At 43.6% G+C, this 71,765-nt stretch overlaps 1 protein-coding gene across 3 annotated transcripts; it reads left to right on the plus strand.

Moving 5' to 3' along the window:
• The first annotated feature begins 11,458 nt into the window (after nucleotides 1–11,458).
• LOC114002205 (coronin-2A) lies at nucleotides 11,459–34,464 on the plus strand. Of its 3 annotated transcripts, XM_027748073.2 has the most exons (12): nucleotides 11,459–12,020; nucleotides 12,146–12,346; nucleotides 17,146–17,262; nucleotides 21,431–21,580; nucleotides 22,125–22,304; nucleotides 22,984–23,100; nucleotides 25,329–25,433; nucleotides 25,782–25,878; nucleotides 27,810–27,922; nucleotides 28,996–29,086; nucleotides 29,368–29,639; nucleotides 31,414–34,464. In XM_027748073.2, the coding sequence occupies exons 2-12, from the start codon at nucleotides 12,146–12,148 to the stop codon at nucleotides 31,543–31,545; spliced, it is 1,575 nt and encodes a 524-aa protein (XP_027603874.1). In that variant the 5' UTR covers nucleotides 11,459–12,020; the 3' UTR covers nucleotides 31,546–34,464. The 3 variants fall into 3 exon arrangements, with proteins under 3 accessions (XP_027603874.1, XP_039244150.1, XP_027603872.1); XM_027748071.2 differs by lacking the exon at nucleotides 11,459–12,020 and having other exon boundaries at nucleotides 12,101–12,346; XM_039388216.1 differs by lacking the exons at nucleotides 11,459–12,020; nucleotides 31,414–34,464 and having other exon boundaries at nucleotides 12,099–12,346; nucleotides 28,996–29,133; nucleotides 29,368–29,476.
• The last annotated feature ends 37,301 nt before the right edge of the window (nucleotides 34,465–71,765 follow it).

A 71,765-nucleotide genomic window follows, 5' to 3' on the forward strand; every position in this document is an offset into this window, starting at 1 on the left:
GAGTTCATGTAAAGGTTTTATTTCATGGGCTGCTGATAGAGGGCTGAGAAGAGGCTGAGTGTCTTCTGAGGAGCTTTCTAGTTGCACATCCTGTGCCACTTCTCATCTGTTTTTTTACATGGGGTTTAAAGTTTGAATCTCTTGTGGCACTCTCCTTGGATACTTGCAAACAGTGTTCTCAAGAGACTTGCAAGGCTGCTTTATGGCTTTTTTGGCCATAGAAACATCACTTAAAATGATATGGTTGAAAGGGAAAAGGCATTACCTGTGCAATACAAGTTTAGCATTCCAAAAGAGAAAGTAAAAAGGGAAATGGAAAGCTTTAATGGCATTTCAGATTGAAATGTTCATTGTAACGTTCAAAATCCTCCTTATTAGCATTTGCCTTCCTTTCTTTTGTCTTTTTTGACCCTGCATGCAATAGAAGGAATGAGGGGTAAGTGTATTTTTTCTCTGTTGGTCCTTCTGCTTTTCAAATTATCGCTAACTTTCAAGAGATTGAAACCTCAGAGAAGTCCTTCAGAACTGTAAATTCTCTGATTCCCTGGCAGTAAGGACACAGGAGGAAGAGAGTCCCAACTTGTCAGGATCACCTGAACAGCTGAAGTGCTTTTCAGGGTGTCAGGTAAGAGGTAGAGGCAGAGTTTCGAAACCTGCCTATGAACAATAGAAAACAGTACTTAAATGTGTTTTGGCAGACTATCATGTTACGTGCTTTCCCCAGGAGAGCACTGGCACTAGGTCTTCAGGTGTATGGCAAGATTTCAGCCTGTGTCTCCTGATACCAGTACAGCTTTTTTGCAGGAATGTAACACAGGCCTTGTGGAGAACAGGTCTTAAAGAGAAGGGAGGCTTCATGCACAAAACTAGGGGAGCGTGAAGCAAACATAACCATTATTAATTCATTGGCACGTGTTTCTACCCTGCTTGGAGGTATGCAGCAGAAGAAAACAGAGAACAATTGTTTGGCAAGGGACATGTACATCCACTCAATGGATGCACACAATGCACCATTGTGCACTATGAACTGGAAGGCTCTCAGCCCAGGCATGGGGTGTTCTGAGCAGTGTGGGCATCCTGTTGTGTGTTTGGATGAGGAAAGGATGCAGGTTTGTCTCTTCAGGAGATGCTGTGCCAGATCCTGCTCTCCAGAAGAGCTTTGTCTGTCCTTCTATCACTGCAATAGTCCTGATATCAGGACCAGAGACAGTCACCCCCTTGCTTATCTGAAAGCAGACAGAGCTGGAGAGCTTTCTGTTAGAACTTACAAACTTACTTGGCCTTCTGCATTGGCTTAATTGAGTGATACTTCCCAACCTTCATGTGCCTTGCTTCCATGACAAGACTGTAATACGGTCTTATGAGAGACCCTTCATCTAATGTGATGTTTTACAGGCAGTGATCTTGTGCTTGCATGGGATTAATTTGAATGAAGCTTGTCAAAAAGTCTTTGAATAAAGGTGATCTTATAACTGGTGGAGTAGGATGCCTGTTTCTGTCACTAGAGTCAGCTGCAAGCCTCCTCTCTCTACAGCCTTGAATGAGTGAAATGTTGTTAAATGTTGCCATGGGGGACAGAAAGGGTCAAGGACTTGTGCCTCAATAGATGCATGTTGGGTGGGTGCATGCTGGGTGCTGCCAGGCCCCTGGATGCACTGTGCAAGAGGTGGAGCTGGAGAGAGAGGTGTAATTCGTCTCTGGAGCCTGGTCCCACAGGAGATGGTTGTTGGGATGGGGCAGGGGCAGCCTGGGCACAGGGAACCAAACAGCTGTCTCTGCAAACACGGAGGTGATTTCAAACCTTGTTAGCTTGAAAGACTTTCTGGTGCCAGAGACCTCAGACACCTTCCTGAGGGAGCTCCAGGTGGCCTAGCCAAGAGGAGAAATTTCTTGTGCCCACTGAGCTTGTTCAGCTCCTATGAGTTCTCCAGATGGTGTTTTGTGTTACTGTGAATGCTTTTGTGCACCCATTTCCTTCCTTTACCATTATGTCATGTGATTTCTGCTTTTGAAGGTGCCACCCCTTTTGCTCACCATCACTTTCAGGCCTGCATCTGGATGGGGTGGTCTTCTCCCTCTACACATGCTGTTTGTGGTCCCATAGAGATGCTGAGTGTAACTTCAGGAAAATAGGGCCTACTTGTTTTACCAATGCAGTCAAGAAGGTTTAAGCTGAAATTCTGCATTAAACAAATGAACTGAAATTAAACTTTTGGCTTTCATCTCCCATTATACCACTCCTAATAGTAACCCTGAACAGTGACACCTTTGAAAGGATCTATTCTGGCCAGTTAATGGTGGGAATGATGGCCATTGCTTAAACAGCTTGACTTGCAGCGCAGCTCTTGGTACCTCCTGCAAGGAGGACCCAGGGAACTACAGGCCTGTCAGCCTGACCTCAGTGCCTGGCAAGGTTATGGAGCAGAACAGCCTCAGTGCAATCACGCAGCACCTACAGGATGGACAAGGGATCAGACCCAGCCAGCACGGGTTTAGGAAGGACAGGTCCTGTCTGACCAACTCAGTCTCCTTTTATGATCAGGTGACCCACCTGGTGGATGAGGGGAAGGCTGTGGATGTGTCTATCTGGACTTCAGCAAAGCCTTTGACACCGTCTCCCACAGCACGCTCCTGGAAAAGCTGCAGCCACGGCTTGGACAGGGGCACTCTGTGCTGGGTTAGGAACTGGCTGGAGGGCCGGGCCCAGAGAGTGGTGGGGAACGGGGCTGCATCCAGTTGGGATCCGGTCACTAGTGGTGTCCCCCAGGGATCAGTGTTGGGCCCAGTTCTGTTTAATGTATTTACTGATGGTCTGGATGAGAGGACTGAGTCCACCATCAGCAAATTTGCAGGTTACACCACGTTGGGGGAGCGTGTTGATCAGCTGGAAGGCAGGAGGGCTCTGCAGAGGGACCTGGATAGGCTGGAGAGTTGGGCTGATTCCAACGGGATGAGGTTCAACAAAGCCAAGTGCCAGGTCCTGCACTTTGGCCACAACAACCCCCTGCAGTGCTACAGGCTGGGACAGAGTGGCTGGAGAGCAGCCAGGCAGAAAGGGACCTGGGAGTTTGGATTGACAGGAAGCTGAACATGAGCCAGAGTGTGCCCAGGTGGCCAAGAAGGCCAATGGATCCTGGCCTGGATCAGGAACAGTGTGGCCAACAGGTCCAGGGAAGCGATTCTTGCCCTGTACTCAGCGCTGGTGAGGCCACACCTGGAGTGCTGTGTCCAGTTCTGGGCCCCTCAGTTCAGGAAGGACATTGAGGGGCTGGAGCAGGTCCAGAGAAGAGCAACGAGGCTGGTGAAGGGACTGGAGCACAAGTCCTATGAGGAGAGGCTGAGGGAGCTGGGGCTGTTTAGCCTGGAGAAGAGGAGACTCAGGGGAGACCTCATCACTCTCTATAACTCCCTGACAGGAGGTTGTAGCCAGGTGGGGGTTGGACTCTTCTCCCCAGCAACTGTCAGTAAGACGAGAGGGCACGGCCTTAAGTTGTGCCTGGGGAGGTTTAGGTTAGATATTAGGAAAAAATTTTTTACAGAAGGAGTAATCAGACATGGGGGGCTGGCCAGGAAGGTGGTGGTCCCTGAAGGTTTTTAAGATGAGACTGGATGTGGCACTTAGTGCCATGATCTGATAACCACGGTGGGGTTGGATCAAGGGTTGGACTTGATGATCTTGGAGGTCTTTTCCAATCCGTTGATTCTATGGTTCTCTGATTCTGTATGAAACAGATTGTTCTGAAGTAGCTATACATGATCCAGCTTGGGATGTTAAGAATTGACATTCTGACAGTAAGTACTACAACTGAAAATTGATTAAAATGGAGATACTGGGTGCCTTTCTAAATGGGCTAGTAGAGCCAGGATGAGTGGGTGAATAGCCCTGCCACACTCCGGACATAGCAGACTTACTGCACATGAAATTACAATTATTATGTGATTACTCTTTGAGCTCTCTGAGTCTGTCTTCTATCCAAATCAGAGCCAGCTGTAGCTCTGTTGTCATTGCTAGGCTTATATCAAATCTGTCTGGGAAATGCCACTGATAGAGATTCATGCCATTCTCTCTTCCACTCCTGTGGCTGATAGAAAGTTTTACTGCTGCCTAATTGAGAACTTCTTCGATGGAGTTAAAACACATGTCATTTGACTCTTTTGTCTCCACTAGACTTTGAAAGCAGATGATTTATATCCTCCTTGTAGCAACTTTTTCTTTGTTTGAAGCCTACTGTCATGGCTTCCCTCCTTCATCTCCACACCAAAGTTTTTGGTATTTCTTAGCAGGTCACACACCTTTGATCACTGGTCCGTACAACTCTACACTGAATTCTCCTCTAACTGTCTGGCACCTTCCTCTAGAGCAGTCCCCAGACTTGACGTTTTTTGTCTGGTATTCATGTTGCTACTGATGGGAAAGTACAGCATCATCCTCTCTGCACACTTGTTCTGTATCATTTCAGTCCTGGAAATACAGACAACTCACACCACAATTTACTATTTCAGCATGAAGGCAGTTTGCCTCACTCCTTGCCTGTATTTTCAGAACAGAGAATATGCCTAGAAGGGAAGAAAATACACACAGAACATCCAGGTTGGAAAGTTATGAGATTGTTCAGCCTTTCCCCTTGCATAAAGTCACTGGAAAATTGTCTCCAACACTGAGCCCATTGTTGAATCAGGTGGATGGATCTTGTCTCCAAAAGAGTCAGGCATGCTGAGCCCTTGGTTTCATTTGGCATATGGGAGCCATATGCATATGGTGGCTGATTATCCTGCACTGTGCAGGGAATTAGAAAATGAGTGACCTTCCTGGCAGTCAGCAGCAGAATGCATGAAGGTCCTGGCTCCCAAGTCTTCTGTTGTCATTATAGCTGAAGATGTGCATGTCTGTTCACAGGGGAATGAGGCAAGGTCTGCATCATAGCTACTTCTCCTTTGCTGGAGTGACACCGTCACGCTGCCTGGCTGTGGTTCCCTGATGAGCTGACTGGGGACCTCATTGCTGCCAAACACACTCCAGTTCCCTCTCGTTCCAGATGTGATGTGACCCCCCTACATTTGTGCTCTGTTTAACTCACATCAGATACTTTCTATGATCTGATTCTGCTCAAGTGCCTTACGTTGGTTTTTGGTTGGGTTTTGAGATTGGTTGTTGTTAGGGTTGTTTGTTCGTTTGTTTGTTTGTGTTTTCTTAATTCCCATGCTCCCCCTGAGTTAAATTTTGGCTCTGAGCAAGACAAAGCATGGATGGGACTGAAGGTACCAGACCACAAGTAGTGCAAGAGTGTGTGCTGGAGAGATCAGCTCCTAGCAGTGGTGTAGAGCCGCACCCAAGAAGTAGTATTTGTAGGAAATAAGGTTCCATCAATCTTCTGTCAGGCCTTCCCCAGGATATAAGGAAAATAACTTCCTGGTCTGTTCCTGGCACTACCAGGGATATAAAAAATACTAAGGATTTCAAAGATGGTAGAAGGCAGAATAAAGTACTGCCAAAGTTTTGAGTTTTTGGACTATTAGGTCTGACCTTGCTGCTGTGACTCTTTTACAGAGTACTGTGCACCAGTGTAGAAGGTGCTCTCAGTTCAGTCTAGATTAGGCTACCATATGTCTGGGTTTCCTCAAATATATTTCATTTTTTCATTTCAAGATAAGTTAATCCAGAATTCACAAATGTCATGCATGGTGCAGGCAAATCCATAATCCTAGGGTAAGTGGGATGCGATAGGACAAACGGGAACATGCTGGCCTGCGGTGAAGCACATGTTCAGTCAGTTGGACTTGCATATGCCTGTTTGTTTCTGTCTGACATTTCCTAGAGAGTAGTAAATATGCCGCAGCATGGCTCTCCCAATACTGCTCCTGAGTGCTGCAGACTTCCCTAGACTTCACAACCCTTATAGGAGCTCACTCCTTTGGCAAGAGCTGAGACCTTTGCACTCATGTTTCGCAGATGAGTCACGAAAAGCTAACTCTTCATAAACGGCCTCGTAAAAGAGTGAGAGGTAAAGCAGAGCAAAGTCCCTTCAGTGCTACTGCATCATATTTCCGAAGGCAAGTGGTGGAACTGGCTTCTCCATCTTTAACTGCCTGCTCTTTAAAGGTCATACAAGCGTTTCAACATTCATGTCTGGTAAGCATGAAAGAGCTGAGTAGGCTGTGCTTGAGTATATCTAAGTACCCCACTGGTTTTCCAGGCACCTTTTCAGATGCCAGAAAGATTTCCACCTTTTTTGAGCAGTGGCCTGAGAACTGCTACAGCTTTGCTTTTTTGTCTTAAAATTTCAGATCCAACTGCTGAGCCAAGGACAATATGTTTGTCTTAAAAAAAAAAAAAAAAAAAAAAAGAAAAAAGAGAAATGAAGTGTGGCAAATGAATACAAGTGGAGACAAGACTTTGTCCAGGCAGAACTAACTTGTGATTTTATTACCTCATATATGTACAGATTCTGAGTCCGAGCTATCAAGCCAGGCCAGATGTTTCTTATCCTTCTGCCTCCAGCTCTAGGGAGGATTTTGCAGCTAGCAAAATGTGGCCCATGGAGTCAGCTCTGATGATGCTGTGGCCCCTCACTGCCCCCTTCCCCCAGCAGTGAGAGACCCTGTTTCTGAACATTGGGCTGATAGGCAAGGACAGGGCATGGAAAGGGTAAGATGAACATGGAAATGTGTCAGTGTGGCATGGCTTTGATGAGCTAATTTGATGTGAAATTAGCTGAAGTGGAGTGTGGGGGTGATCTGGGAGCCTGAAGGCCCTTGTGGAGGAGGCAGTCTGCTGCAGGACTCACTCAGGATGGGAGACGCTTCAAGGTGGCCTTAGCTCCAAGAGTGAACGGTGGGAAATGCTGCAGGTGGCCTGCTCACTGCCAGGAAACTGGTTTGTATCTGTTAGGAAGCTCATTGAGTCACTGACGATTTCAGAGTGGAGAATAAAAGAACTGTGACCAGTTATCGCCGCCTGGTACAGAAATGCAGCAGATAACATTATGTTGTTCTTCCGAAACAGGCACTCAGACCTACTCAGGCACAGCCCTGTAGAGAAGCTCAGTCCAGCTTTTCCCACCTTCTCTGTCTGGGCTGCTGCTTGGCTCTTCCTGTGTCTCACTGCAGCTGTGTTTGGAAATGGCATCCTTCACTTTTGCATTGTAGACCTGCCATGGCACTTCAGGCCACACTGGAGCTTCTTCTGGGAGCAGGAGATATATCAGAAACCGGTATCTCCTTGCTCTCATAACTTGAGGAGACCACAGAGCATTCAGAGCTGCCTTCTCTGACACCTGTGTAAGGAGACAAGCTGCTTTTTTTCCAGCTGCACCAGCACAGGTTCTCTGAGCACTGAATGGGAGATGCTGTCAAAACCATTCTTCCCCCTCTTGCCTGGCCATAAGCATTTCTTGCCCAGCTCTGCAAAAAGCTGTTTGTGGTGCTCTCTGCTCTCCTTGTTGAGAGGAAGGAGCAGAGATGCTTCTCTTCTGTCTGGTCAGTTCTCCTCCTCCATCTTCATCCCTGGAGTGTGGACAATGGCACTCAGTCAGATTGTTTCTCCCAGGTACACATATGGCATCTCATCTACCACCATGAAGAGCAGAGGATAGTCGAGATTGCTGCAGTACCAGATAAGGAATGAATAAACCAACCTCTTCCTTAGAGGAAGGTAGAGGGCAGAGGAGGAAAAGAAGCGAGTGGAAAACCTACTTTAACAAAAAACGAGGAAGAGACTTGTAGCTGTAGACTTGAGGCCCCCTCTGTCCTACTCTGCAAGCACAGGAGCTGAGCAAAGAGGCTGGGCCAGGACTGCTGATGGAAGAGGGCTGCCAGTGGCCTGTGACTGGTTACTACCTGTCCTGACAGCAGTAGAAGAGGAGATTTGGGCAAGCTAAATGAAGGCAGACTGCATTGGGGCCCTGCTTGGGGGATAGATGTTTCTGTAGTCCTTTTAGTACCTATACATTCGCCCATGCATTTTGTACAGGACCTGTATTTATACATTTGATGTGTTGAAGCTCTGATGGAGAACTTCTAGGTATGGTGACCTCTTTCCTTTGCAAGGATATTCTTGTAGACACCACAGCTTGCCCTGTCTAATAGTTGAGATCTGTGAGAGCCCTGGCCACACTGGTTTTGTTAAGAGCTGGCTGGAAATTTGTCTCTTGCTAAGGAACCACATCTTGTCTGCTGCGTGGTGGGCAGTGCACACAGGGGCTTATTTTACCCAGTGAAGATGTGAGGTTTTTCAGTGGTAAATGGTAAGGTTTCAGTATGGTTTGGTGGCACAGTGCCCTTGATTTTCTCCAGTTCAGCTTCTTGTTCAGAGCAGGACTATTATGAGTAGTCATAATAGTCTGATCAAGGAGGATGTGGCTTTGTCTAACCAAGTCATGAAAGGAATTTCAGGGAGGGAGACTTATGACCATTTTAACAACCTCTAAGGTAGGACACTCCTCCACACTCCTTCCAAACAAGATTTTCCTATGTCTGTATGCCTACTTTATTTGGGATCAGCATCTCCCACTGTACCAGAAGCTGATGCTGCACCTGCTCAGGCTCTTTTTCACCATATTTTTTGCAAGACCATATTATTTTCACCATATTTATCCTCTTTTATTAAGGAGCTCTTTGTTGTGTCTGCAATAGCATCAAGGGGATGAAGTTCAATAAAGCCAAGTGCCGGGTCCTGCACTTTGGCCACAACAACCCCCTGCAGCGCTACAGGCTGGGCACGGAGTGGCTGGAAAGCAGCCAGGCAGAAAGGGACCTGGGGGTACTAATTGACAGGAAGCTCAACATGAGCCAACAGTGTGCCCAGGTGGCCAAGAAGGCCAATGGGATCTTGTCCTGTAGCAAAAATAGCGTGGCCAGCAGGAGCAGGGAAGTGATCCTTCCCCTGTACTCTGCGTTGGTGAGGCCACACCTTGAGTATTGTGTTCAGTTCTGGGCCCCTCGGTTCAGAAAGGATATTGAGGTGCTGGAGCGGGTCCAGAGAAGAGCAACAAGGCTGGTGAAGGGACTGGAGCATAAGTCCTATGGGGAGAGGCTGAGGGAGCTGGGGTTGTTTAGCCTGGAGAAGAGGAGGCTCAGAGGTGACCTCATCACCGTCTATAACTACTTGAAGGGAAGTTCTAGCCAGGTGGGGTTGGTCTCTTCTCTCAGGCACTCAGCAATAGGACAAGGGGGCACGGGCTTAAGCTCCGCCAGGGGAAATTTAAGTTGGATATCAGGAGAAAATTCTTTACAGAGAGAGTAATCAGGCATTGGAATGGGCTGCCCAGAGAGGTGGTGGATTCACTATCCCTGGAGATTTTTAAACGCAGGTTGGACGTGGCACTGAGTGCCATGATCTAGTAAATGGACTGGATTTGGACCAAGGGTTGGACTCGATGATCTCGGAGGTCTTTTCCAACCCAATCGATTCTATGATTCTATGATTCTAAGAGGGACATTGTTCTACTCTGATTGTTTTTTCCAGTTTTATAATATTCCCACTCATATCTTGCCCTCCTGTCCAAATTGTATTGTAGGTGCTTGAAGTTCTTTCCTGTGGTAGCTGAACTTGAATTCTACAGGCTGAGACAGGAGAGAGCTGTCTTTCCTAAGCACTGTCCAAACTTGGCCATTTAACTCCTTTTATTTCCTTTATTCCTTATTCACCATTAACCTTTTACTGGTAGTCTGCACGGGATGTCAGTATCTTGCTGTGTGTTCCTGCTCTCAGTAGGAATGGTATTGCAGTAATTGCTCCTGTGTGCTTGGTTACTTCTTTCTGCAGAAGAGCCTTGAACCTTCAGACCACACACTCACTCCCAACTCAAGAGCAGTTTAGCTAGAAGTTCCTTACAGCCAGGCGATTAATTTCCTTTAATAAATGTAATGTTCTTGCTGTAAGAACTTACTGCTGCATCCAGGGGATGTTTGGGGAGCTAGCTAGTTGCATATAATCTCAGCTTGCTTTCTAGCTGTGAACATCCCTTCTTCCAAGATTAGCTTTCAGGATTGCTGCTTTCTTTTTCGAATAACTTCCATTTCTGTGTTTTGGTTTGGGATAGGTACCTCTCACTGTATCAAAGATCCTTTGCACCTAATGTTTTCTGCAGAAGAAATTTAATCAGCTAAGAATATGGACAAATGCAGACTTAACATAGGTAAAACATGCCAAGGCGAAAGAGAGCAATAAATATGACTGTGAAAGCGACTGGTGATCTGCCAGGACTGATTTTTTTACAGGCATTTGTTTTGTCCAAGGTGGGGTTGGTTCTGAGCTGTGTCAGTGGCTTGGGAGGAGGCAGGAAATAGGAAAGAACTTGTGTCCTAACACTATTCACAACCCAAATCTTCCAGTGTGACACACTGTGTATGCTTCGTGTATCTTTGTATTGAGAGGTGCTTGTAGAGCTCAAGAAATACATTTTTTTAGCCTTTATTAGTCATCCCAGGAGGATGCAATACCATGCCAGCAACAAAGACATTTTAGTTTAGAATTGCTTGTTAGGTGATGATGCACTTGACTCCCTGCCCTTGAGCGCATTTGTGCTTCCCTTCAACCACTTGCCCATATGAGCGAGTGGCCTAAGCCTTGCTGTAACTCAAAAGCTGCTTGGTTGTGTTCTCTTGTCAAACTGGAGTATCACTGATCCAGCATCACTGACAATACCATTCAGCAAATGTACATTAAAGAGATGTACATAGGGCAAAACTATGCCCTCTCCCAGTCTTTGCCCATACTCCCAGCTGATTTTGTGGGGCACTCTTTCACCCATAACTTTCTTGCCTGATCTGCACTTCTTTTTCTTTGAGCAATAGAATCTTACTCACCTTCGCCATGTGCCTTTTACTGGGTTAATCTTGTGGAAAGAGTAGGATTTAATAGTCTTAACTGCCTTTTCTGACCAACAATGGTAATTTTCTATTTGAAAATAGCAGGTTGAGGGACATGATTCTCCCCATATGCTCTACTCTCATGAGACCCCACCTGGAATACTCTGTACAGTTCTGGTGTCCCCAACATAAGAAGGACATGAAACTGTTGGAGCAAGTCCAGAGGAGGGCCACAAAGTTCATAAGGGGACTAGAGCACCTCCCCTATGAAGACAGGTTGAGAAAGCTGGGGCTGTTCAGGTTGGAGAAGATGTTGCATGGAGCTCTCATAGCAGCCTTCCAATAAATGAAGGAGGCCTACAAGAAAGCTGCTGGAGAGGGACTCTTTGTCGGGAACTGTAATGATAGGACAAGGAGTAATGGGTTCAAACTGAAAGAGGGGGAACTTAGTTTAGATTTTAGGAAGAAATTCTTTACTAAGAGAGACACTGGAACAGGCTATCCAGGGAAGTTGTGGATGCCCCAACCCTGGCAGTGTTCAAATCCAGGTTGGATAAGTTCTTGAGCAACCTGGTCTAGTGGGAGGTGTCCCTGCACATGGCAGGGGGGATGGAACTAGGTGATAATTAAGGTCCCTTCCAACCCATGATTCTGTGATTGGATGAAATCAGTTGGTTCTGTGGTAAGGGCTTCTTGTGTTTAGCATACTTCATGTGTCTCATCTAAACACCGTTTAAAATGCTGTTTGTCAGAGGGCTGTAGCACAGTTATAAACCAGACATACAGAACATAATTGTCAGTAGGGAAAACATCAACAGATGACTATTTCTATGATCTGTCAAACTTATTTTTTCTGATTGTGTGAGCAAAATTTAGGCTACTTTTGGTTCTAAAGCACCTGAGGGCCAAACAAAGACTTGTTCGCTCACCATCTTTCAGGCTTTTCTCATGCAAGATTTTGTATCTTTCATGCTTTCTGAGCTCCGTGCTGCCAGGATTCATCTCCTCTTAAACTTGCTGTCATCTGGACCTGCCCAGTGATAGGACAGCTGGGCATGCACAGCCCAGCTGGCTGGTGATGGTGAGAGCTGTCATTTCTTCCCTGTGCCCTCCTCTCTCCATCAGAGATGTGCAACAGTGTGCAGAGACAGGGTATGTCAAAGGGATGAAGACCAGAAGAGAAAGCTCTGTCTGCCACTTGCTGGCTGAAGGTTGGTGTGAGCAGCCCAAAAGGTGGAGAGTGAGTCTGTGGTGGGGAGAGGGGAGTAGGGGTCTGTGAGCCTTGCCAGGCTGGCCAGTCCTCATGTCACAGGGCATTGTGTTTCTCCCCTTGCAGATGTCGTGGCATCCAAGGTACCGCAGCTCTAAGTTCCGCAACGTGTATGGCAAAGCTGCCAGCAAGGAGAAGTGCTACGACTGCGTGCCCATCACCCACAGCGTCCACGACAACCACTTCTGCGCCGTGAACCCCAACTTCATTGCCGTGGTCACTGAGTGCGTGGGCGGTGGTGCCTTCCTTGTCATTCCCATCAAGCAGGTGAGCTCTGCCAGGCCGAGCTGGCTTTCAAGAGCACATCAAGGGGCTGGAGGAGAAACAGGCTTTCTAGGGATCTAGATCACAGAGGATATTCAGTTAATGCTGCTGCCAGAATTGCAAAGTGACGGAAGAGGCACCAGTTGCCCTGGCAGGTGATTCCTGGGATGTGTGTACTTACATGTCTTTCATTGCTGCTTGCAGATTTTTGACACCTTGCTGCATTTCGTAACTTATTTGCCTTTCTTGTATAATCAGCAGGAACTATGCTGTTTAGATGTTTGTGTCCTGGGAGAAACAGTTCATTAAAAAGTTTTTAGTGGATGCAGAGAGCAAAACCAGAAAGGTGCTTTACTGGCATGGCTTCAGCTGTGACCAAAGGAGAATATGCTATGTTTTGTTTTACCTTCTTTGTAAAAGAATGGAGACACAGTTATCAGGTAATGAAGCTCTTAAGCTTCAAGCATTGATGCTGTAAAAAACTTCCCTTTCAGAAACAAATCCCAGCTTTGTGAGTTATGACTTAGGATCTGCTGAGAGTGAGAAGTTGGCCATCTGATGTTTATTGCTTCAGAATAATTAAGCATGCACTAATGTGGATTAGTTTCAATATGAGATTATGATCTCTCTGGAATCAGGACAGAACAGATGAAAGGCAAAAGTTCAGCCTTTAATTAAAAGTTAATTGATGGTGTTATTGCAGTGCCACTTTTTCAATATATATTTGCTAAGGATGAAAGTGAACTGGCTATGCTTGAAGAACCTAGCACAGTTCCTGGCCCTTCTAGACTTTGTTTATTCATTCCTTCAATGTTGGTGCTGTTCAGAGATGTCCTAGAATTAACCACTACCCTGTTTTTCTTGACTGAGTCACTTCTGCCCCCTTGACCATGGTCTATTGAGGCTGAGGAACTTGTCTTTATCACAGAAATGCATCTATAAGCAGACAGCTGTTGACTGTGGGATGTGGGGTGGGACCAAGCCCTCAAAGTTTTGGCAAAGGTGCTTGCACTGCTTACTATTAATTCTTCTGTCTTCTTACCTCTTCTCAGCTTGGCTAGTCTTTAGTAGTAATCCTTCCTTTCTTGCACCTGCTCAAATACTACACCCAGATCTGAAATACTGCATGCAGGAATCAAAGGCGTGGTAGAACTAAAAGATACAGAAAAGGATAATTAAAGTATGTCAGTGAAAATGTGAAGGTGCTTTCATGTGAGGAAAGACTTTGTAGGTTAGGCCTCAATTAATCCGGGAAGAAAGGCAAATGAGGGAGGTGTATAAAACTGTGAAGAGGCTGGGGAAGTTTAAGGAGTGATTCTTCTTGATTTGTTTGGTGAAGGGGATTCTGGAGACCAGGGAACAAACCGTTAGCAGCAAACATAAATGCTGCTGCAGTTCAGATGTGGAGCTCAGTGTTGTGGATGCTGATGTGCCTGGAAGAATTAAGGGGTTCAAAACAGAGTAATGGAAACGAGTCAGTCCCTTGAGGGCTGACCTTTGGTGATGACTCAGGGAAATGATGTGCTTCACGCAGTCATATTCCAAAACCTGTTCCTGACCCATGTTGGGGAGGAAAGCATCCTCAGCCACTCACAGAAAGGGGCTCTCTGAGTTAGGACTTGTGATACCAGTTACTTTTTTTGTATGATACCCTTCCAAACTGGTGCCATTTGGTGCAAAGCAGCAGCTTTTAACTTGTGCTCCTCATGGGGTTCTTTTTGTGAGTGCCACTTTCTGTGACGTGACCCATGCAGACAGCACCCTGGCCATTTGGCTTGGGCCTTTGGCTGCCAGGACACCAAAGCCAGCCTGTTCTGGAGACACATGTCTGGGACAGTATTGACTGTGACTGCAGTTACTTTTGACTGGATTCACAGGAAGCAGGCACATCCCAAGCATGCCATAGTGTGGAGGAAAATCCCAAGAGCCAGGACATCACACATTTAGTCAAAGCAGGAAATGGTAGCCAGGACAAGGAAGGCTGCACTTTCTGGGGAGGTTGAACAACCTGTTTAGGGAGCTGCTCTTATCCCTGCAAGGTTTTTTTTATTTCATTTTGCATGTGCTGCTTCTGGAGGGGCTCCCTGCCTAAGGATGTGCTTGAATGAAGGCTCGGCTTTGCTCTGTTTAACTGTGCCTTCTTGCTTGTTTGTTGTGCTGCTCTCCTGCTGAGTCACGGACTCCAAGCTCTCTCATCTCTTCTTGAATAAATACCACTTCTTGCCTTCTGCACCGTTCTTCCTTTCTGAGAGCTTGGAGGTGAGGTAGGGTTGGGAACAGCGGAGGTTACGTTGAGAATGAGTTCTTTGCTGGAGATACCCTCCTTTCAGGAGGCCTTTGCATTCCACGGGAAGAGAAATTAACTGCATATTTGCCACCACTTTGAAAATGGCCTGTTGCAGGATGTGTCAGGTATGTCCTGGTGAATATGTTCCATTGAAGCCAGTGGGGTGGAATGGCAACACATCTCCCCAGGGGGGGAAGTGGCTGTGGCCACAGGTGCCCAGAACAAACCGAATGACTGTAAATCTTGTAAGTCCGAGGAGGCACAAACTCAGTGACTGTAACTGGGATGTGAGATGCTTTCCCACAGTGTGGCCTGGGTGTAGATTGGTGTCTGACACAGATGAGCTGGGGAGATGCATGCAGAATATGCCGAAGCAGGATCTTGACTCAGAGGGGAATTTTGTGGCCTTTCTCTGAAAGATGAAGGTCTGCTTTTTTACTTCTCAGTAGCTTAATGGTTGCACATTTTCCCAACACTGTCACCCCACTCCATATCACTCCCTCAAAATTCTGTTAGGTTTTTTAGACTTCCCTCAGGGTAGGCCTTCATTCTGTTTAAGAACATCTGCACCCTGGCCTGGACAAGAAGATACCATGCAGGCACAGTGACCTTCAAACCCAGGACTGGATGTGCTGTGATGAAGAGGAGGATGAGGAAGAGGGGGTCCCAGAGCCCCCTGCCTCGATTTCCAGAGGGGCTTGCCGGGGGGAGGTGCTAGGAGGTAGATAAATCTGGGATTGGATGGGTTAACATCTTAAATTGTAGAACCCCGTGGACACGGGAGACGTGTCAATATGTATTCCTGTGGGCCTCAGGCCTGAAATTAAAGGACCTACCCTCTTTATCTTATTTTATACACTAAGCTGGCTCGGAGTCCCATTTTTCTGTGGTCTCTTAAGGCAACCAAACTTGGTTGAGGCTGCATCTGTGTCTTCCTTTGCAGCATAAAGAAGTAAGAAAGCCTTGCAGGATGTCAGGCAGAATGGGCTTAGGGCAGCCTGGGAGTCTCCCGAACGGAGTGGGGAGCAGACAGGGAGCCAGCTTTGGGAGGGGTCAGAGTTCTCTTAAAGATCAAGGGATCCCTGTGGATCTGGCTGTCCAGCCCTATTAGTTGTCAGCTTGAAACCAAGCTCTGAAGCCTACAAAAGGGCACTGTGGGTGGGGGAACACTGCTTATTAAAGGCCTTTTATCTCTCTTCTGCCTTCCCAAATCTTCCTGCACTGTTGCTTTTCTAAAAGAGAATTGTTTTAGACTGTAATCTAAAAAAGCAGTCTTTTACATTTCAAAGACCTCTGGATGTTCGGTTTAAAGCAGGTTAGTCCCAGTTTATGCAACAAACTTTCCAGTGAAGCCAGAATAGTTACACATCATGTCCTGTTCTGCATTCAAAATTGCAAACCCCCCAAATTTTCAAAAGCTGGGAAAATTACATCTTATCCACAGCCTGGTTAGGGCCAGCAGTGATTCCCCTCTGCTGTGCACTCCTAAGGCCCACTTCTGGAGACATGTAGAGAATATATCAACAGAAGTGTCTGCCTTCTAGGAGACCACACATTTGCAATCATTTTGGTTTATGATTCTTCCAGGTGGGAAGCAGTAAGCAGGTGAGCATCACCAGCTTGCCATCATGTCTCTCTGCTTAGATGACTGACTTTTGCTTGTGAACAGATGCCTGAGATGCAAGGTGGGTCATGGAGCTCCCCACACTTCTTGTGCTCCTGACAGGGAGAAACAAGCGGTGCTTGAATGTTAATAAAATCCCTGCACCCCTCCTAACATATAAGTATTCAGACTTGACTTTCTAGCAGAGACCGTTCCTGCAGTGTGGGTTTATCCAGCACAACACAGCCCCCATGTGGCACAAGGCCCTCAATACTCCTTAGGGCACTTTGCAGGATTTTTACCAGCGCAGATCCACCTGAACATGGTTTTTTTTTTTTTTTTTTTTTTGAGAGTCCAAAATTCTGATTTGTTCTGGCGAATGACTGGATTTGAACACCAGCAGAGAGAAATAGATAGCTTGTTGAAAGAAAAAGCTCCATTTGAAATTTCTGTCACAAATATGAGGCTAAAAATAAAACCTAAAAAATTTTTTCCTGCTCATAAGAAATGTCTTCTGAAGGAGATTCTGATGTTGTTTGTCTCCCCCTCACAAGATCTTTAGAAAAATGTCAAAGGTTCAACTCATTCATAGATGTTTCTCCTCCAAGGTTTTATTTTGGTGTCTGAACCTAATAGTGTTTTCTGATGTGCGTGTATGCATGCATAGAGATTTCTTGACAGCAGCATGTACTTAGGAAGGCCTGAGCACTCTTTCCTTTCTTTGTTGTGGTATCATCAAGACTTGACTAGCAGGGACAGAAAGAACCATTCTCAACAGACAGAGAGCACCCAGGGTATTTGAAGCATAACAAGCAGAAACAAGTTTCTTGCTGGAGCTGCCTTGGATCTTCCTTGAAAATGTCTGGTAATTCCATGGCTCACCTTAGGTTTGATTATATTTTTTTCTTCCAGACAGGCAAGCTTGACCCACATTATCCAAAAGTATGTGGGCACAAAGGAAATGTTCTGGACATCAAGTGGAACCCATTCAATGACTTTGTAATAGCTTCATGTTCAGAAGATAGCACAGTAAGTTTACCACCTTCTGCTCTGCATTACTACCTGGCTAATGTGCTTCTTGGGGGAAGAAGTTAAAAACAAACCAAAAGGTCCATGGATGAGATGTGAAAGCATATATATAGTTATTTAAGAAATCAGGTAAGAGTAAAATTCCTTTTTTCTCTTGAGTTCAGAGCTGTGTGATCCCTTCCAGATGATACACCAAATCAATGTAATAAGGAAGATCTTTTGTGGGGGCTTGTTTTTATGTGTTTGCATAAGAAAAACAGAATATGAATTTAAAATGGAATGACTATTCAAGTTTCATTGCAATGAAACTCTGTCTTTACTTTGGAATAAAAGCTGTTCCGTAATCTGGAACACCTATTTCAGATCAATGCCCTGCAGAACAAATTTGAGTTTATTCCTGCATTCAGTTATTCTGTAAAATCATGCTTTTGCTGAAGTTAGTATGATTAAGATGCAGTCATACACAGGAATAGAAATATTCAATTTGTGTTTGTAAGGGGCAGTTTAGCACATATCTACCCACTGAAAGGTTGCTTTCAAGAGGTCTTATCAGAAGTGTGATGTTGACTTCTGTGATAGTAAGGACATCTGCCTAACTACTGTGTGTTTTCCCAGAGATCCCATATGTGTTTTCTCCCACTGGGTATGTTCACACTTTGTCACACAGCATCAGGGAGATTTCTCCTGCCATTTCCTCAAGCCCTGGCTTGGTTCACATCCTCTGCCATCTTAGTTCTGACAAAAAGTCACTCTTGAATCTAGGCTTTTTGTATTGTCTTTTCTGTTTTGTGACTTGCCTTTGCTTGTTTGGATACTTTGGTGTTTTTTAAAGGCTTCTTTCAGTTTCTGGACTAATAGCAAAGATTTTATTTTGTCTTACAGCCTGTATGACAGCTTTTCCTGCTGTCTCAGGCAGCGTGGCACATCATGGCTTACTTCTGGAAGCAAAGCACCACCTTGGCCTCTCTTTTGAGCCTCATATGAGGAATGAACACAAGCTTCAAAACATCCTGCTGCAGTTACAGAATCACAGAATCACAGAACCATTTGTGTTGAAAGGGAGGTTGGGTGGTCTCTACCCCCACCTCCTGCACAGGTCTGTGAAGCTGAGTCTTGAAAATCTCCACAGATGGAGATTTCACCACCTCTCTGGGCAACTGCTCCCATGGGGAATCTTTTTCCTTATATGCAGTATAGTTAATGACTGTTGTATCCTGTCCTCCTACCCTGCACTTCAGGACAGGACCAGGCTCTATTTTCTCAGTAGTCTTGTTGAGTATTGAAGGCTTGTATTAGTTTGCCCTGAAGCTGCCTCTTCTCTGGGCTGAATAAGCCCATCTCCCTCAGCTTCTCCTCACAGAGCAAGTACTGCAGACTCCTGAGCATTCTGGTGGCCTCCACTGGACTCACAACTTTATCAGCATCCTTCTTGCACTGGGAGGTGCAAAACTGGATGCAATATCCCAACCATTCTTTAATAATTGCTGAGTAAAGGGGAAAATCACTTCCCTTGATCATGTGGCTATATTTCTGCTGTTCCAGACCAGGATGTTGCCAGCTTTCATCCCTGATGTGGCATACTGCTGAGTCATACTTATTCTATCCCCCACTGGGACCCAGGGTCTGTGCAGAAGACTGCTCTGTGACAGCTTTCCTTTCCAGTTTCCTACTGAAACTTAACACTGGATCATTCTTCAGACTAAAGAATGAAAACACTGAGCTTGTCACTGGTCTCAGCACCAAAAGTTTTTCTAAGAAGTCTGTTTGTGACTGTACTCTGCTTTTTGTTATTACTCTCCCATCATCAGGAACCAGGAAGTGGTATCTTAGGAGTCCCCTGCACAGTGACACAGTGTAGAGATACCTCCTCCCTCCCTGCTAAGTAGCGAGGACGTCAGGCTGTGTTTCTTAGTGTGACTGTCTTTCCTGTTACCTGATAACTTGACCTGTGGAAGTCACTTAGTCCAGGCCCGGCTCAAAGAAGGCCAGTTAAATTGGGATGCTCCAAGCCTTGTTCAGATGAGTTGAGAAGATTTCTAAAGCTACAGATCCCATATCTTCACTAGGCCCTTCTTCCAGCTGTTGAGTACCCTTCGGGGAAAAATAGGATGCATCTGATCTCCAGTGATTGCCATATGGACATTAGAGCCAAAGCCTTCCTTGCAATCTGTTGTTAAAGGCCTGGTGCTCTCTTCCATCTCTGAACATTAGCATAACCCACTCTTCTGGCTTATGTGCAAGGATGCATCTAATTGCTTACTGGGCTGGGTCTGCCTCAAATGTCTGAGGAAGGCCACAAGCTTCTGCAAAGATGATGGAAATTTCCCTACACCCACATTCCTCAGAGGTTTCTTGACCGTTAACCAGCCTTTCTGGAGCTTGCCTTGGTGGTATTACAGCTGTCTTTTGTGGTGCATAGCTGGAGCACGTAGAGTGGAACTTTTGGGCATGGGAGGGAATGGATAGTCTCCATGAACACCGAGTGCCCTTTTCAGTCTGCACTGCTGCAGGCTTAGGGCTGAGGCCAATGCAAATGGCCAGGGGCTGAGAGTTTGAGCTCATCCTCTTACCCCTTCTGTTCTTTTTGGCAAATCATCAGGCATGTATGAATTCAGCTTGCTGAAGATCTTCTGCCCTCTGTTTAGAGGGGCAACTCTGTGCCTTTTACTTTACTTCATCAGGTTTTCTTCAAGATGTAGAAGGGCAGACAGCTTGTGGATTGTTCACGCTTAGTCTGCAGGCTTGGATCCAAGACCTGCTTCTTCTGCATGCTAAAGAACTGGCAATTTCTGCCACTTGATGCATCCTGAGATTCCAGCCAGAGGCTTTTCTCTGCTTTTATCACTTGCCATTTCATTGCATGAGGAGTGAATGGTTCATTCCAGGCAGTTCTTCTCAGCATTAACACAACCTATTTTTCTCTTTCCTACTTTCTCAGCCCCATTCCTTTAAGTGATAACTGTTGAAGCTGTAAAGCGTGATGTTTTCTCTAGCTGCTGTGGAAGTTCATGTGGAGACTACTGGACCCTACAGTCCTGAAGTTTCTGATGGGCCTGATTCTTCAGTGGAATAAACACTGTTGAGAAGAGTGCTTATGATGTTTCCCAGCAGGTCCCAGAATTTGTGCCTCTCCTTATTTGAGAGGAGTAATCCTTATCAGCTGAACAGTGGGAGACTTGGCAGGTGTGGCTAATTTCCATGAACTATGCTTTAAAGAGTATTTCCCTTTTGTTTCAGGCTAAGAGCCAGAAAAATTATGACAAGCATAGACATTTTCATTGAGCCAAAGGCTCTACTAACATACTAAATAATGGTATTTCTAGAGTTCGTGTGAGACTCATTTTACCTGCATAGGTTCAGCTGCTGTTGCAGGTTTCCTCTATTGTCTTCCTCCACCGCAGGAGAACATATCATTTTTGTCTTTTTGTAGGATCTTTCTAGAAGATCACAGAGCTGTAGGTAGACCTGTTATGAGACAGCACACTCCCAGTGTTGAGTGACTACAGTGTGGTGTTGCCCAGCCTCTCTGCTCAGGGCACCTGTCTTGTGGCCACCTGGTGGTGTTGTTTTCTGTGTACTTTGATAAATGTCTGTGTCATTTGCAAAGCATTCAGCAGTAGGACATTTTTCTGTGGGACAAACATGACTATAGCTGTCATCTGACCAGAGGAGTTCTCAGTTCTTTTACCATGTTGCGCTGAATGGATCCTCAGGACCAGGATGAAGAGGAACCAGAGAGCAAGAGGAGATTGAGCTTGAAACAATCACTGCTATAATATCATAGAATCATAGAATTATAATATCTTTTGGGACTCAGATTTGCTTGCTCCTACTCAAAGTTAGGAGGCAAGGTCTGCAACACCTGCAGTTTACTTCTTCCCCTTAGGAATAGCTTTTTCATAATTGTACTGACAACTTGGCCAGGTCTAAGGGTTGGATTGCTAAGTTTAAAAAAAAACTGGTAGGACTGCTGGCTAAAGATAGAAGGTAAAGAGGAGTCTTCGGGTCCACAGAAAAGTAAAGATACAAATTTAAAGGACTAGTGTTCAGTAAAGCCAGGACCATTCCTATTCAGTACAATGGTAACAGTAATACCAAGGCAGTTATTGGTAAGTTCCAACAGCTCTTTACTCAGGAATCTCACAAACACCCATCCTGTGCCATTCAGGTTAAAATATGGGACATCCCCAACCAGTTGTTAAAAAGAAACATTACCAGTCCGAAGAAAGAACTTCTTGGGCATGCTGGAAGAGTGATCCTCATTGAATGGCACCCCACGGCTGATAACATCCTCTTCAGCTCTGGCTATGACTACAAGGTGGGTCTGTGCTTTGTGGAGCTCTCCTCCTGAGACACCCTGTTTGGCAGAGTGTTTTGAACTTTGTTTTAATTTCAAGCTGTAAGATGATACTAAAGAGTTCAGAAGCTTTCTTTATGGGGAAATTCCATGGCGACCCCAAAGGCAAAACGGCATTGCTACAAGTTCAAAAGGACTTGCTAACTTTCTTCTGATGAATTTCAGTCTACTCTGCCTTTCTTATTTACTGAATTGAATACAGTATGCAATGTCATGACTTTTGTTTGGATTTATTGTTGTGCTAGTGCAAATATCTGCACTGATGTTGGCTATTTTTGTGTAAAAAATGTGGTTGCAAAGGAAATTAAAATCTTGGGCATTCGGAGCCAACACTGATATATTGCTGTAAGTATCAGGAATTATTTTAAGTGATGGAGAACAATCACTTATGATGGTAAGACCTATACATGTGGACAAAAAAAGAGGAAGAAGTGAATAGAGTGCAAAAAATTATAGTGGGTCAGGCAGCAAAAGGCTGATATTTTTTTTGTTCCTTTGCCTCCAGATAATGATCTGGAACCTGGATGTCAAGGAGGCTGTCATCTCAAAGCCAGTGAAGATTCTTGACGCTCATGCGGATGTGGTCCTCTCCATGTCATTCAACACAGACGGCAGTCTCCTTGCCACAGCCTGCAGGGACAGAAAGATACGTGTGATAGACCCTCGTGCAGGAGCAGTCCTACAAGTAAGTTGGATTCAGAGGTTTGTGGTCCAGCTGATCTCATCTCTTGGAGCGTTTCCTCTCCTGGGTAGATTCATTGCCATAAAAGATCTGTGCCCTGCATTGCCCAAGGCAATGGTACTATTGCCTTCTACTTTCCATGGAACACTCAACCGCCATTGTTGAAAACAAGGCTTTTGCATCTTGCTACCATGTTCCTTGCTCCCTAAAACCCTTCTTGAAGTGCAGTGTTTTCTTAGCTACTTCGTGCAGCCCTATGTGGGATGCCTTGGGAGGGCTTGCAGAGATCAGGTGGACAAATGTACACAAGTGTACATTTATCCCAATGCCAGCCTTGTTCTTGTTGCCTGGGCTTTGTATCTGTTGGTGAGGGGAAGCTGACTGTATCTTGTAGCTATTTGCACAGATTTGTGTACACAGGAAGTTCTATCTACAACTAATAGGGTCTGCCCTCTTGCAAATATGTCAATCATTAGTTAGGGGAGGTTGATTGGGCTTTTGGGAATGGTCCTGAAGAGTTTAGGCCAGCTTTCTCAGATCCTCATGAAGTTCTGCTCACCATACTTCAGCCAGGCTGAGCAGATCTTTCAGATGTGAATGAATGAGTGTTGTCATGTAACATGAAATGTAGCTATGCAACAGGTGCTGTTTTACTCATGTAGTGTCCTTTCTCTTCCTATAGGAAGCCAGCTACAAGTCTCACAGAGTCAATAAAGTGTTGTTTCTTGGCAACATGAAAAAGCTGTTCTCTACTGGAACATCTCGGTGGAATAATAGGCAAATTGCTTTATGGGATCAAGTGAGTATGGGACCAACAATCTTAACCACATCAGCTTTGGTTTTCTCTCTTTTGCTGTCACTTTAACTTTTCCACCTGCCAAATACACAAAATTGAGCCATAACAGGAATTCAGAAGTGATCTGTCAAATTCCTAATGGGAGATAGGTCTTACTGCTGTGAGAGTTAACTGAGTTTCTAAAGAAACTTTAAGCATAGAAATCCTCCAGAATAGAGAGTATGCTATGCCCATGTCCTGGTTTTGGCTGGGATAGAGTTAATTTTCTTCTTAGTTGTTGGTACAATGTTGTGTTTGGATTTAGTGCTGATAGCACACTTGCATTTTGGGTGTTGCTAAGTAGTGCTTACCCTAAGACAAAGACTTTTCAGTGTTTGATGCTCTGCCAGTGTGCAGGTGCACGAGAAGCCAGAAGGAAGGATAGCCAGGACAGCTGATCTGAACTGGCCATAGGAATATTCTATACCATAGAATGTCGTGTTCAAGGGGGGCAGTTGGCCAGGAGCCATGGATTGCTACTCAGGGACTGGTTGGGCATTGGTCAGCGAGTCCTGAGTGGTTGTGTTGTGCATCACTTATTTTTTTTGGGTTTAATTCCTCTCTCTCCCCTTTCTTTTCATTACAATTATTGTCATTGTTTTATATGTTGCTTTTTTTCAGTTATTGAACTGTTCTTATCTCAACTTGGGTTTACCCTTTTCTGATTCTCTTCCTCATCCCACCAAGGGGAAGTGAGCAAGCAGCTATGTGGTACTTGTAATTTGATTGGGGTTAAACCACAACAGCCCACTAAAGGAAGAAATCATTCAAAAGACCTCTGGGTGATTCCTGTAGCTCTGATTTTAAGTGGCTCTTAGTGGTCTTACTGGCAAACTGGTCCTCTGATATTGGAAATAGAAATGAGCTCTAGACACGGCCTACTCAGATGAAGCCCTCAGTGGAGAAAAATATGTGGGGTGGTTTTGATTTCTGATGGTTCCTGATGGTAGAGTATTGAGGTAGCACTTAAATGGTCACTTCCAAGACATGATCTCCTATGACAGTGGCTGCTAGGCTAATTAAACCCTTCTCTCCTATACCCCCTCATATTCAGTGAGAGGTTTTTACTTTGTCAGCTTCTCACATTTGTCTCTCTGCATCAACCACCATGCAGCACAATCATGTAGTGCTGTCACTCTTTGTACCAGAAAAAGCTGGAGGACCAAGCCTATGGTTTGCTGTTTGGCTATGTTTGGACATAGCTTCTTTGCCATATGTGAGAGGTAAAGCACCGTACTGCTGTCTGAAGGCTTTCCACAATACTGAGCAGTGCTTTGACTCATCATGGGTTTCAGAGCCTTCTGCTGGAGGAGCTGGCCACACTTAGTTTAAGAACATAGTGGGAGTCTAGGTATGTGCAGCCTCCTTAGGAACAGGCATTGGCACAGGATCTGCCCAGCAGGCATCTGTCTGAGGTCCACATCCGCCCATGTCATCATTACATCTAAACAGAAGCTCTGGATTTCTGGAGCCTGCAGCTTGGCAATTCTGCAGCACATAATATGTTTAACCCTATGCTAAATACATATTTATGTGAGAATTGGCACACAGTAGCCATGGGACATCATAGTCTTCCCCATTGGTCCTCTCAAAATTGCTCCCTTCAGCAGTAGAGGGATGGCTTTGTACAAGACATGCCAGCCTTGTGTAGGCAGTGGTGTGCTATGTCCTACAGGCTATTACCTGCCAAAGGGCAGCAGGAGCTTTTGACCTTGCAAATGGCACCTTCCCACTGTGCAGTGTGGAGACTGCTTGCTGATGTAGACTGCTCTTGTGGTGGGTGGTGCACAACTGTGGAGGTATTGCCTTGACTAGTGGCTTTGGAAGAATATAAGTAAAATACAGTGTGCCATGCAGATGTTCCCTAAAGGCCTCTTTATCTCCCTGGGTCTGGTGGCCCACATGGAGGCAGACAATGTTTCTTATTGTACATACCCTGAAATGTCATCAGGTGCCTGAGATGTTCTAGTGGTAGGAACTGATGTCCTGCACTCAGTCAAGGCCTGGGACAGAGCACCCATTTCCTACCCACAGAGCTTTGAAGAAGTCTATGCATGGCCCTCTGCTCAGAGCCGTGGCCAGGGATCATTACAGAGCTGGCTCATGTGCTGCTGGGGCTCAAGTGAGGTGTCCCTGACTTGAAGTGACTGACAGGTAATTGCAGCTGACCCTTTTTCCTGTGTCCTACCCAGAATGACCTTTCTGTGCCTTTACTGGAAGAGGATCTGGATGGCTCCTCGGGACTCCTGTTTCCCGTCTATGACTCTGACACACACATGCTTTATGTGGTGGGAAAGGTAAGTGCTTTCCTTGTCAGCAAATGCTGGCCTGTTTGATTCTGCTCTCAGCCTGCGTTGCACCAGGCTGGAGTCAAAGATGCTCCTGAAGCATCTTAGCCTAAGGACATGGGCAGATGGAAAGGGGCCACAGGGTGCTGCACATCAGGCTATGTATACCACATTTACTGGTGTACCATGCTTATTGTAGTTAAGCACACTGCAGAGTCCTAATCTTCCCATGTAGGAAATTGAGGGTAAACATTTGGTTCAGTGTTGATCCTGCATGGCTTCTCTGGCCAGGCATACTTGTTAGACCCTCATGCTGAACAGCACAGTCTGGCTGATGTTGATTTTCTTTGCCTTTAGGGTGATGGAAATATACGGTACTATGAGATAAGCCCTGAGAAACCATACCTGAACTACTTGATGGAATATCGTTCTCACTTACCACAGAAGGGAATTGGTGAGTGGCAGCATGCCTAATGTTAGAAGACTGTGACTTTTTTGTTTTAGAGGCTCTCAGAGTCTAGGATTATCCAAAATATCATTTAGAAAGAAAATGGGCCAGATTCCTCCACCCAGGTTTACAGGTGCACAACAGTCAGCTTGGCCCAGCTCACGTATATATGGCAGGTGGTGTTACAGAGTCAGAGCTCGGAGGAGTCCCTTCTGACCAGCAGAGCATGGGCTGGGCAGCGTTACCAGATACTGTTGCAGCCCCTCTCACATACCTGGTCAAGGTGGAAGGGAGGATAGTGTGGATTTAAAGCTGGAGAATGCTCCTTGCCATTTGTGAATCTGCTCCAGATTTTTGGCACTGAACTGTACTTACATTGTTCCCACCCTGTGATTTCTCTGGTAACAGGTGTTTCACATCTTAAGGCCGTCACTCTTTATTGTTTTCCTACCTTCTTCTTTACTGACATTTCCTGTTTAGAAATAGACCTGCTGTGATTAGGTCACCTGTCTTCCATTGCAGACCCTTGCATACTACCCGCTGTTTAATTCCTAGTCTGCTTTCAGTCCTCAGCCCTTTCTGGAACCTTCTTGGGTCTGCCCTTTAAGTCATATTCTTCTGTAGACTGACATGTTTCTAGGATCATTTACCACCCCTCCACACCACCTTGACGCTCCTGGTCTTACAGAACATTGGTACAGATATTTGGCAGCACTGGGTTTTGTGCCTGCAGGTCTCCTTCAAAAAAAAAATCAAAAGGAATAAATTAAAATTAAATAATTTAAAACTTAAATTATTATTATTCAATTTTTATAATCCTTCCAGTGTACAACATTCTGATTTTTTGTTGTCATAGTCTCTTTAAAAATTATTCCATGAAAAGGAAGTGTACAAGTGTTTTTAAAAGGCCTGAATGAATCAGATCTACTGCCCTAACCTGCTTTGTCCTGCTGATCAAATATACTGCTAAGGCTATTGCACAAAATTTCTTTCTCAATATTAGCAAAACAAAATACTGTGTAGAGAAGTGGAGTTTAGATTTGCATTTAGGTGAATGCATAATGTAAAGAGCAACATTCCTTCACATAGAATCTACTGTTTAATGAAGCCACAGAATATTGTGAGTTGGAAGGGACCCACAAGGATCACTGAGTTCAACTCATAAGTGAATGGCCTCTATGGGGATCAGACCCTCAACCCTGGCATTATTAGCACTGTGTTCTAACCAACTAAGCTAATCTCAAGCCATTGGGTAGTAGTAGAAAATTAAGCTTATGTAGAACACCATGAAGCAAGGTCTACAAGTACAGGGAATCACTTTTGTTAAGGGAATTGACATGTTAATGGAATTGACAGTATAGGCTGGACTGTGCAAGCTTGTGAGAGAGAAATCTGCTGAGGTTATCAGGTACTTAGAGACCCTGTGTGCCTTACCCAGTCCCTAAAACACAAACAGTGCTGTCTGACAGCATAGATGTTCACGCCCTTCCCATACTCCATTCTGTTTTGGGACAGTTTTGGGGGAGGATACTGGGCTGGAAGGGATTTCAGCCTGATACATATAGCTAATCTTGTGGTGTTTAGGTGTCCTGAAATCCCTTCTTCGTCATCCTAATACTCAAATCCTGTGTCATCACCTACCAGTTCTACTCAGTTATGTTCAATTTGGAGCTCATTAGAATGAATAAGGAACAGGAGCCTTAGCATGAAAACCACACACCCTGTATGTAACTCCATGCTCTGACCAAAAAAAAAAAAATAATTTTAGTCTTGTAATTTATACCACTGAGCCAGTTTTGGATGCAGATTTCAGACCATGCTGATGTGGAACTGATGCTATGACTCCTTTAGTTATTTGGTGACCCTTTTCCCATGGCAGATGACATTAACTTTCCTAGGGAGATTTATATCCCATTTATTTCATGCTCTTCCACCAGGAATGATGCCAAAGAGAGGCCTTGATGTGTCATCTTGTGAGATTTTCCGTTTCTACAAACTGATTCCAACTAAAGGCCTGATTGAGCCCATCTCCATGATTGTGCCTCGACGGGTAAGTCAACCTCAGGTCATGTTCATATCTGGGGCAAATGTCAGTGGAAAAATGAGGGCAGTGCCTCCTCTTTGTGACTCTTTTGGGGGCATGAGAGTAGGTAGAACAAGGGGTTTTCTCTCTCCTAGCATGAGGGACATAGCTGGCCAGTTTCTGGAGTAGCCCTGCCAACAAACCCTGTCTGGGTAACTCAAGAGTTAGGTCTCTGTTTAACGTCTGACTTTCTAAGATGTGCTGCCAGGTCTACTAGCTGGCTGTAAACTTCCTCAGTGTCATCTGTTTGACAGAATGACAAAAGAGAGAGAGGGGCTGGAGTTTATGCTGAGTGACATAAAAATCTCCTTGTGGAAGGAAGAAGAATTACCCCAGGAAAATGGGAATGATGGATTCCCAGATCTCTACCCAGAGGGTAAAATTGTGTTACAGACAATTGTTCTGCAGCATGTAGGGCATGACCCATTGCACTGAGAGTGATGTAGAAGTAAGTCGCAGAGCTGCTGTCATTAAGAAAACAGACCATGAATCAGTAGCTAACCAAGGCAGCTTCCATGTGACTGCGTGAGTAGTCAAGTACATGGGAAATGTCAGCACTGTGCCTTCTACTTTCAGAAAGTAGAATATGAGAAGAAGGTTCCTTGAATTCAGAGGCAGCAGAGCTAATGCTCACTGCAACTACCAATCAGGCATGTTCCTCCAACGTTATCTCCTTGGCCAGTTTTTGTCAGCTGATGATCAGCTAATGATTTATGACTTGTGTCCATCTTTTGTACTCACTGATTCATGTTTGGGAACACTGATTTTATGGGAGTTGAGTTAGCATTTGTCAACCTCCCCCAGTCTGTTGTATGGACATGCAAAGACCTTACCATCAGGAATTAAATTAGGCCTTCAGATGCAATTCTTCTGAGAGAGGCTCAGGGCAGGTGAGAAGATTTTATATCCATGCCGGTGAGTACTCACGACACTCCCTGTGCTGAGGTGGAATAAACTTATTTCTTCAGCACAATCCAGTATGGCCCCTCTAAACTAAAACCCCACTGACGTAGTTACTCTGGACTTTTGTTTGTTTGCAGTCGGAATCATACCAGGAAGATATCTACCCCTTGACTGCAGCAGCCCAGCCAGCACTGACAGCACAACAGTGGCTGAATGGAGTTAACAAAGGTCAGCACATGGAGAGCTCCCCAGCCCTTCAGCTCCCCAGGGCTTGGGTAAGCTGCTGCCAGCTCTCTGGCCTGTTAACTGCCAGAGAAAGGAAAGGAGGAAAAGGAGAAACATAACAAATATGACTGTAAGCTAAAATAACTTGGTGGCCATGAACTCTGGAAGCCATTCCAGTCAAGTGCCTTCATGTTTATCCTTACAAGTTGTTTGAATGAATTGCTTAGAGCTGATTTCTGAGTGTGGTTTGTGAGTGCTAACTTGTCACCTGCCTCCCTCCTTAGGGCCTCTCTTGGTATCCTTGAGACCAGGCTCTGGAGCTGTGAATTCCGTACCACAGTGTCTTGAGCCAGAGCCACTCATGAAAACTACTGATCTGAGCCAGCAGCAGGGTTGGGGAGAAAGAATGCCACTGGAGGACAAGCAGAAGCCAAGAGAGATCGAAGATGGCAGGAAACAGCTGAAAGTGGAGGAGAAATCGCCAAAAAATGAGCAAATGTGCCTCTCCAATTCCTTTGACATATTTGAGTGTCCACCACCAAAAACTGAAAATGAGGTGTGAATGTGTGAGGTGAAGGACTGGGGCTGTGGGGGAAGCTCAAAGCCAGCTGCCAAAAGGATACTATTCACAAGGTGGCAATTTGGGGAGGGTTTATTTTGCAGACCTGGATCTGTGTAAGCTCTTTCTTCTTTGTGGGGGCAGAAGCTCCTCATGCCCTGGCTGCCACACAGGAAGCAGAAATACAGCCCAGCAGCACCCCAGCTGAGGGAATCTGGAAAGGAGGGAGCAGTCAGTATTCCTGCTTTTTCACAGAATCACAGAATATGAAGAGTTGGAAGGGAGCTACAAGGATCATTGAGTTCAACTTCTGGCCCCACGCAGGACCATCCCCAAGAGTCACACCATGTGCCTGAGAGCACTGACCAAACGCTTCTTGAACTCTGTCAGCCTTGGTGCTGTGACCACTTCCCAGGGAGCCTGTTCCAGCACCCAACCACCCTCTGGGTGAAGGACCTTTTGCTAATATCCAATCTAAACCTCCCCTGACACAGCTTCAGGCCATTCCCCTCGGGTGCTGTCACTGGTCACCACAGATAACAGAGCAGTGTTTGCCCCTCCTCTTCCTCTCAGGAGGAAGTTTGTAACTGCAATGAAGTCTCCCCTCAGTCTTCTCTTCTCCAGGCTGAACAGACCAAGTGACCTCAGCCATTCTTGGGCATTCTTGTGGCACAGACCTGCCTGGTGGCTGTCTGAGGACAAGAAGGTGTTTGTGATGTTTGGTGCCTGGAGAAGAGAAGGGACTTCATGCAGTATAACCCTCCTATGAGAGTTGCACTCAGTGAGCCTGGTGAGACAGCAGGGATCACTGTGGAAGGACTGTCTGTACCCCTGGAGCATCCATATGGTCTTAACTGCCTAACTGTTGTGGACCCTGACATGGCTAAGATTCTACTCCTGCCTCAGCAGCTCACTGCTGGGGGACAACTTGACAGTGCAATGCTACTGAGGCTGGCTGCTCATTGCAGCCTGTGCCTGGGAAAGACTCCAGAAAATGTCCTGGCAGCTCCATGATCTATCTTCAGCCATGGCCAACCACCTCCCTGTATAGTAACCACAGCTGGCACATGGTAGATCTCTGTGGTGATTTTCCAGCCTCTCATCATTGGCAGTTCAGGGACATTTTCAAGTACATGCAGTGTGTTTACTTTCAGCAACCCTGGAAGGATTTTCATCCCCTAGCTGTGCTCAGGTCCCCTTTTCATCTCTTCAAGATTTTAGCTTCTGCAGCTTGATAGGGCAGGAATTTCCACATCTGAATTTCCCTGTGGTGTGAAAAAGGATATTTTTCTACATATTTCTGAGCTGGTACCCTGAGGTTACAGAAGCCCTTGCAGATCTGGGTGCTCTGCTGCATGCACAGTGAAAGGCTATGCTAGTCCCAACTGGAGAGGACAGAGCATGGTCAGAAAAAAAAGAAGAAAAGTAGAAGAACTTGCCCAAGGTCAGAGAAGGAGATATAGCGGACTCAGGAATTTAGACTCCAGATGCTTTCTGTAGGCTCTCTTTGAGTGATCAGCAGTATGAAGCTGTTTTTTCCTGATTTTTTCCATTAAATTAAGGAGATGTAGCATTACTAAATGGTGCTGAGAAACACCTACAGTTTTAACTCAACCTAGTGGACAACAGGAGCATTGCTGATGTTCAACCTGTTGGTTGAAGGCCTCCTGTTTAGATGCTGTTTCTCTTAGATGTCATGTGACAGGATTGGTGGCATTGTCAGGCTGTGTTTTCTTAGTGTAAAGGAAGTAAAATGTGTCTTTTCTTACAGCTTTTACAGATGTTTTACCGACAACAGGAAGAAATACGTAGACTACGTGAGCTGATAATCCAGAGAGATGTCCAAATTAAACAGCTGGAGCTGGAGATCAGAAACGTCTGCACAGATACAGGCAGTAACTGAAAGTGCTGGCCTGCAGCCTTTTGCACCCCTGGCAACTAGAGGAGATTCCAGTTGCTGCCAATAACTCCTCCTAGGTTTTTTACTGGGAGAAAAATTGATGCTTCAGGCAGCATGGACTTCCCTGGCTTGTGGTGGTCACATTTCCCTAATCATCACCAGACAGTTATTGATGGATTTACTGCACTTCTTCAGGCTCCCCTTGCTTGCCCGCTCACTGATGTCAGAAGCTCATGTGTTAATGCTAATGAGAGACTTTGGAAAATCTTGCTCTTCCGGTCGTGGAGAAGCTACATGTTAAACTCTAGGAGCAACCTGTTTTGCTGCCATTCCACAGGAGTACGGGAGACTGAAGGCAGCTGCCAGTTCTCCCATGATGGGACGCAGCAGTGTGGCTCCTGTGGCTGCTGTCCTCTTGCCCTGGGAGGCCACTCTCCAGCCGAACTTCACGGCAGGTCTAGCTCCAAAGTGATCCTCAGGCACCCCTCTCACCTCATGGCTTGGCCCTGCACCCTGATCTTGTGCTAGGGATAGTCCTGCTCAGAGTGGGAGCCTGCGCTGGGGGTGCCAAGGGCCAGCACTTTTTGTGATAGGTAAAGGAGAGTTGGTGTTGGAGGTCCCACTTTAAAGGGTGGTGTTGTGGGCTAGTTCTTTCCATAGAAAGAACTCTGTGTCCTGTGGGTCAGTGGCCTTCTTTTCCTCCTTCTGCCAAAGACTAGCTGCAGTCAATTGGGGGTCATCATATAAATGAGGACAACATTTAAAGCTGCACGGTGTTGACAGCGGGGGAATTTGCCAAGAGGGTTTAAAAGGATGAGGGGGGAGTTGGACCCCCAACCCACTGCCGACCTTTCAGCAATGGTGCTAGACGTGTTGTGTCAACCACAGGAAGATCACGGGGCCGTGGCTAGTCATGAAAAGCCCTCTGTGGTTGCTGGAGTATCGCTTGTCCATGTGACTGCAGCTGCTGCCTCCTCAGCTCACAGGTGCCAGCACCTTGTCCCATCCTTGCAGCCATCTACAGCAGCAGGGTCCCTCTTCCCAGCTGTGTTGTGCAGCCCCCTGCATCCTCCCAGGCTGCTCTGGCTCCCCAAGGCCTGCAGCCACACTGACCTGTGCCCTTCAGCACCAGCTCTCTAGCTCTCTGCTAGACCTTATGGAGATGTCTTAAACCCAAGCAGAGCAAGCAACCGCTGTTTAACCTGTTAACTGTGCACCTCTGTTGTGGCACATAGAAATGAATACTATGCCTTGCTAGTTCCCTGAGGCCTACTGATTACCCAAAATCTAAAAAAATAATAATAAAAAAAAAAAAATTTAAACCCCCTCCATTTTCAGAAATACCCACAAACAGGGCTCCTTATCAAGGGGACTAAAGGCTGTGCACTGCCTGTGCTCATGTGAGATGCCCCCCTGGTTATCCCTGAAAGACATAGCCAGCAAGGTCTCATGGCACTAATTGCCCTTATATAGAAATCACATGAAGACTTTTCCCTTTTGCTCTGCTGCAAACTCTTCACCCAGTTTTCAAAAATATTTTACTCATTTCTAAATAGCAACAATAGATGTGGGTGCTAAAAAATTACAAATATTGTTGTTTCTGCAGCATTAAGAAGAGGAGGTTGTTGTTCATATTCTTCAGGAAGAGTCCTTTAGCATCAGTCACTTATTTAACTTTACTCTTTTTATAAAAATAATATATTGATAACAAAGTTGCTGAAACAAACTTCAGCTCATTTCAGATCATCTAGAATGGACTTCCCTGTGTCCTGGGAACACTCTGCGATATACAGTTACATGCAAAAGCAGCTTAACCCAGATACAGAGCTTTAATCTAAACATAGGAATCTTACACCAAAAGTGATCAGGCTCTGTTACCAAAGAGAAGAATTATGTTAAGAAATCAAAAAGCTCACAGTTTTTCAGCTATGTAGAACAGTCCTAACAGCTTCAAACTTCAAAGCCATTTTCACAGAAGGTAGCACAAGAGATATGACACTGCTTTTCAAGAAATCATTATCAGAAAGGAGAGCACTCAACACAGCCTCAATAGTCCAGGGGATATGACACATCCTTTCACCATGTGTGTTTTATTTGCTGCATTTTTTTGCTTGTTTTTTTTTCATACAGAATAAATTATTTAAATTATTTCTATGTTAAAGTAAATTTTACAGGGGATTTTTACATCCTCTTGAGAACTGTTTCTTTGTTATTCCATGACTGACTAGCATAGGGAATAGTGGGCCACTATGGTTCTTATCTTAGGGTTGTGTTGATTTCAGCATTTCTGGAAAAGAAGTTGCTTTCTTTAGGCTTTGCTGGAAACATTTGATAAGGTGAGACTATTTAATCAAAACTTCTTTTTCAGACAGTATGCCTGTAAAAGCATGGACTGTCAAATGTATTTCAATTTGGAGCTTAAATGCAACCGTAAATCTTTCACATGGAAAAACAAATGGAGGAAATGGAGTTATGGGTTAATGATCTGTGCCTAAATAGTCTTAAGTGATCATTTTAACAGTTTCTAAAACTCGTGACAGCTTTGTAAAAAACTGTAAAACATGGGGATAAAAACCAAATTTGTGCAATGAAAAACAAATATAACTGAATAATAAATATATTTAGAGCTTTACTTTTTGATACATGCAAGTTTGTCGTTTTATTATTGTATTGTTGAAGTGACTGAAACTTAGGCTGAATCAAGGTCAGAAGGGAGTATCACCTGCTGCCTCTTTTGCTTGAAAAAGCAATAATGTAAGTGGCCTTACATTAGTAGGCAGGTTGTACACAGCGTTATGCACATGGGCCTGTATTTTTATATCTTTCCTGTCTGCCCTTGATGGTACAAATGGGTGGCCATTTCGAACTGTTCTGTGCTAAACTGCTTTGTATGTTGTTTTGAGTAAACTCAGCCCTCCTGGAGATGCATTCTGTGTGGTGAGGTTTTTCCTGCTGTCCTGCAGTACAGGTGCTTCTCTTGTGCAATACAATCTGACCAGGCTCTTTTAGATTTTCCACATGAGGAGGGTATACTGTGTTAATACCAAATTTACTTATTTGAAGATATGTGGTGTTAGACAGAATTTTAATTCAGCAGAGTAAAGCAGCATTGACAATACAAGTGCAATATAGCAGCTACAACCTCCAGTTGGATCACAATACAAATGGAATTCCCATTACTGGTCTCTCTCACTGTCGTGATGCTGAGTATCTCCAATCACCAGGAAGAAATACATGGGCAGAAGCCAGCTCAAGCCTATAGCTCTCTCTTCAAAGTCCATTTTCTTGTTTTTGTTTTGTTATGATTCCCATGAGCATGGTAGCCATGGTGAGAATCTGAAGAACCGTTGCCTGTGTTGTGGGTGGGAGTGGAAGGTTTAGACAAAATCTATTAGAAATCCCTGCTGTTGAGTCACGAGGTGCAGAAAGGACTCCCTTGCTTTCTAAGACCCTTCTCAGAGAGGAGCCTAGGTGCAGCTAAATCTGATTCCAGCCTCGGATTACATCAACGGTTTCAGTTTAAGGAGTTATAGAGGTATGACTGAACAACTCCTGTCCCGCGGGTTTTAATGATTGGCAAAATGAGAATATTTATATAAAATTAATAATCTATTTTATACAAATGATTAGACAAAAGATCTTAATCAGAATTATTTACTACACAATATAAAAGCTGAAACTACTAGTGGTATAGTACAAGATAGGATAGGATAGTGCACTATACAGAATCAATTATTGAAACTTATTGAAGCTAGGAAAAAGGAATAATTATTAGGTAGAGATTTGATGTAACTCATCCATATCAATGCTTATGGGGAGATCTCTTTCTCTCAACCTTGAGGAGTAACCTTGGGGGGTGTCCCCAGCCTGAGGGAGCAATCTCCACACATACACTCCAAGAAGGCTTATGTCAGAAGAATCTAACTGTATGAGATGGGACTGGACTTTTATAGTATAAAGAGATTGACTGCTAGTAATGGATCTATAAGCCAGCAGACTGGCTTACCTGTCACATCCTGTTTCAATAGTAGGGTGTGTATTCGAAGTCTGGTGAACCAAGATGGTCTTAGCATACTTTAACAACAAGACAGCACCCTGGCTCCAGCAGCTGATAGCTTGAATTGTATTGGATTTTAGGTGTTATCAGGGGTAGGCTGTCCTGCCACAGCCTGTGCCCATGTCCTCTGAGCTGTCTTCCTCTGTAGCAGTTTGTTGATCAGTCGCAGCATTGGGCAAGGAAATGTTCACGACTGCATTCAAGATGTAGCTTTTTAATGTTTCTTGTAATGTTAGGCCAGTGTTAGGAACAAAGAAAGGTGGAAATTGTTGGACAAAGACTGTGCTGAGAACTTTGCGCACCGTGTAGTCGGGGTACTGTGACCTCCTGACCTCCCTGACTTGTAAGGGACCTTGTGCTGGGGAGGGTGGCTGGACAGGAACTCTGTCCCTCCTCAGGGGCCAACACAGGCTCACTGCTCTGAGTGAAGCCTAGAAAAAGGCAGCAGTGGGCTGGTCAGTGTGGGAGGCAGAGGAAGAGTCTCAAGCACCTTGCCATCCTGGCCACTAAACCAAACAAGAGAAAGGGAAACACAGCCCTGCGGTGTTAACTTGCCTGCTGCATCTAGAGCTGTAACACATCACATCTTCACCCTCTACTCCAGGCCAGCTACCCACTGCAAAATAAACTCTACTCAAACATAGGTGATAGCTGTCATTCTCAATTTGTTTCTCATCCTAGGAGGCTGTACCCTTGGTGTGCTCAAGAGCTGTAAGCGGAAGAGAACATGGAGATGATGCTTCTTCATTTACCCTGCAGTGAGAAGCAGCGGGTCACCTTTGTTGGCCCTGAGCTGGGCAGCATCCATCCCTGGTACAGGGTGGCTGCAGGGGGGCACTGAAGCAAAGTCTCAGTGTCAGAAATTGCCTCTTGGACATGCTGCACCACCATTTCAGAGCAGGATCTCAGCACTTGTGCTGGGGTCACTGCAGTCTGTTCAAAACTTGCTTGTACTGGGCAGCCCAGAACTGAATCTGGTACTCCTCACATGTGGCCTCATCAGCAGCAAGGGGAGAGGAAGGACTAATTCCCCTGAGCTGCTGGCAACATGCTTTTAAAAACAGCTCAGGGTACTGTTTGTTCCTGCAAGTCAGTGTTTTGGCTCATGCTCAGCTTATTGTCCAGCAGGATCTCTAAGAAATTCTCTGAAAAGCTGCTTGCCAGCTGTGCCAGTCCCCGGCACGTACCAGTGCATGGAGCTACTCCTCCTCAAATGCAGGACTGTGCAGTTGCCCTTGCTGTGCTCCATCACATTCTTCCTTGCCCAGTTCTGCATTTCTCCTGTTGAGAAGTGCAGCACAACTGTCTGCTGCACCTGCCACCTTTCCCACTTCTGTGCACTTTGCAAACTTGCTTGAGTCTGCACTCTGTCCCATCCTGCAGGTCACTGAAGGAGAAGTTCAACAGGTTGTTTATTTTGTAAACAGTTTTCGATTTTCTATTCAGAAATACAGGTTGACAACTCCTGAGCATGATTCTCTGTGCCTTTGGAAATGCTCTCCAGGTGGATTTTCTCCACCATCTTCCAAAGGATTGCATGAGGCTGGCCAGGTTCTTCTGTCTTCCTCTTTGCATAGTTTGAAGGTAAGGCTGAGAGTCAGTCATCTACAAACTTTTCTAGTTGCCTCCACCTTTCAAAGACCATTGAGAGTGGCCTTGCAATGCTGTCAGCCTTCATCTCCCTCAGCACACTTGGGTCTAACCCTTCTGGCTCCACGAACTTGTGTACATCAGTGATGTTGAAGAATTCCTTAACCTATTGTGGTCCTCCCTAATCTGGTATACAGCAGGTATCTACCTCAACAATATCCATTTTTGTCTGCCAGCTTTCACTCTCAGGTTCTTCTCTCAGCACGGCTACTGTGCTCATTGGAATCAGAAGTCTGCTATAAACAATGCCACCAGTGGTTCACCTGCAGTATCTGCTGTGAGTCCTCCTTGGGCACAGTGGAGAAAACCAACACTTGCTTGCCCATGCTCTTAAACAGTGTCCCTGGAGTCTGCTAGTCATACTCGATATTTGTCAGGTCACCCTGGCAGTGTCTTTGGCACATGTATGAAAAAGCAGCACCGTATAGGAGAGAGCCAGATAAGCCTTGGCAGCCTCCTTAACGAAAACCCTAGGCAAGCAGCAAACTTCCAGAAATGATAAATCTGGCCAGCAGATATGGGGCTTCTGACACATAGTGGACAGCAGTCTCCTCTATCACTTGTCACTTCCAGTGGTCTTGAGTGGCTCACATGCACCTGAGAGACCTCTTTCTGCTGGTCCTGAAAAGGCTGAAACTGAGGCTACATGGTTGGAGATACCATGCTTAAAGTTCTGCTCCTATGAGCTACTGCCAGCAAAGAAAGCTCTCCTGAATAAACTTTTTGTGCAGAACTAGAGGAAATTTCTGAGTTTAATTTTTCAGTGTCACAACATGGCAAACACCATGCTCTTTTCTAAATTCTTTTCAAACCTCTATTTGCAAAAAAATGATGCACAGTAATCTGAATTCTTAAAATGAATGTATGCATAAGTGGAGATGTTTCCTCTTCTGATTTTCCTTTCTCTTGTTTATGCATGTTTTTTCTTTAGCAGAAATTTGCGCATCCAGTAACTTCTGATCCAACCATAAAGACCCCTCAGGATTCTCAGAGGAAGGGGCCTAACAGCTCAAGGAGTTATCCATGTGTTTCATCTTTCCCAGTGTTTAACCATCAGATATAGAAGGCATATGTGAGGGGCATTAGAAGAGGATTGAACAAGTACAGTTTTTATTTCCTGTAACAGAAGAGAGCTTGGGCCTTCTTCTGCTTTAAATGTTCCTTCATATTCTTCCCTCTATATTAGAGTGAGTGGCTGGGCTTCTGACTACAAAGCTCTTATGCTTTGTGTTGAATTTAGTGCATTATACTTTCACCATCTTGATTCACATAGATATGTTTGGTCAGATTTTTGCAAGGTCTGTGGGAAAATACCAGCAGTACCTTAGCTCAGCTTCAGGTCTATGTGTTTTACATGCCAAAGTCAAACCTTTTCACTAGTCCCATAGCTCTGCAGGACATGGTACACAGATGAATATGTGACCAAACTTGAGTAAGGAACAAAAAATGCTGGTGTGTAAACCTGTGGGATAGTCTGTAGGTAGAATCACCTACATGTGAAGGTAGAGTGTTTTGAATCAAACCTTACTTCCTTCTGATAGCTTTTACAGAACTCATCATCTTGTTTGACTTAATGCATCCTGGAAAACTGAATTTCTATATCAGTTCCTGTGTATCTCCTTGTGATGCAAAATGTTCAGGTACATTTTAGCAGCAAGTCTAGCATGTGTATATAAGGCTGGAGAGTGCAGCCTGATGATTGTAGGAATCTTTTTTTGCCAGGGCCTGGGATGACAGATTCCTCTCTTCAGTTTTCACAAAGCCGATCCTGTAGAATGTTTAATGTGAATTTACCCTAGCCTTTAACAAAAAGTATGTTTAATAAATTGTGCTGGTTTAGAGTTAACCAGCAGGGGAAATGAACTCAACTCAAAGGAGAGATTATAAATCAGAATAACAATTTACTAAAATAATACAGTAAGTACAATCATACAAACAAACAATTGGTCTTAACCCACAAAACCCAAATGTATAACCCAGTACCCTGGGGCATGAACAAAGTGGTGTTCCTTGGGCCCCGCTTGAGTCCAAAGTAAAGGGAGAGGGAAAAACCTGCTGGTGGGAGAGCTGTTGCAGTCTGGTCAAAAGTGGTGACTGCAGTCCAGTATAGGGTGGTGGTCTAAGTCTGGTTGAGAGCAATGAGCTGCAGTCTTCCTCTGGATCCCACGAGTGGGTAAAAAATGTCCCGAGACTCCAAGATTATATATCCTCCAGTTCAGGCAGGAATGTCAGTATTTCCCTCAGGGCGGGGAGTTCCACAAAGGGTGTGAGGACAAGAGCATCCTCCTATCTCACAGGCCTCTTAACACCTAGTTTATAGCCTGAGGAGTCAGGCTCTATGGGCAGAGGGTGCGAATAGTCTATTCACAACAGTTTCTGGGAAATGGCATGGAAGGCTATAGAATACACAGTTTTGGGTTACACCCATACCATGATGAACTGATCTCAGCTGTCCTAACTAGGACATACATCCATTGTGATTTGTGAGGCAGTGTGGTGGTTTGGCCTAGGCCTTCCTTGGTGACCAGTTTGTAACCAAGGAAGGGTCCAGATTTACCCAGTATTCCCTACGATTTTTACGTAAGCCAGATTATAAGAAGAAAGGAGGAGAGGCCTTCGCTCTCTTTCCTTCCGGCGGCTTGGAGGTGCAGGTTCCCTGCTGTTGAGTCTGCCGTGTTGGGGAGCGAGGCCTGGTCAGGACTTGCCGACCTTGGGAGACGGAGGTTGCCGGCGATCGTTCCAGAGCGACTCTCGGTTGTCCCAAGGAGAGTAGTGAGCTATTTCTTTGCTAACTCTTTTAGTTGTTAGATATTGTGTCACTAATTGGGATACATATATATATATTATTTTAGTTTTGTTCCTTTTTTCCCTTCCCCCTTCCCTTTCCCTTTTGAAATTGTATATTTTATATCAGTGTAAATATATTTATATATATCACTTTGGTTGTCTCTCTCTCTCATTTCGGGTTTTCTTAGTTTTTTCCCCCCTCTTCTCCCTGAGGTTTGGGGGCGGGGGGGGACTTCTGGTGGTAAGGTTTGGAGACTTGGCAGGGAGCCAGCTTCAAACCATATCAGGCAGCTTCCTTGAGAATATTTAAGTGAAATCATGCTCAAGCACTATTTTCATGAACAAGGACACTGAGCAAAGATGCTTTATCTCAGTTGGAAAAGTGATGGAAGTAGCAGCATTTACAGAGACCTGCAAAATAAGGAACTCATTTTACTTTCCATTGCTGCTGAAACTGCTTGAAAATAGATTCAAAGGAGGGACTGTGAATGTACTGGTGTTCTAAAGGCTCGGTCACACTCTTACCTAGGGTGTGTTGCATAGTTTTCTACACCCAGAAATTTTGTCTGCTCACAAACCTGCAATTGCTTTTAGTGCTGGTGAAATTAGTAGTGCAAACCTTCTCAAGCTAAATACACACTGAAGGAAGTGGAAGTGAAGCGCACTGAAAAAGGGGCGGATGAGAATACTTGAAGAAGAGTGCTTTGAGAAGAGTGGTGAACAAGGATATAGCTGCTGTATTCAGAATATTCTGAATTGGAAAGGATCCACAAGGATTATCAAGTCCAGCTCTTCAGTGACTGGCCCATACGGGGATTGAATTTGTGTTTTCAGGGCCACAGAAGTGAATCATAATAGTTCATACCCAGGTACTTACAGCACTTTTGACCCTGACCCTTGTGCCTAGAAGGATGTCATGATTCTTTAGGAAGCTCTGTGAGTCTCTGGAAGTGAGAAAGATTGGGTAAAAAAACATAAAAATTGCAAAGCCGCTGTGAAAATCAGATTCAGTCAGTGGAAGTGACAGTAATAAAGAGTGAAGAAACCTGAATTTCAGTTCTACTCATGACTGGAAAGGAGCAAAATCACTGTGTCATGGTTCATCTTACAATGATGAAACAGGTATCTGAGATCCTTTCATAAAAAGCACATATAAAGAAACACCTGACTCAAAACATGTGCTTCTCTCCCCATTGGAAGGCAAATGTAGTGGACATACTTGGCTATTCATTTTAATTCAAAACCAGAAAGGAGCAGAACCTGACTATTGAGCCATTTAAGCTAACTAAAGGTGACCATGTTGCCATAGAAGTTGTTCCTTTAGACCCAGGCTCCTTTATATGTGTGGAGAGGAGTTTTTGATTACATATCACAACAGCAGGCGTTGGTTTACTGATTTTGGGAGTATGTGTCTCTTGAAACAGTATCTTTTAGATCTCAGGGCAGAAAGGTTGGCCACCACCCAGTTCCCTGGTAAAGTTCACTGTGGTTTTTTGCAGTCATTTATTTAACAAATTGAACACAGAAGAAATGGAAGTCAAGCATATCTGGTTTTGGTGCCGGTCTTACTGGAGTCTGCCCAGGTTCTGGGGAAGTTTTCTAATACATTGGGAACACTCAAAGTTTACAGAATGTTGAATAAAATTTTCTGATATTTAAGAAAGAACTGATTTGCTCTATTACAGCTCTAGAGTTGGACTTGGGAGTTACAGCTTTCACTCTCCCCAGCTCCATGCGAACCTCCACAGAGCCTCGCCCCTTTCAGTGGGGCACTTTTTTTTCAAGGAGTGGGCTGCGCTTTGAGCAACTTCTGTTTGGGGGTATTTTGGTCAACTGTAACAGTTGCTGAGGTCCAAATACAAGCCCTCTCCTGCAGCGAGCTCTGCAGCAGCTGATCCTTACCGTCCAGATGGACATAGGTGGAGGGGGCAAGGATGTGACCATAGCATCACAGTTTGTGTGTCCTATCAGTCCTGGGTGCAGGCCAGCAATGCCTTTCCTGCTGGTGCGAGGTCCTGCTCAGAGCCTGCCTTTAGGCACTGTCTGTATGGCACGGGAAGGGTGACTGCAGTGCCACAGTGAGACCTGAGATGCACAGGTATGTGATGGACTCCACTTCTCCCTTGCAGGCTCGCTGGTGGTGCTGGTCAGGGGCACAGTGTTCCCCAGGGCACCTCAGTAGGCCAGTCTATAAGTCTGTGCACTCTGAACCCACCCCAATGCCCACTGCCTGAGGGAGGAAGAGCTGTTTTGGGAGCAGAGCCCTTTTATCTCCTAGCCCCACTGTAGATCCTGCCCCACTCTGGATGGAAAACTGTCCCCTCCTTGGGGGCCGCCCTGACCTTGAGCTTCATGGACTCCTGGACAGCCTCTCCCCTGGGGTACAAGTGCTTGGTGTCTCCACTGAGGCAGCCCTGCCAGACAGTCTCTCTCTGTGTGGCCCCTCAGAGGAAAGAAGACTGAGGTGAAGCTGCCCTGACAACCATTGTGGCACCTCTCCCACCTTCCCATCTTCACCTTTCCTCAGGGCACAAAGAGACCTCTCTGGAGGCCATTAGGTTTCCCAGACTCTCCTTGCCAGCCAAGGAAGAATCATGGAGGTCTGCGAAGCAAAGCTTGCAGTGTGAATTTCCCTGGATGTGTTGTTCCAGAGGAGAGTTTGGTACCATCTGTTCACAAGATTGCCTCTGTACCTACTATTTGTCTCCAGCTGCAGGTACCCCAAATGTTTTGGCTCTTCCATACTGGTACTTTACTGTTCCAGGCTGCTTTTCACAAACAAAAACCTGAAACTTGGGAGACAACCAGAGTTACTCGTTTCCTATTGCTTTGCTCTTGGTGGGGATGAGGACTGGTGTCTTCGAGGGGACATTTGGTTCTGTGAATTTGGGCCCTTGAGACTTTTCTGCTTTATTTCTCTGTCTAGTGTTTCTTTCAGTGGGTGGTTACTTTTAATTTAGTCTGTAGCTGGTCTTTGGTTCTGTAATCGATGTTCAGGTCCAAAAGCACAAGACCTTGAATTAAACACTTGTTTAAAATAAGCTCCTCCTTCCAGATCAGTGATTTGTAGCACTTTTTAAAAAACCCTGAGTGTCTGGGAATCAATGCGTTCCACAGAATTAATGTTTCACTATGAAAATGGTGGCAGATCCTTACTTATATCTGTTGTAGCTATCACTGCCTTCAGCTGAAATCAAATGTAAAATCGCACAATCCAATACTTCATTGATTTCTTCACCTCTCTTTCTTTACGTGCTTGACTTCTTTGTGTATAGACCCCAAGGCTTTTCGTGTTACTGTAAGGTTGTTCAGTTAGGGAAACCCCTCTAAACATTAATCAGAATAGCATTTTGCTATTCTCTCCTCTAAGTGTAACATTACCTTAGTCCAGAAGAGGGAACTATTGTTTCATGTATGGCAAGTCCAAGCAAATAGTTTAGAACACATTCTAACCTGAAGATGAAAATGGTCTTATCTTATGATAATAAATGATGAGGTGTGAAAATTGAGATATTTACAGATTTTAACAAAACAACAAAAGAGAACATACAAATTCCATCTATCTTTGCTTTTAGACTATTTTTACAATGGTGATTTATGTAAAATAAGTTAAATTGAACTGTTTACCATAGAACAGGAACACCTGAGATCCCACTTATTATCTGGCATGTGAAATAAATTATATTAATTAAGTTACTTTGGTAATGTACCAGGGTTTAATTTGATTTTCTGTTAAGTGCATGAGCCTTTCTGGGGAACAATAAATGCCCCATTAAAAAATTAATCTCTTCATTTGCAGTTTCCTGCTATAAGCCATTGCCAGAAATCAGAAAGGAGGAGTGTTTTCCTTCCCACAAGGATTTACTTAAGTGAACACCCTCGTACTTAGAACTTGGGTGTTGTAAATGCCTCAGTTTTTCTAAGAATCACTTATTGGGAGTAATACGGTTGTTATCATTGTATTACTCAGTTTTTGTAAGTACATGCAGAGATAATTTAACAGCCAGTGCCCTTGTACCACTTGATGCCCTTGACATTTGCCTTTGGAGAAGAGGCTTGTTTCTTGCATCTGCTCAGTGCTGATGGTATGTTTCCATTGTTAGCTGTGTTGTTTATAGTCTATATGCTCAACATTAAAGAAAGTACTTGTATTCTAACATATTGTGAGTGTTCCTGTTATGATGCATAAAATCATGCAAATGAGCGCCAAGTAACAAGGGAAGACACAACACGAAGCCACTGAACTACTACTTGTAGTAGTACTATTCCAACTTGTTTGGAGCCTGCAGCCAGGTATATAATCTACGTTTGAGAATAGGAATGAACGCTATTTTCATTTTTTCTGTTTTCAGGACAATGTGGGGACAATATGTTGTGGATACGGTTTCACTAGTACTAGTGTGTACACAAAAGCAACTCTGCAGAACTGTTAACAACATTGCTTGCTGGCATCTGTGATTAGGTTTGAACAGAAGTTGGAGGGCTACCATAAATTACCAATTAATGGTTTGCCAGCTAAACCACAACAGTATTCTCATTTCTGCTACTCAACAAGAAGATAACATATTCAGACCGATAAAACCAGCCCTGTGGCTTTGTCTTTAGTCCTGTTGATTTCTTGCCTGATGCTGACAGGTATTTGGTATGACTTTCTCTACTTTCTTAAATAGCCATCACTGGTTCATCTTTCTGACAAAGGGCAAAACCAATAAAACATTTTTAGGTATAGCTATCTGGGAGATGACACTATAGAATGACTTCTGCTTACCACCAACAGGTTAAAGACATTTCTTGGGAGAATCCAGATAAAACCAGTGGGACAGAGTTTCATATCTTGTGTGTCAACACTGCACTTTGCAGTAGCACTAAACAAGTTTTTAGTTCGAGTCCAGGACGAAATAAACTTGGCCACTTGTAATGAGTTTTTTCTCAGCCTTTCTATGTTTTCTAACTACTTAAATCTATTTCGAATGGGTTTGTCTCTTGTTCATCCCCTTTTCATCTGTCTTTGTATCTTCCCCCAGTTTTTAAATTTTCCTTAGGAATAGTGACACAGTGGCAAGACAACTATGGTGGTTTGCCCTACGAACCACAAAAAATAATATAAAAATTTCAGCTCTTGAATCTTAATGATTGACAATGATTTTCTAAATTGAAAGAATACATCTTAATTTGCAGTTAAGGTCACAAGGCATTTCAATGACAATTTAGAGAAGCCCAACTTTTGTCAATAAGATAAGCAGATAGGACTCCAGATGATGCCTTGGGGATATATTATAATCCCTTCCCACAAATTACTCGTATTTGCATTTACAGCTGTAATTTGCCGTGATGTGAAATGTTTTAGAAGTTTTCTGGATAAAAGATCTTTGGTATACAAGCAAAAAAAATGTGTTCAGGCAAATGTGATCTGGAACTCACTGGGGAGAGTAAGTGTGGTTGACTGTGGTGTTTCTTCCTTATTAGCTCATTTTTTATTCCAATTATGTATAGAGCAGAGCTGAAAGGACTAAAGGGGTCATCAATCCGTGTGTCTGCCTGAGGCAGGATTAAGTGCACCCATGCCATTTCTGGCAGGTGTTTGTCTGGCCTATTAAAACCTCCAGTGATGGAGATGCGTGTCATCTTCAAGCAATCTGTGCCAATGCTTTTCCATCTTCACTTTCAGCAGGATTTACACTAATGTCTTGTCTGGCTTTTCCTTTCTGTAACTTCAGTTTGTTACTTTTTGTCCTATTTTGTGGAACTGCAGAACAGGCTATTCCTTTTTATTCTGAGATAGCTCTTTGCCTTGCTGGAGACTATGTCCCTCCTCTGTAGGTGAAACTACCCTCAGCTCATTCTTTTCTTCCTCACTGGATTCCTCTCGCTGATCCTCTGGGTTCTTTTAAATTGTTCTATTCAAATCATGTGATGCAACACCGTACACAGACTCCAGAGGACAAGGGTGCAATCAAAGGTTATCTTGGCCATAGCCCTGTTTCTGAATGCCTGTATGATGCTTGTTTTCCTACAGAAATACATGAAATCATCCTCAATATGTTCACAGTAAGCCTGACCTCCCTTCCTGTAGAGCTATTACATGCATTTCTCCTTCTATTTTCTCAGATGATGATTTCTGTCTGTGTGTAGTATTTCATGTGTCTTTGCAAAAGTATTTTATAAACACATTGAAATAAAAAATATGCCTGAGGAGGAATGGGAGGTCAAACTTCATCAGTGTGCCATCAGGAACTAGTGGGTGATTTTTTTTTCTGAGGGTTACAGTGCTATGTTGAATTACAACAGCTGGAAATTCAGCTGTCTTTATTAGTGGAAATCAATGAACAGTTGTCCAGTTATTCTTGCTCAACCATTCATGAAGTTGCATGAGTGTGTACCTGGCTCAAACTGTACTTTAATTGCCTCATCTTATACTTACTTATAAAATGACTGGGTGTCTTGATGTCTTGTTCCCTGGGAGAAGGTATGAGAATGATCTGAGTACAGTGTACCATAGAATGGGTTCTCTTCCTCCTAATGAAACCTCTTTCTTCAATTTTCAGTATAGACAGAAAGTCCTATGTTTTCCTACTACACATATTTTTCCTGAAATACACATAGTTGCATATAAGAAAATGATTAGGTATATGCTACAATTATGAAAAAATGTTGAAGAAAAATCAGAAAGTGCTGGCAGAAAGTGAAGGTAGGAAGGAGCAAAGTGGAAATAAGTCATTCCTTTCAGTTCTACAATACTGACACCCAAAGGACACTATCACAGAAAGGCTGTTGTGAATTCTTTGTCCTATGTTGTCCTTGAATTATTACGGAGTGCTTATTGGATAATATTTTAGCTAAATGTGAGTCACTGTGTCTACTGTGAAAGTACCTGGGTGAGGTTTTTCTGGATTGGGTCATGTAGAAGATCAGAATATACAGATTAACAGTCCCTTCAGCCTTAAAATCAGTAAGCAAAAGATCACTGAGAATACAGGCTGTTAACAATGCCAAGTAACATGGAAGGGAAGCTAAAAATGGACATAGAAGATGGGGGAAATTCAGTACTAATAGGCTTCTAAAAAGAGGAGAATGAATAACAAAGTTGAGGGTCAACTTCATCTGCTGGAGTCAGATAAAAGATTGTTGCAGATTTAAAAACTGAGTGGGCTCGGGTCTTAAACTATCCATATGTTATCAGAAGTATATACACAATATGTATATACACACACACACACACACACATATTTAAGTAATTGGAGTGAGTTTGTTTTGTTTTACGTAATTTTGAAGGGGTATCTGGCAGAACTTGAAAATGGGGTTGTCCTCAGTCATGAAAGACATTAAGATGCATAACACAGTATCAAGTGTCATGATAATGGCTGGCTATTTTCTGTGCAGTTGGGGCTCTCTCTTAAAGATTAAATTTAAAAGCAACTTTAAAAAAATAAACAGTATGCCATCATATTTCAGAGAATAGCTAGATCTTAGGTTTGGGGACAGAGAAATCAGCAGATGTGTACTCAACCACAAAGAGAACATACACACTTTCTGGTAAGGGTGAGAGTCATTTCACTTGTGTGATGCTTGTTAATAGGCAGAACCATCCTTTCTACTGGCATAGGACAGAATATTTCAATTGAGCTGTCAGATGAAAGCACAAATACCTCTTCCAAAAATGAGGAAACCAGACAAGTTTGATAGAACTTGATTTTACTTCTGACCTTTAAATTGGGGATGAGGAAAGGAAGAGAAGGGAATGATTTTGGTGGCAATACTTCTTTATTAAACATGTTCATTGTTCTAGGTCAACAGGAGCATCCATCAATATAGCAAGATTGCTCGGTGGAGCAGCTGTAGTGGTCCAGTATATGCAGGTTACAAACCATTGCCACATATTAGCCACCTGGGAACAATTGGAAATGCTTGCCATTATCTGCCGGGGGCAGCAATTTGTATGAGCTATGGTGCATTATGATGGATTAGCTCTGCAGTTGAAGGTGTCACGACCCATTTCTCTGCGTCTTTGGAATAACATTGTAAAGCAGAGGCTTTTATTGTTGCAGTTTCAGGGGAAGAAATCTAATTTGTAATCATGCTGTAGGGCAAAAGGGAAGAAATGCTTAAATAGCCACCATGCTTGTGAACAAAGCATGCACTTCAGTTCAGCATCTGGCTGATATCATGGTTACCTGCTTCAGAGGATTCCTTATTCAGGAATTGTTTACATGCTTTCAGGGACTTGGGACCCGAGCCATTAACACCACTCCGGGACTTGTTTGCCAGGATGCTTCTTCAAGGATTGGTAACCTGCCCTCTCACTTCCACCTGTCCATCTCCAACTCTCTAAGCTCTGGCTGACCTTCTCAACTGTCATCAGTCCTAAGCTACTCTGATAGTCCCTGGCAGCCCTGCTCCTTGCAGTTCCTGCCTCAGGGAAGGCAGAGGCACTGAGTCTGTGGAACCACTCTGTGACACTGGCTTGGATGCCCTGGTAGGGAGTATGAGGCCTCCATTGTTTTTACTCTACATGAGATCCTTTCTGAGGGATCTCTCTGTCCCTCCTAAGGCTGCAGGACTGTGATATTTTTATATCAGTTTTCATCTCATCTCATCATCTCAGTTTCTCTTACTTTCTTCTCATTCTGCTTCAGTCCACTGGGTTGTAGAATGGGTAGGAACATTCTACTGTGATACAATTCAAAGGTTTGTCACCTTTTTCATAACACCACACAGAGAAATACAGATCCTTTATTGGGTGACTACTCTATAGAAATACGTGCATATGTGTGTTTACTCTCACTCTCATGCACACTCACATGCACCCACACTAGCACATACTATTGCTGATGTGTATGTGTGCACTTTGGTACTAGACTTCTTTCAGTGTGGAGCTGATCATGTTTACATCGTTTCTGAAGCAGGCACCAACAGGAAGTTTTGCACTTTTTTTTTTCTTTCGAAAGAGCCTGGATGGTATGCATTTTAATCTACTTTTTAAAAGCAGATTGGCAGCTGGGGGGGGGGGTGTGAATCCCAAATGCCCTTTGCTTCTCAACACTGCTCTGACCTCTGTCCAGTCCTGTTTCCCCAAAGCATCAAGAGGAAATAAAATAACGTATTTGTTGGGTTTAGTACTCACATTGTTGCTGGCTGGTGGCTGATCTCCCAGCTCAAGAAAATAACTACAGCAGACTCTTTGACTAAAAAATCTTTCAATTTGGCTTAATTGTGTGTAAGGAGGAATAAAACAAGCAAAGGGTTCCTACACTTCTGTCCTTTCTTTCCGTCAGATGAGTAAGTGTGCAGAAATGCAGAACACTGATAAGGGAAAGGTGAATGCTTTCTTGGTGTCAAAAGTCCCTTGAGGACCTGTATCTTTGGGCAGGATTTGTCTTTATTCCAATAAACGGAGAAAATATGATTTCTACTTTCTGGGATCAGATTCTCTTTAACTCCTTTAACTGGAAGTTGAGTCCGAACCTGAGCAGCAGTTACTGTGCACTACCTTTCACTACAGCAAAACAAATTCTTGGCTGAATTATCTCATAGCACCTCTACTCTCTCATGTTGACATTAGAATCAGTGATGGATACCCAGTACTATGCAAAAATGACAGCAGTAGCAATTTTGATCGGGACAGGGCTGACATGAGGACCTTCTGTCCAGGTGGTTCTGCAATAGTCCTATTGCATTCTTTCCCCTGTAAGACCCAGTAAGCACTCTTAAACTGCAGATTCCTCGTGATAAGCAGATAGATTCTATGTGGCCTTATTCTTTGAAATTTGAGGCATAATCTATTCTAGCAGTAATATTTATCCATCCCTATTCACTTATAACCTTACAGTACTCTTTCACAAGCACTTTGGCAGACTGACAGTCAGAAGAAAAATAGAAAGTGCAGTATAGATATCGGCCAAAGACACATTTATTTGTTGCTACTGACTGCTTCACAAGTAGGTGAAGTTGTGATATTGGGATGGGTGGTAAACTGTGATGCATAAGACATACGTAAGTCATATGCACGGGCTGGAAGATGTATGTTGTGCTTGTGACACAATGGGATGAGTTACAGAGCAAGTACAAGCACATAGGATATAGGAGAAGATATGTCATGAAAACAGGTAGATCTAGCTACAACCTGTGTTAGTGCACACTGCCCTGTGGAAAAATGCTATTTCTCTAAACCAGTGGCAAGTAGCCACAGACAGATGGAGTTAGTGCAGTGCTGGGGAAAGGCAACTCTTCTGTGGCTTGCTCTTCATGCTAAAAGAATTTGTGCTTGGAGAAGGACTGTTTTAAAAACTTCTGGTGCTCCCTCTGCCACAGCTTTGTTACATGTAGTGAGTTACATGAGTGTCACATGATGTGACTGAAAGAAGCACATCAACTAGATTCAAATTTCAGTGAAACTGCATGCACTGAAGGGAGCATCAGCTCTCCTTGCTTGAGGCAGTGACCAAGAAACTTATCACTTTTGGTGAGAAACGAGACAAGAAAACACGTCACTGTGTGTTAGACATAGGTCGTAATTACTTTTCTGTCTGATATACATAATAGTTGGCCACTGTGCCAAGGAAGGCTGGAAAGTCTCAGAGAAAATAATTGGACACTTTTACAAGGAGCTCCTAATAGGCCAGCACAGCAATTTTTTTTCTTCAGTTCCATAAAAAAATGCAGAAGAGGTTACCTGTTGGGGCATTTGAAATCTTGCCAGACAAGGTAAGGTGGATTGCACACTAACACTGGAAGATTGCTGTGACACGCATATGTCACAGCAATCAGTGCAAGCTTGTGAAAGGGCAAGTGGAAGGCAAATAAACTCATGAGAGCAAAAGGGAGCAATAATCCTAAGTGTGAAAAGAAAAAAAATATGCTAAAAAATGTTCCTTCTGAAAGCACAGAATTCCTAACAGATCTAGGGGTGAAGTGCCAAGGGATGAGGCAGGACAGAGGACAGTCATCTCCTGTTGCTGCTATGAAGGAGCAATGGGGCAGAAACATGCCAACATTCATGTCACAGCCAGGGCAGAAGCGAGTGGACTCAGAGAGGGGCTGGGAATACTGCTTTATTAGGATCTATAAAAGAGACAGCACCCAAACAAGCTTGGGCTTTTTCAGGAGTGGTAGCAGTATTGCTTTTCAAACTGCATTGAAGTGATGACACCACAGCCTTCAAAAGGAAAATCCAAGCTGTGAGCCAGAGCAGACTATAGTGCTTGTGATTGCAGACAGCTGGATGAGGTATGTATGGTAATTGTCAGGCTCAGAACATTTTTAAGAAAAGGCATGGGGGCATTTAATATATTGGTGCCTGGAAAATTAACTAAACATTTCTTAGAGAAATCTTAATCTTCTACCTGAGGAGAGAGACCTTACATATATCTCCTGTAGATTTTATTATGGAGAATTGGCAGGGTGTTTGCTGAGGAGGAATGACAAAGAATAAGCAGGAAGGATCATGCTGTATCACTGCTCTCTACTCTGTTGTCCCAATAGATGTGTGATTTAGGGCCAGCCACTGGCATGGGGTTTCATCCTGTTTAGCTGTAGGCGTCTAGTGTGCATACATTTAGCTCCAAACTAGACACACTGACTATGGAGTCAGTGGAGAAGCAGCCTGTGGAGAAGCAGCCTGTGTCCAAAGAAGGAGGTTTTTGCCTTGGATAGGAAAAGTCAGTTTCTCAAAATGGTGAAGTCTGTGCATGCTGTGGGGATCCTGAATACAGTGTCACAGTGATCCTAAGGGATTCATCACAGATGTCATTTAGACAGATCATTCTCAGCCTTAATCTGTCTGAGTCTTACAACTAGAGAAGTTTTCTTTCCCTACCTCAAAGGAAGTTATTGAGAACAGACCCTGTTGATGCTTAGCTATCACAGTAAAGCACTGTAAGTACTCAACTTTGCAAAAACCCATGAAAAGACATATGCAGCACTAATTGGCTTTTGTTATTTCCTTAGAGCACCTTCTGGGGCATTCATTCCTGTGGCCTCATTTCATCTGCATGGCAGGTATTCGTCATTAGTGCTTCTTTGTCTGCTATATAAGGTTTTTTTCTTAGCATTTTGAAAAGACCTAATTCACTGTCCTAGAGATGCCTTTGGAGAAGTTCTGACAGTTCTTGCTAGAGCTCTGTAAGATGTAGTGACTCTCAGCTGTCAGCAGCAATTGCAGAGGTAGGAGAATAGGCAATGTGTCTTCCACCTGCTTGCCCAGGGTCAGGGACAGGTAGATTACAGTAAATTGAAACAAAATGGCAATGATCTCATCCTGAACATAGCAGATCTCATATACAGGCAGACCAGGATTTTGGGTTTTTGAGTTTTTCGTATCCTTCTGGAGACCAAAAAGGGTGGCTACCTTTTTCTTTTCCTTTCTCCACGAAAGATAGCCCCATATATTTTCCTTCTGCCTTCTACAAGGTTTGATTCTCCTTGGAACAAGACCTGGGTGCAGTTTGAAGTATCACAGGAAGAAGTGAATTAAAGATGTGCCTGAGAAGGGGTAACAGTCACCCTCATGTCTCTCACCCAGACCTGGAGAAGTTTTCCGACAAGGTACTCAGTGCTGTGATTCAGGGGAGCAGGAATTTAATGTGTCTCTCTCGAAAAAACAAACGCAAGCAGGGCTGGCTACACTATTGTTATAATTTTATTATCTGCAGAACTGGAAAATCAGGCCTTCTGTTGATCAGTTTCCTCTTTTTCTGTCTCCCATGTAACCACACCGAAGACAAAATACATCACTTAACATTCTGTACTTGCAGATTAATGGCTGCATTTGAAAGCAGCTGTGGGAGATCATTACAGTGGAATCAAGGGACCTTAGAACAGCTATTGAGCTCCTAGGATTATGCAACAAAGTATTATTCTGTAGTTGGAATTATATCACTAAATGATTTTATTTTTTTTCCTGAAACTAGCTATTTATATACAGAAGTAATAAATACATGCTTACTGTGATTACCTGAACAAAATGCCGTAGAATCATAGAATCATAAAATCATTAATGTTGAAAAAGCCTCCAGAATTATTGATTCCAACCTTTCACCAAACACCACTTCGTCAAATAAACCATGGCACTAAGTGCCATGTGCAGTCCTTTCTTGAGCACTTCCAGGGATGGTGACCACACTACCTCCCTGGGCAGTCCATTCCAATGCTTGACAACCCTTTCTGTGAAGAAATTCACGTCTAACCTGAACCTCCTCTAGCCCAGCTTGGGGCCATTTCCTCTCGTCCTGTCACTAGTTGCCTGTGAGAAGAGACTGACGTCTACCTGGCTGCAACCTACTCTCGGGTAGTTGTAGAAAGTGATAAGATTTACCCTGAGCCTCCTTTTCTCCAGGCTAAACAACCTCCACTCCCTCAGCCACCTCTCACAGACCTACTCTCTGGATCCTTCACCACCTTCATTGTCATTCTCTGGACTTGCTCCAGTACCTCAATGTCTTTCCTAAATTGAGGAACCCAGAACTTGACACCAAGCTTGAGGTGAGGCCTCACCAGTGCTGAGTACAGAGGGACAATCACTGCCCTGGTCCTGCTGGCCCCACTATTTTTGATACAGACCAGGATGACATCGGCCTTCTTGGCCACCTGGGCACACTGCTGGCTTGTGTTCGGCCAGCTGTTAGATCAGCACCCCCAGATCCTTTTCTGCTGGGCAGCTTTCCAGCCACTCTCCCCCAGCCTGTAGTGTTGCATGGGCTTTTTTGACCCAAAGGCAAGACCTGGCACTTGGCCTTGTTAAACCTCATACAGCTGGCCTTGGCCCATCGATCCAGCCTGTCCAGGTCCCTTTGCAGAGCCTTCCTACCCTCCAGCAGGCCGACACTCCTGCCCAGCTTAGTGTCATCTGCAAACTTACTAAGGGTGGACTCGATCCCCTTGTTTGGATCATCAACACTGATCCCTGGGGAACCCCAGTAGTGGCTGGCTGCAAGCAGGATGCAGCCCCGTTCCCCACCACTCTCTGGGCCCGGCCCTCCAGCCAGTTCCTAACCGAGCACAGAGTGCCCCTGGCTGTGGGCTGCCAGCTTTTCCAGGACTATGCTATGGGAGACGGTGTCAATGGCTTTGCTGAAGTCCAGGTAAACAACATCCACAGGCTTTCCCTAATCCACTCGGTGGGGCACCTAATCGTAAAAGGGTATCAGGTTGATCAGGCAGGACCTGCCTTTCCTAAACCCATGCTAGCTGGGTCTGATCCCCTGGTTTCCTGGGCGTGTCTTGCAACAGTTTCAAGGAAAAACATATCCAGAAAGTAATTTTATAAGGTTTTTTTTTTTTTCCCCCAAAAAATCTGTTCACATAAACTTGAAACTTTTCAATATTTCAGCCATGCTGATGAGTTTATCAATGCGTCATTGTGTCACTTGATAACACCATAAAACTGTATAAGTACAAACAGCCCACAAGCTAGTATGGAAGTGGCCAGAGGCAGAGATTATTTTCTTCACTGCAAAGGCTGTGAAAATGATTCTGGTGAGCTAGATCAAAGGTCTATCTAAGCCAGTATTCCATTTTCAGTAGTAACCAAACCAGGTGTGTAGAGGAAATTAGGAACAGGGAAAACATCTGTGAAACTTCCCCCAAGGTCCAATTATTTTCAGCTTGGGAACTCCTTTGTTTAGAACTGGAATCACTTTGCTCTTCCAGCTGACTAAATATTCCACAAGCGGACATAAGAGAGCAGTGGATGATAAGCTAGTGGAAAGTCTTTAAGTCTGTCCTACTGTGAAGTCAATACTTTAACAAATCATAGAACCAGATATCACAATGATGAGGGAATTTAGAAAACCCGGCTATGCATGTAAATTCTGTGGTTTGTAATGAAAGGTGTGATTACTGGGTAAAATAGGATATAGTTTACAGTGGCTACGAGGTCTAAGTGATGTCTAGGCATCTCTTTTTGTACCAAGATAACGAACGCTTATGTCTGCTTTCGTGTCTATGAGCCACTCCCTGCACTTCTAATCATAAAATGTTTACTTTAAGAATCCCCCCCCCCCCCCCCGCAAGTTCAAATAAACAAAGCAACTGGTTAAGTAGTAGCTGCCTGGGAGTGCCTGGGGAGAGGGATGTTATAAATGCTGACAATAGATGGGCTCGATATATTGTTTGAGAAAGTTGTAGCTAGTGGACTCATTCATCATAGTGACAGCAAACTGACAGTGCTTCATCTGTGAAATGACGGATCAGCAATGAGGGCTGGCTGGCAGGAGACACTTGAAACATCCAGATCTTTCAAAGACTACCTTCTCTGTCATGCTTTATTCGTGTTGCATAATGGACAAGCACAGGCAGTGTGTTGTCCAGGGATAATTTGCCTAAATCTACACAATTCTTTCATTTTCAGATCCATGCAATAGCAAAGTCTGTGGCAGAAGTGGGAAAGGCGAGACCTCTTAAGGACCTGTCTACTTGGGGCTGTTTGAAGTCAGTACACATATAGAAATGAAGAGGATTTACCCAGGATGGAGGCAAAGGCCACTCTTGTATATGATTTGCATTTGGAATAGAATTGGCCTAGATGCTGATGACCAGTGATTTTTTAAGGCTGTAAATCAGCCTATAAGAAATACACACTGAGGTAAATTAATGATGACATAAATCTAATGGCTGGTGTATCTGAAAAAGCAAGTGAAGTTACAATGCCATGACAACAGCAGATATATTCAGAGAGGATGTGAAATAGGCTTTAAAATTTGGCAAAGATAGGTTGAATAAAAATAATATGTGCAGAACAGGACTGAAATGCTCCCTGACAGCACTGTTATACTAGGCTTTTCCTTCTTTATTTCTGTGAAGCTGATAGGAGACTTGTTAAGGCAGAGCAGTAGCAGCATCTAAAGCTGTGTTTTAGTTAAGGGTCAGTGTCAGCGCTTTCATTATAAAACTTGTTCCTCCAGAGAATATAGTACTGCAATAAAAACATTCACTCTGACCTGAAAGGTGCTGCATGGAAGTTTGATCCAGGAGCACAAACAGAGCAGTGATACAGCTCAACTAAAAGTCTGATGAAATCAGGCAAGGCTTTTGTTTGCTTTCTGTTCAGGCCTTGTGTAAGCTGAGTGGCTGTGAGATGAATTAGCAACGCTGAATATCTAGTGCTAGCAGAGCATGAACAGCGCAAGTGCAAGTTTCCCTGCAGTGACTATTGACTGAGCTCACCAACTTTATAAGATGCACACTAAGCGAGCACATTGCCAAAACATGACACAGATCTTGGTCAGTTAATAATTTCAGCTTCGCTTTCCCCTTCCCCTAAAACACATACCTATGACATGAGCTGAGTCAGCACAACTGCAGTTCTAGGGAACAGATCAGACCATTGCTTTGATCCATCACTCTTAACATTGAGAAAGGGGTCAAAATATCCAAATTAGGACTTATATCCCCATTTACTTACTCTAAGGTCAGTGCATAGAGGGAGAAAATTTCAAAGTTGAGCTATGATATGGAGGTGTATGGCTCCAAATATTTCATCTCAGTCCGGTGGCTGAAGTGAGGAAGGTTCACAGAGGAGTTGATAGTAAGGTTATAAACAAACATTGTCCTACTGAGTTCCTTCGCAGGGCTAGGTTCACCATGGTTTCTTACAAGCTGAGACAGGTCCAAATACTCTTTGGAGGAAGCTTTCTTCAGGTTTTTGAGGCTTAAGTGTTGGGGTTGTTCAGCATATGGTTGGCAAAAGAGATATTCGCTGCACGAGTGTGAAAGGTCTTCCAAGTGAAGTGAATATTCCTATGGTATAAGACATAGAAAAATGGGAATTCTTACAGTCAGTTGAGTCTTCCTCATGAAGTACAGTCGGGGCAACAAAAAAAGGATGGCCAGCAGGTTGAGAGGGGATTCTATTCCTCTACTCTGCCCTTGTGAGACCCTACTTGGAGTACTGTGTCCAGCTCTGGGGTCCTCAGCACAAGAAGTCATGGATCTGTTGGAGTGGGTACTGAGGAGAGACACAAGAATTGTAAGAGGTATGGAACACCTCTGCTATGAGGAGATGCTGAGAGAGTTGGGCTTGTTCAACCTGGAGAAGAGAAGGCTCTGGGGGAATCTTATTGTGGCCTTTCAATAAGCTTAAATGGGGCTTGTAAGAAAGATGAGGGTATTCTTTTTGTCAGGGCCTGTAGTGATAGGAAAAGGGGTAATGATTTTAAACTAAAAGAGGATGAATTCAGACTAGATATAAGGAAGAAATTTTTTATGATGAGGGTGGGAAAACACTGGCACAGATTGCCTAGAGACATGGTTGATGCCCCATCCCTGAAAGTGTTCAAGGCCAGGTTGGACAGGGCTCTGAGCAACCTGATCTAGTTGAAGATGTCCCTGCTCATTGCAGGGATCTTGTATTAGATGGCCTTTAAACGTCTCTTCCAATTCAAACCATTTTATGATTTTATGATTAGGTCTCCCCCAAATAACTGAAGCATGCAGGGTTACCTGGTTGCAAAGATCTGCATCATCTTTGAGTTGGAGCCTAGTTTTGTTATTTTAAGAGCGCAGGAATTTAGACAACACTGGTCCTGGGCAAAGCAGTATGTACCCTGTCCTGGTGCTTGTACAGAAGAGCTGTTCCATGACTTCTTTTGAGATTCGTGCTGCTGAGCTGGTGACCTCAGTTGGAAGTCTGTTACTGGAGAAGGGCTCCTCCCTTCATGGTCTGGCTTTAATTCATTATTTCATCTGAAATAATTCCATCTAATAGGGCTTTGGAAAAAACTACAGCATCCGGCTTTACTCACTGAACCTCCATAAGCTGAACTGACATGGAGTTCAAATTGTGATCTGCCTGTCAGAAGAGGCTAGTTGTGCCCAAGGGTGAGGCATGTTTGTAACGTGCTACCATGTAAAGCTTCTCCATGCTTTGACATGTGTGATCATTAGTTCTGTTGGCTGTTTAAACCTTTTTCTGGATGTAATTATATTTGTTTCTATGACAACCAGTTTGGCAGCAGGGGTATATTTTCATTAATTTGTATTTTTTGGTGTGTTCTTTTTAATCTGACTTCTGGGATATAAAGAGGAAAAAAGTTCAGTGTGAAACATGATAATGTAGGTATTGGATTTGTATATTTCTCCTACATCTTTGTTTTTATAAAAGAAAATTAGTGCTATTTCAGATCTTGCATTTTGATTTCCAGGGGATATACATTCACACAGACCTTATTTGTGTATGGGCTTTGCCTACTGCTTCATCATGCTAAAATGAAGGGGAAAGAACAGTTGCAAAATTACTCTGGTTTATAATTTTTCCAATCTGGTTGCCCCCCCCCCAGCTGATGAAGCCCTATAGCATCTTCTAAAATGTGTTATTTACCTTTTACTATGTTCATGACTGCTCCAATGTACAGAACTGCTGGGAGGTGGACAGGTTGCCCCACTGGGAAATATTAAGACCATGCTTTACATTCTAGATACCACGCTACCATTGTTCTGTGTTTTCACTATGCTTGCTTCAAGATTTACTTGCCAGGATCACAGTCCTGTTGTCAACTCAAAAGAAATATCATAACAAACTACCGGAAGAGAGGGACTGACACAGAGCTGTGGATCTGCACACCCTCCACTGAGCATTCTGGAGCTAAAATTTGTCTTTTTCATCTCCTCATTAATTGTCTGCATTAATGGGAGGCCAAAGCACACTATCTTTAAGAAGTACTGGTCTGATCAGTACCTAAAAATTAGTGTATTTTTACATTTGGTTCCAATCGAATCAAAAGTCTAAACATTATTTAAAAAAAGAACTTTTTGAGTTCTTTTCAATGATGTATGAATGTTTGCAATACGATCAATAGAGATTTGGGCAATATAATTTATTGTTGAGTTACTTGTAACTGTGGCTATAAAGCCATTCAATACTTTTTTCTAGTATGTCCTTGTGACACAAAAAGCAGCACAGCATGCATCAAAAACATGCTTATCTTTGGTATAGCTACTTACATCTTACCTTCTAGTCATCACATATTAAGTCATATAAGCTGTAAATATGACAGCAATGTATAATATATAAGGGCCAAAAACTGTGTCTTGAAAATAGTAGAGTTTCTGGATTGAAGAATTCAGAAAGCTGAAAGAAAACAGAAGCACAGCTGCTTGTGGAACTTAAATCCATTATTTGTAAGTGTACTTTTATCTTTAATAAGAGACCCACTAAACACTCCTAATTTTCTTGAGTCATTGGAGTATGAAAATAATCAACATCTCCGAAAACTCTGTCTATCATAATCCATGAATTCTTCCTCATAACCAAAATTTAAGGTGCTGGTTTATCACTTCAATACACAGATGCAGGCTCTTTGACAGAATCCCTAAAAGCAAATCCCTTGTAGAGACACACTTTGATGTCAGAACCCCCTATGTGGGGCGTGGGTGAGCCCAGCTCTGTTGATGCAGGATGGTGGAGATGTGCCATGGGAGATGCACAACCAGCAGCACAGGACTGTAGATGGGGAAAGCAGATGTGGCCCAGCTCTTCACAGCTTGCAGTCCTCTCCTGTGTTCCATATTAGTACTGTGTAGGGCTGTGGGGTCAGTAGGACTCATGATGCTGTACTGGGTAGGCATAAACTCCCAGTTCCTTGGGAAATAGTGAGCACTCGGGCTTAACGCAGGGGTTGAAGCCCTGAAAGACATTTTGGTGAAACCGTATTGTCTCTAGGGAATACTAATGCCAGGACTCTTCTAAGAAGATTGAGGAATGTTTTAGGTTATATGCCTGTGCATTTGCCGTTGCAGCATTTGCAAAACCCACATACACATAAAGTTACTTTTGTTCCTACACATTTATATTTTACATGCTACAATGCACAGGGAGTAGTAGAATATCAGGTAGTATGTTTATGACCAAATGATATTTCAGTGATGAACACTATTTCATGTTAATGTGAGGAAGAAAGAAAGACCAGGAGATACTTCCTCTCAACAGCATTGCGGTAAGACTGCAAATATGAAATATGGGATATGTATTTATATCCCTCATCTATCTTATTCAGAGCTATCCAACACGAAAAATTCAGGCAGAGTCCTCCATTTGGAACTTTTCCAAGCTTGGCTAATGTCCCAGTCAAAGACATGCATACTTGGATTGGAAAATCTAAAAATCCAATTTAAAAATAGTGCATTTTAGCACATTTCTGTGTTTGTAAGAAGATTCTGTGTGGCTGTTATTCACCAGAGGGCCAAAATCCCCTTTCAAAACTGCTTGTGCCACAGAATAGAATTGTTGTCCAGAGGTCAATTCTCCTCTATGTTTTTATTTACTTTTGTGATGATTTTCTGTTACTGTAGGCTTAAGCCCTCGGGATGTGACAATTGTAATTAAAAGAGTGAATTTTTATGAGGAATGATGGTAACAAACTACCATCAAAAGGTCTGTACAAGGCAACAGCATCCAAGCATGGCTACTCCAAATGTGAATCAAACTTGCTTTCCATGGTCTGGGAGTTTGGTGGACTGGTTTCAAGAGGTTTAGGCTCAGTTTGCCACATGTCTATGTCAGTTCCATCTCCATGAGTCTGAACTACAGATATCATTGGTAGGGTCATATGGCTTCATCCCACTGATGCTTGAAGAGGAGGAAGACTCCTCTGTAATGGCAGAGATAAGGAATGTAGTGCTGCACTGTCCTCTATCAGAGTATGTTTTCTTATGCATTATGGATCTCCATTTCTGTCTTTTAGTGTAGCTCCTCTTGACACAAAGTCTTACCATGTGGACTTACCTTGGCTCACAACTGCAAGGAGCATGGTTTCATTTATAACTTTCCCTAAAACAGCTACTGTACTTTCAACTCCTTTAAAACAGAGGCTTCTGCAGCTGCACATTTCAGGGATGCAGAAGGCTGGTTTTGTTCTCAGTATTTCTTTTGATGTTAGGCAGCTCAGGATAAGATAAAATTGTGAACACTCCTTGGGTTATAACTTGAATTTACAATCTTGACAGCTCTGCTCAGGCACAGCGCCAAAAAGCTCTTGGTACATACAAACAATGATAGGACGAAGTGATATTGTCTCCTAAGGGACAACAGGAAACAACTTGGCCTTTCAGAAATGTTGCATTGATGTGCTTTCCTAGGAACATCAAGTCTAAGTATGGCAATCTCCTGGTAAAGTATCTCCAGGGATCTCAATTGAAAGAAAGGTATGATATGATAAAAGTGCTGAATGGAATGAAAATAAGGAAGAAGGATGAAAATGGGAAAGCTGATTCCTGTTAAATAAACCATAAATCTACAGAAATAATTTCTCTTTAGGAAAAGGGATTCTTTGTTCATTAAACAGCAGTTTGAAGGAACATTTAGATAGTAATTATGTGATGTAAGTACATGATGGACTCTCGGTGTAATCTAAAACTTATTGTCAGAAAATACCAGTGAATTTGTTCTTTATTTTTACAGCAATTATTTCTGTTCCATTCTGGGCAAAATGCATATCAAAATCCAATCTCATAAGTCATACCTCTATATCAACAGTGACAGGCTAAACAAGGAAAATGTGGTCTGAATAAGGCAAATAGTTTACATGAAAAGAAGCACGGAGGAAGACTGAGGTGCTCAATGTTGTCTTTGCCTCACTCTTCACTGATGGACTCCCCAGAGACAGGACTCAAGAAGGCTGAGAACAACTAGAAAGTGAATGAAGGTTGAGTAAGGAATTACTTTCACAATCTCAGCCCATGAAAAGCCGTGGAACTCCACAGGCTGCACCTAAGGTTGCCAAGAAAGCTGGCCAATGCCTATGTAAGGTCACCTTCAGGCATTTTTGAAAGGCTGCGGAGAATGGCAAGATTCCCAACAACTGGAGAAAGGCAAATATCACACCTGTCTTCAAAAAGGAGAGGAAAGATGATGTGGGGAACTTCAGGCCAGTCAGTCTCGCAGAATCACAGAATTACAGAATATGCTGAGTGGAAGGGAGCCATCGAGTCCAACTCCTGGCACTGCACAGGACTACCCCCAAGAGTCACACCATGTGCCTGTGAGTATTGACCAAACGGTTCTTGAACTCTCTCAGGCTTGGTGCTGTGACCACTTCCCTGGGGAGCCTGTTCCAGTGCCCAACCACCCTTCTGAGTGAAGCACCTCTTTCTAATATCCAACCTAAACATCCCTTGACACAACTTCAGACCATTCCCTCACGTCCTGTCACTGGTCACCGTAGAGAAGAGATCAGTGTTTACCCCCTCTTCTTCCCCTCATGGGGAAGTTGTAACTGCAATGAGCTGTCCCCTCAGTCTCCTCTTCTTCAGGCTGAACAGACCCAAGTGCCCTCAGCCGCTTCTCACACAGCTTCCCCTCAAGGACCTTCACCACCTTCATTGACCTCCTTTGGACACTCTCTGACAGCTTTATATCTTTCTTACATTGTGGTGCCCAGACTGCACACAATGTTGCACATGAGGCTGCCCCACTGCAAAGCAGAGCAGGACAATCCCCTCCCTTGACTGGCTGGCGATGCTGTGCCTGATGCCCCCCAGGACAGGGTTTGCCCTCCTGGCTGCCAGGGCACTGCTGACTCACATTCAACTTGCCATCGACCAGGATCCCCAGGTCCCTTTCCTGGCACTGCTTTCCAGCATCTCATTCCCCACTCTGTCCGTACATCCAGGGTTGCCCCATCCCAGGCGCAGAATCCGGCACTTCCCTTTGCTGAACTTCATATCTTTGGTCTCACTTCGCTCCCTAAGTCATACATAGCATATGTTCACTTGGAGCACATCCCTGGCTGCATGGAAGGGAAGGTGACTGGGACAGTGAGCACCACCAACTGTGAGTGAATCATGTCTGATTATGTTGTGTGATAAAGTGTTTGTGGACAAGTGAAGACCATGGGATATAACTCCAGCAAGGCTTCCAAGAGTCTCCCACAATATCCTTGAATTAATTCTAGATGTTAGAGTCTGGGTGGATAAATACTTGGTTAACCAGTCAAGATCAGAGGTGGTGGTTGCTGGGCCATATCTGCCTGGAGCATTATGTCCTGTGGGGTCCTGCAGGATCTGCTGTGGGGCCTTTCCTGGTTACCAGCTCTAGTGGTGAGCTGGGGAAGTCACAAGAGCGCTGTCAGGTTTGTAGGTAACAAGACTGTGGGTCTGGGGTTAATTTAGCTGGGGCAGAGAGAGCTTCAGTGCATCTAGCAGCATTATGAAGAGGGATCAATAGGACATGGACAAGCTCTTCATAGCAGTGCTTGGCTGTATGCAAGAAACTACTTTTTCTTCCCAAGGATAACAGCCAAGCTCTGAAGGAGCTGCCCTGTGTTCCCTGGGGTCTCCACCCTCGAAGACTGCAGACCCAGAGCTGAGATCCTGCTCTGTGCAGGTGATGAATGAGGTGATGAATGAGGGGCCTTCTGGGGCCCCTGTCTCCTGTCAGTGCTCTGGAAAGTGCGCTGTGGTTTTATGAAGGAGAGAACAATAGACCACGTTTTTTAAAGTGTAGTTGAAGGTTTCACATAAGCAGAGCTCTGATTATGCAGTCAATGGAATTTTCACAGTCTTTGCTTTACTAAAACATTTTATCATTTTAGGCAGTAAATGGGATGAATCAAATCCATGATCAAAATGCTGTGACTTTGCAGTAGTGAAGACAAGGACAACCTACTCTCCTAACCTCTCAGCTGTGGTCTGCGTGTCAGATGCCAAGGTCTTTGCTTAAACTCATTTACACCTCTGCAATGCCATTGTAGAAGTGTTACCAAGCTCAGTGCTTTGAATTTACTTTGGGGGAGTGGAAATCACTACATAAAACTGGAGTCCTACTTTTTTCTCTGGCAACTCTGAAGTTTTAGCAATTTCCAGGGAAAATATCATGTTGGCAATTTTTTATTTTGCTTGCCTAAACCTGAAAGAATTATAGGTGAATAAACTTTTAAATGTTTTCCTGAAACTAACCCCTCCACTCCTTTGAGACTTTGACAAAGATGCCAGGACTATTACCCAGATTTCCGAGTAATTTCCATGGTAATATTTTTTCATTCATATTTTAGTTTTGAACTATCAGTCTTGCTACATATCTTATTATTCAGCCATATCTGGACAGGGACTTTTCTACAGTGCAAGGTCTATCAATTTTGGTATACCCAGGAGATTTTACAGTGGTTGCTATCATGCTAGGGAGCAAGCAGAAGCCGGCAGATTGATTTGCTATGGCAATAGAAGGGAGTCTGATATTGATAGGCCTGACTGAAGGCTCATGCTTCACCCAGCAGGCTTCAGAAGACTGCTTGTTATTTCATTTTTTAGCTTAGAATAATGTGATAAATGACCTCTTGTCTTGCTTTGTGACTCTCTTTGCTCCATGTATTTGTTGTCATCATGCTCCTATGAATATTTCATCATTATTTCTACAAAACATCACCCAGCAGGTTACATGAACATTAGAGTTAGAGAAAGCAGAATTTGTCAGTACCAAGCTTTTGAAGAGGTTTACCATTTATTCATGGAAGAGGGGTGGAAAGGGTCAGAAGAAGCTCACTGACTTAATGAAGAGATGAAGGAGGAGGTAGTGAAAGAAAATTGAGAGAATTGATCATTCTGCAAGCTGTTGTAGGCAGTATAATATGTGCATGCACACCATTTTTTTCCCTTGCTCATTGTAATTGTGACACTGTGTTATATCTTTATAAAACACTTAGGAAAGACACTTCAGATTCATTGACTTCATTGCTCATGACCAAAAGGAAAAAGACTGTGGAAAGAAATCAGCAGCAGACTTTGTGCATACGGCTTATTCAAGCCCACTGGAAGAACTGTGCATTGTGTGGCAAAGCAGTTCTGGAGAGAATGAAATACTGCACCAATAAAGACCTTGGCGAGATCTCAGCTGTGTTAGTTTAGGAGAGGTCACCTGCATGTACTTTTTGGATTGTAGTGACTGACTGCAGAGTTTGGCCCTGAACAATTCCCAGATATACCATTTCCCAGCATTCATATACCTGGGATGCTATAGAGACTGAATATTAAAGCACTCAATTAAGAGAAAATGTTTTCTGAGCTCAGTCCTATGCTTTGCAAAATATTGATTTTCTCTGTATGTCATAGAGGCTATGGAAAGTCATATATTCTGTGATTATAAACTGGCTGGCTCATGGAGAAGGAGTTCTGATATAAGGTGGTAAAAAAAAAAAAGATTAGAGATTTTTATAAGAGGTAGGAAAAAGGAAAAATTTGAGCTTTACTTAGAGTTGAGAGGTAGCTACAGAGTGTAGTGCTTTTGAACAGTTACTGGTTTTGAAATGGGTATATTGCTTTTGGTATTGCAAGGGTCAAAGAAATGTTCCTCAACAACAGGAGTTCCAGTTCTGCTTAAGAGCAGGAGTTTTTTATGTGCTTAGTTGGGATGAGCCATAATTCTCCCCAAGCCTGTTGTCAACATCCCATTGCTTATTCCTAACTTGCCAGCTGGATTCGCCACGCAATTCTACTGGATTAGAGCCAACCCTGGTGGCTAGACCTCAGTCTCCTACTGTCTACGTTAAATATATGGAGTATGCATCTACTCATATTGCAGGGTATCTGCAGGAAGACCTCAATATGCATTGATGTACAAAGGTACATCCAGGTTTTCAACCCCCTGTGTATAATAAAAAAGTCAAACCTCGTGTACAGTTTTGACTACAGATCAACCCTCTCCTGCAGCCAAGACAAGAAAGATAAAGACACTACAAAATTTTTAGGCCATCTCAAACAGCAGTTGAGTTCACAGAAGAGCTACTGCCACTTTTAAAAAAGCTTTAGCCTCCTAATGCTGTGCCGGTTCTCTTCCTGCAAATATCAGTCAGAGCCTAATATCTGGCACCTGATGATATTTTAGTTGGGCTTCAGTGGCTTTATAAGGCAAAGCTTCCTAATACAATTTGTGACCCACCTGTGGCTGAAAGACAAAGACTTCCTCTGAGGTTTGCTCTGCATATTGACAGGAAATACTTGTCCCTGCTTCTCTCTGGTGCAGCTGACTCAAAGTCAAGGCAGTCGGCACTGTACCTGTACACAGCTCTTTATTTTCCTGTGGCATTTTGCAAGTCAAGACCGGATGTATAGGGAAGAATAAACCTCAGCAAAGCGCAGTGGAAAGATGGTAATTGACTCTGAAAGAACTATTTTTCTCCTTGTGTTGTCCTGTTTGTGGGGCAATACAGTCCTGGGCCCATCACCATCAGACAGTGCAGGTTCAGCGAAAGAGCTGAGTTCTGGCCTTTCCTCAAGTGACAACTACATATGTGCTAAAATAACTGTAGGCAGGATGTAATTAGTAACAACTGTGCAGATGGAACATACTCAGAAACTTGTTTGAAAAAAAAGAAATATAAAAAGGGTGGGATTATCCTCCACTGATGCAAAATGGTGCAACAGCATTTCAATGCAACAGACTTTTATCAGAAGCCTGCTTTTATGAAACAGATGACTCTGTTTCACAAAATGCTTCTGTTCTGCTGTATCCTTCATGATTAATGAGTAATTCCTCACAATGGGTCCACAATAATGGAAGAAAACCATTTTTGCCCCCCAGTTTTCACAGAGCATTGTCTTCCACCAACGAGACTGTAGCAAAGAACAATCCTGATTGCATTCTCCAATTTTACCCAGTTTAGAGACATTGTCAGTGTTTTTCCCCTTCAGCTTGATGAGCAGAGTGCTTTACTAATGCTATAGAATCTGACTATTTGTATTCCCATTACCTTATTTGTTTTCTCTTGGGAATAAAACCAGAATATTGTTATAATCATTTAGCTAATTGATCTCTTAATTTCTTGTGCTTTCCATATAAGAAGCATATCAGGAGAAAGCATATTCTGAAGCTTATGCTGACATGCAGCAAAGCATACAGGATTTCTGCTGGGGAAAAAGCTGAAATTTGTTGCCATATCCCTAACAGATCCATGTGTGGATTAGAAAAGAGCATATTAATATATCCGTTCTTCAAGATCAAACCTATGACCAGGGAAGTAATTTTGATTTCTTACTGAACAGTGGAAACCACTGTATACAACCAGGAAACCAGACTCTCAGAAGGCTTAAGTCAGTACATCCCACTAAGATGTGTGTTTGTTTTAGATAGTCTTTCACACAGTATTAATAACTGGTGATGTTAAATGGAGCATCACAAGCATCTTGTATCACAGCTTCATCATTTTTTTTAGAACTCACATTGTAAAAACTGAAAAATTGCCAAGTCACATGTTGTCCAATCAGCCTGGTGAATTATTATTATTTTTATAATTCACGTTTCTGGGAACAATGTGATGCTAACCTATCTCTGACCAGTTGCAAATCTAGGCCTGAAATCAGGGTGTTTTTTAATCAACTTATTAAAACATTCAAGCTCAAACAGGTAGATCAGTGTAAATACATTTTTTGATGTAGTTTTATATGAGTTATTCTGAAATTCATTGGGGGGTGAAGCTATGGTACTTTTTTTCTCTAGCAACTTCAGGAGTTTTGAAGAATGCATAAAAGACCACATGAGACTACTCCTTACTTGCACTGCCTTGGTTGTGCAGCATAGTTTAAAATGTTGTGGAAAGCCTCTTTATACCACGTTTTTTTTGAGACCAACTAGTCTAGGGATGCTGCAATCTGTTGAAAAGGGTGGTGTTGGTGGTGCTCTGATTGCTTTCCAATCTTCCATCTGGAGACTGCAGCTATGTAGCTGAAAGAGGAGACAAATAAGACATACTAGAAGTAACACAGGAAATGGTGCAAACATTTTCACTGCTCATGTTTCCCTTTTTTCTCTCAAAGGGAATCTGGACGTATGGGACGTTCCACGGTATTGGACACAATATATTTAAAACTGATTGGAAAGAGAGTTTCTTTTTGAAAGACAACTAATAAGTAGTGAATACATAAATACCTAAATTCTTAGAAAGGTTAGACTTTTTTTGGTTGTTATGTTGACAGATCCTTGGCAGCTGCTCTCTAGAAATTCCTGGAGTGTAGAAAGTGAGTTAAGTTTAACTGGATGGGGTTAAAAAACCTTCCCTTAGTGGCAAATTATTTTATCACAGTGTATGTTAGAAGTTTGTTTATTAGTGTTCATCTGAAATCTACAGGATTGAGCAAGATATTGGTCTAAACGTGCCTGAGGTCAAAACTAGGATAAGAACTTCTATAAAATTGTCCTTTTGATAAGTTTGCTTGTCCTGAGACTGCAAGATGAGCATTTTATCTTTTTAACTGTTTGTTCTTCATTTCTGGATAAAACTATCACTTTAGAATCTCACTTGCACAGCAAAATTTAATGCATTTTTCTTGCAGCTTTTCACTGTAGAGGAACAGTATCACTGAAAACTCACTTCTCAGACAGAGGCATTACATTTCTCAAGTCGTCATAAAAATACATCACAAAAGCATGGTGTCAAGGGTGCCTGCATGTTCAATATTTTGTAAGGCTTATGTTGATGCTGTTCCTAGAGTACTATTATCTACCTTTATTAGGAAAAGAAAAAAGCCAGACATGCAGACTATAGATGTTATAGCTCCAAGATTCAAAGGGAGAATGCAATAGATGTATGCTTAGACAAACCTGGCTTTTCTTGTTCCTCAGATTACTAGTAAAGTTAAACATCCCAGATGGCAGATGTTGGTTTGTGCATGGGCTGTAAATTAGCCTTTATTCAAGCAGCATATGAAGAGCATCCTACACTTCTGAACTAAAAAGTGTTTTAGAGTTGTAAGCTCCTTTTTTTTTTTTTTCTCCACTTTCTACCTACCACTTGGTTTTAAGACCTGTCTTTCATGAATGTGCTCTCTTGAGCTCTGAATTGAGAGTAGCGGGATAGTTTTACAGGACATGATTATGGTTGGGTCCATTTTACGGCCACTTAGTCCATCTTTGGGATGGCCTTGTTCCCCCTAAACTTATGAGTTGACTCCTTTCTGTCTCCCATGAAGAAACCACAATCCAGTACATCCTTCTCACAGTTTTGCTAATGGACTCATTTACAGAAAAGCGAACAAACTAACCCAAGCTCCAAAGGCTCATAATACAGGGCTCAGGGTTTTCTGTCTGCAAAAGAACACAAGCACAGTAGGAAGGAAAGGAGAGACTTTACGGAGCTTGATTGATCTCTTCTCTGAATTGCATCATTATTGAATGTCTTTCCTTACAGAGGTGTTTTGCAGAACACTAGCAGGTTCAGACAAGACTTGGAAATGGCTTCTCTGCATGCCTCTCTGTACTATACGTCTATCTGTTTTGGGGAGATAATTACACTGGCACTGAAGTGAGCAACTTGAGAGGGATTGAAAAGATAAAGTCAGCGGAGGGGGTGAATTTGTTTATATGACTGTAAATCTCGAGGGAAGGCTACTAGAATTGAGGGAGACACGAAAAAATAAATAATAGTCTACAATCAGTTTATGTGTATGCAAAATTCAGCAAAATGCTGGATCCTCATGGATTTCAGCTGATTCGCTTCCATCTATGACACTTGTCCCTGAACTACCTCCTCAGCAGGAGTCTGTGGGATGCTTTGGGTAGTGCCTGTGGCATTTAGTGCTCTTCTTTCACACCTCCCAATATACATATTCACTAATAATTTCTGCCTTGTTGCAAGGCCCACTTAAGATGATGGAAAGATATCTCTCTACTATGTAAGGGACTGTTGACCCAGCTTTCACTTCATAAATGAATCCTAGAGTTGTACAAAGACACTCCATATTTTCCACGTGCAGCATACACACTGTTTATTTTTTCTGAATTGTTTTTGCATTTTAGATGGGGAAGTGGAAGGGATAAAGGAAAAGGAAATGAAAAGAAGCAAAATGAGAATTCCTGCTAGGCAATACAGGACGGGCACCTTTCCATAACAGTAGGCTACCTGAAAAGGCCTTTGTCCTCACTGGTCCTGAAGAAACAGAGTGATTTGGGATCCAGAAAATAAAACTGTTATAGCTCCATAATTGCATTTTCCGCAACTTTGGTTTCACACTGAGTCTTGTGGACTTGGCAGCAAGCCTAGCAACAGATGTGTTGCACTACATTGACATATAGTGTGATGAGACCCAGGACAGAAGCATAATTTTCCAGAAGGCATGTGAAATAATTTTTTGTGCAGTCATTTTACGCAATCCTGAGGACTACATTTTGGAAGCAGGAAGAGGGCTTTGACACCTGTGAGCACAAAGGACTTTAGATGATCAGGGTTCGGTAGTAGCACTCTCTATCCAAGACCCATAGAGAGGAACCTGGATGGAGTGATGGCTGATAAGCTCTCAGAGCAGGCAACATGATTCCTACAAATAACTCCTCTCTACTTTTTTTTTCTTATTGGATTGTAAATTTCCTCCCGATGATTTTTAAGGACCAAGTCTTCACAAATATGTCTCCTGATATTTCTTTTTATTGGTAGTGCTGCATTAACACCATATAGCCCTTTGCAACAGAACATTTATGTGTACAGACACACTGTACAGTGTGAACACAGTGTTTTCACTGGGGTATTAGGCACTCCATTTTACTAGCTGATGCAGAGTCTACATAATCACATGAGCCATTCTCCCCTGAGCTGCAAAATTTTGTTCCTGCTGGTACTTCATTTGCACTGATTGAAGGTGGTATCGGTTTGCCTTGCCATGTTGCAGACAACCAGGAAGACAAGTCAGAATTCATGTTCCTTTGCTTTAGAAAACTTGTGTGCTGGCTAAGAAAACAGGATATCTTGGCCATGGCCACAAACTTGCATTAACTGGTGCTGCCTCCAGAAAACAGTTTTGCCCTTGGCTCCTTGTTTCTTCTTTCTTCTTTCATACCCGTGAAAGCAATTGTATGGTTGCTTGACAGACCTCTGCAGTGAAGTGAAGCAGACTAAACAACTTCTTGCTTTTGCCTCTTAGTTTTATATCAAAATTCCTTCACTCTGTGGTACAAAAATCACAGATTCACGGAATCACAGAAGGGAAAATGTTGGAAGGGACCACTGGAGGCTACTTAGTCCAACCTCTTTGCTCACACAGGGTCCCTTAGAGTATGTTACTCAGAATTGTGTCCAGACAGCTCTTGAATATCTCCAGAGGAGACTCCACAAGCTCTCTGGGCAGCCTGTTCCAGTGCTCAGTCATCCTCACTGTAAAGTTCTTGCTCATGCTTAGGTGGAACATCCCGTGTTTCAGTATGTTTGTTCTGTCATGAGGATGTGGAGGGCTGAAAGGCTACCCAGCCAAGCAGTCAGCTAAAAGGCAGATGCAAGGCTGTTTAAGCCACTGACAAGTGGCAATACCCACTTAAAATGCTGGTGAAATTCTGGCTGAGGTTCAGTCTTCAGTGCTGTCACAAGTTGCATTATGTGTGACTGATAGCTTCTTTGATATAGGGACGGTGATGGTTTTGCCTTTTCCTATACATTGTCAGTGTAGGTTTGAGGTTCTGAGGATGGAAACTGTCTCCTGTTAGGTATTTGTACACCATCCTGCAAAACACAGCCCCAGTCTGGGTGGACTTTTTCAGGCTCCCATAATGCAAAGACTAAGTGGAGGAATGGAAGCAGAGGAAGACAACTCTATTAATACACAGCACAGCTCTCTACACTACAGCAGTGTTGGGGAAGGTCTGTGAAAATATAATTTTTGAAAGTACTTTTTTGCTTTGGGAACCTGTGCTTTTCTCAATGCAGTCACTAAGGAGGGGTTAGTCATATAAAAAAAATGTCAAGGAGTCTTTCTAAGGAGCATTGAAAGTGAAGTGACATGACAGAACACTTCACACTTTGGGTGCATGCAAGAACACAGCCACTTGTTT

Source organism: Pipra filicauda, unplaced genomic scaffold, assembly GCF_003945595.2.
Source record: "Pipra filicauda isolate LSUMZ 115617 unplaced genomic scaffold, ASM394559v2 scaffold625_size209365_pilon, whole genome shotgun sequence".
Taxonomy (NCBI): Eukaryota; Metazoa; Chordata; class Aves; order Passeriformes; family Pipridae; genus Pipra; species Pipra filicauda.

Bases quoted from the DNA above. Each gene is read 5' to 3' on its own strand.
- LOC114002205 (XM_027748071.2), top strand. From the start codon at position 12,113: ATGTCACAGGGCATTGTGTTTCTCCCCTTGCAGATGTCGTGGCATCCA. The intron at 27,923-28,995 runs GTAAGTCAACCT...GTTTGTTTGCAG, and splicing joins CCATGATTGTGCCTCGACGG to TCGGAATCATACCAGGAAGA. The intron at 29,087-29,367 runs GTCAGCACATGG...CTCCCTCCTTAG, and splicing joins GCTGAATGGAGTTAACAAAG to GGCCTCTCTTGGTATCCTTG.